The sequence below is a fragment of the Theobroma umbraticum genome, unplaced genomic scaffold (assembly GCF_002168275.2).
Source record: "Theobroma umbraticum cultivar Fairchild unplaced genomic scaffold, ASM216827v3 scaffold_95.0, whole genome shotgun sequence".
In the NCBI taxonomy this organism is placed as follows: domain Eukaryota; kingdom Viridiplantae; phylum Streptophyta; class Magnoliopsida; order Malvales; family Malvaceae; genus Theobroma; species Theobroma umbraticum.
In genome coordinates this window covers 3,006,490-3,078,578 of record NW_018397257.1, presented here as the reverse complement: position 1 = coordinate 3,078,578, position 72,089 = coordinate 3,006,490, and the positions used below count along the sequence as shown (strand labels likewise).

The 72,089-nt window shown below is 31.3% G+C and overlaps 3 protein-coding genes across 3 annotated transcripts; 2 read left to right on the top strand and 1 right to left on the bottom strand.

Moving 5' to 3' along the window:
* The first annotated feature begins 14,389 nt into the window (after positions 1–14,389).
* Positions 14,390–22,513, top strand: CMT3 (chromomethylase 3). The gene is made up of 21 exons (XM_021422429.2): positions 14,390–14,926; positions 15,121–15,155; positions 15,700–15,799; positions 17,021–17,128; positions 17,211–17,330; positions 17,416–17,515; positions 17,630–17,841; positions 17,944–18,009; positions 18,098–18,349; positions 18,524–18,582; positions 18,659–18,725; positions 19,985–20,314; positions 20,394–20,462; positions 20,532–20,618; positions 20,714–20,801; positions 21,158–21,273; positions 21,432–21,536; positions 21,628–21,671; positions 21,758–21,827; positions 21,939–22,042; positions 22,134–22,513. Exons 1-21 carry the CDS (start codon positions 14,462–14,464, stop codon positions 22,303–22,305), a joined length of 2,769 nt encoding a protein of 922 aa, XP_021278104.1. The 5' UTR covers positions 14,390–14,461; the 3' UTR covers positions 22,306–22,513.
* Positions 22,514–23,851: 1,338 nt separating this feature from the next.
* On the bottom strand, positions 23,852–24,792 carry LOC110412785 (uncharacterized). The gene is made up of 2 exons (XM_021423407.2): positions 24,464–24,792; positions 23,852–24,367 (listed from the first exon to the last, which is right to left on the bottom strand). The coding sequence occupies exons 1-2, from the start codon at positions 24,584–24,586 to the stop codon at positions 24,296–24,298; spliced, it is 195 nt and encodes a 64-aa protein (XP_021279082.1). The 5' UTR covers positions 24,587–24,792; the 3' UTR covers positions 23,852–24,295.
* A 43,694-nt stretch (positions 24,793–68,486) lies between these two features.
* On the top strand, positions 68,487–69,265 carry LOC110412732 (uncharacterized). The gene has a single exon (XM_021423350.2). The coding sequence runs from the start codon at positions 68,666–68,668 to the stop codon at positions 69,011–69,013; it is 348 nt and encodes a 115-aa protein (XP_021279025.1). The 5' UTR covers positions 68,487–68,665; the 3' UTR covers positions 69,014–69,265.
* The last annotated feature ends 2,824 nt before the right edge of the window (positions 69,266–72,089 follow it).

Sequence of the window (72,089 nt, the reverse complement as noted above, 5' to 3'; positions counted from 1 at the left end):
GATTAGCTAGGGTTTTGGCTCCTTGTGATGTTCGCGAGATTACTTCAAGAAATGCCATTGTGATTATGAAATTATTTGACAAGGTAACTTTTTGAATAATAATTAGTTTTATTCTTTTATGTGTTAAATATCACCAAGGTGATCCATGGGTGGATGCATGTTTTTGTTGTTTAGTTATAAGTTTTAATTTTCTTTTCACTGCATATTTTTTGCATGTCGTCCATAGACAAACCCATCCAATTCATCTAAGTGCCAGCTAGATTGGGCTTAAATTCTCACATGCCAACTTAGTAGGGCTTAAATCATCTTAGTGCCAACTAGATTGCGCTTGGATTCTCTCATTGGTTAGTTCATAAAATTCAAATAAATAAAATCTTTTTCAACAATATTAAGGCTTCACAACCTTCAAAATTTTGAGTTGGGTGATTTTCACTCTTTAAGCTTGAAACTCATGTGCTAGTTTTGACTTTTAAAAATGCATGATCATGTGTATGATTGGACATCTATGTATGGTTGAATGATGAAAGAAATGAAGCTCATTACTTCCATTGTTTTGCACGATCTATTCCCTTCTTGAAAACTTTTTTTTTACGCATTCCTTGGGAATGCTCTTGTGCAATTGGCACTCTTGTCATATCGATCCAGATTTCTAAAATCAGTTTTGGAAAATGGATATCAATAAGGAATCATGTTTCGATTCAAATTTGGTTCGAATGGTTCCAAGCCTTTTGATCACTAGAACATTGTTCTCGCACAATATTTTTCTCACTTTTCCTTGAGAGTTGATCCACAATAATGCATGTCTTATCATTTAAAAGTTTTTTTGATCTCTATATGATGATAACAAAAGTTACCTTACAAAGATCAAGAGCTTTTCTTTTGAAAAAACATTTTTCTTTTACTTTCAGAATCATCATGAATATTGTCAAAATGATAACAAAATTGACCCACACAATTATTTTTCATAATCAAATATAGTTAAATTTTGAAACAGAAATGTACCAATTTAACACTTTCCTTGTTACAGAGGTAAAATATGCAACTTTTGAAAAACATGTGACATTGAATCTTTTGAGAATTGGTGGTTACTTCTTAAAACGACTTCAGATGAGTTGAATGACAATTTATCCTTTCAAATAGATTGGATGGTTTAATGCATCAATATCTAGGTTAACAAGAAAGGTTTCACAACTCTGTGGGAAAGGAAGAGAATTAATGTTTCTTCATCTAAGCTCACAAATGAAGCATGATTTTCTAAACTTGTTTTTTTTAAGAATCCAACTTTTTGCAAAAAAATTCATGTCAAATCACAATAAGTTCTAATTCTCTTTAATCTCATGATGGGTAGCATTTTAATAGGTGTCAAGACCAGTTACTAAAAGCTCAATATTGCATAAGGCTATTTTGAAAGAGAAAAAGCTCAAAATTCAGCATTGATTTTTCTAGTAAATCTTGAATCTTTAATGGTGTTTCAAAGTCTTGAGTACTTAAAAAGGTGTCCAATGCTTTCTAATTGCCTTGAAATGGTCTATTTCTAGTGCTTCTTGTTAAACCTTAGTCAAAATCATGAGTGACTTCACAAGTTCTCATTTTCACTCTAAACTGCCTTTTCAAGTTCTCACCCTAGAGCTTATTTTTCTCTTTTATTTTCATTCATTTTATTTCATTGATTATTTCATCATGCACTTGAAAAATTCAAACTTTGTCCAAAATCGATTCAAGGATTCAACAGGTTAATTTTTGCAAAGAAAAGAATCTAGTGTTTAGCATATTTAAATCTATTTAAATTTATAAATAATTTAACAATAAATAATCAACATTTAATTTATTTAGGAAAAATATATGAAGGATATTTTATAATTCACTTTTACCACTTATATTGTGAGTTTAGATTTTTATATACTTTTTTTGGCTAAATATATTAATATTTGTTGTCACATTCATTGCATGTGAATACTTATTTTTTATTTAATTTTAAATAATAACTATATTTAAATAAAATATTTTATAAGTATAAATTTAAGGATATAAATAATTAAAATTTTACAAATATTAATCTAAAAATTATTTAATACTATTAGAATTAAGAAAAACATTTTTTAATGAAATATATTTCAATACAATTAGAATTTTTACTTACAAATTGGATAAATCTTCTTAATATATATAATAAAAATTTTAAATAAAATTTTAGAGATATAATGACAAAATATATCCGTTTCATCAATCAAATTTTACTAATATCATATAGGTATATTATAGATATAAATAGATTATAGATAAGATAAAAAATAAAAATACGTTATTTAATGGGTGTTTAACTCAACTTATTAAAAAACCCTTTTTAATAGGCTAAATGCTCAAATTGGGGCCAAACATTTGGGCACTTTTTCAATGAAGGCCAAACATTTCAATTGTAACAATTGAGGCCTAAATGTTTTTGATTCCTTACAATTAAGGGCTAAGTTGACAGGTGGATGGAGCATATATCATACGCAACAAAAAATTGCATGGGTTGATAACATGGTAGTTTTGAAAAGTGTAGTGTTACATGCCATATTGAAAATTTAGTTGTTATACACCATGTTGAAAAATGTAGTTGTTACATATCATGTTGAAAATTTAGTTGTTACATGCCATGTTGAAAAATATAGTTGTCACATGCTATGTTGAAAATTTAGTTGCTACATATCATATTCAAAATTTAATTGTTACACGTCATGTTGAAGATTTAATTGCTACACACCATATTGAAAAATGTAGTTGTTACATGTTATGTTGAAGATTTAGTTGATACATGTCATGTTGAAAAATTTAATTGTTACACGCCAAAGTATAATTTGAACCATTATGACTTGACAGAAAAGATTTTCTGACAAAACTACCCTAACTATTTCTAGTTTAGCAAATGATGAAAAGATGATGGCGACGAGAACCCACAAACAGGCGACACTTGATAAGTTGACGGTGATAAATACCCAGTTGGACAGTGAGACAATAGAGAGGGAAAATGATCGGAGATGAGAGGTGGATGAGAGAGGAGAAGAGGCAAAGTGTGGGTAATTTGGGTCGACGGTGGGAAAACACAATAGTGAGAAATTTTAAACTATAGGAGTAATCATAAGGGAAAACAAAGTCGTTTTTGGCCTTGACAAAATGGCATCATTTGCCAAAAATCCAATTCGCCCACCATGTTAAAGGCAAAAATCCAAGTTAGCATCCACCTCATGGACACGCGTTAGACACCTCTCACCTTATCCCTTATTTGTAAGGAACTGAAAATATTTGGTCCTTAATTGTTACAATTGAAATGTTTGATCATAAATTAAAAAAAACCCAAAGGTTTTGACCCCAAATTGAGCATTTAGTCTTTTTAGTATAAAAGCAAAAGTAAAGTGTTTGGTTTTAAAAAATTAAAAATTTTGACCTTTTAATAGTTTTAATAATATTACAAATCAAAACTTTTTCAAAAAGGGTTAATATGTGGTAACAAATATTTAATAAGATTTTTCTATATTCTCATTTTACTCATCAATAATTCATAAAATTTTCTCGTTATTTAATTTATTTTAATATTTTTAATTAATATAATATTATATTACGTTACTTATTTCTTTCATTCTAAAAGTTATAATTATGTTTAATAAAATTAAGTATTTTTTAGTCATTAAAAATAAATAAAATATTATCAAATAATTTTTTATTTTACATATTAACAACTTCTGCATTAAGTTTGCTAAAAATTATTTTAGCTTGGAACAACATTTTTCACTTGCTATTATAAATAGATAAATTTACAATTTTGAGATAAACTAAATAAATTTATTTAATAATTGATGCAATTATTAAAACCTTAAAAAAAATCTAACTAGCTTATTAATTTGCTAATTTTTCTCCTAATGTTTCTCAAGTTCTTACCTATTTCAAAACTAACTAATTATTTTTTTAGAAAGAAATAAAAATAATACATTTATGTCAAAATAACAAGTGAGAATGAAATTCCCATGCATCGCTTAGTAAAATAGAAGCACTGTCCCTAGGAAGATCCTTGAAAAGTGTCATTCAAACAGAATCACAAGAAAATTCAACAAATGATTGGATTTGCAATATACATGCATGATACTAACTTGCCATCCCTTTTTTGAAAGATCTTTAATAGCCAAAGTCAAATTTGAATTAGCATTTGGTTCATCCCTTTCTATTTGAATCACTTTTGCAGCAATTTTATTGTTCATAGCTAAGATCACTTTATGACATCCCTCATCCCATGCCATTGACAAACCCTAATAAACACCACATAATGCTGCTCAATATGTAGAACAAATTTCGAGCTTGATCAAACAACTGCATTTTCAATTTCCAAAGTGGTCAAAAGGACACATTCTCACAAGAGTAAAGGGTAATACAATTTTAGAGGCAAAATTTTTGAAATTTTTATTTATTATATATGTATTTTTAATTATTCCTTTCAAAATTTTTAAATGTTTTATTTATTACATTTTTTTCTTTTAATGGCCCCTTTAAAATAATTTTTTATTTAATATTAATATAAATAAAAATAATAAAATGACCCCATAAGCCCTACTCAACTTTACCTTAATTTAAGTTTCTCTAGACCTTTTTCTTCCTCTTCTCCTATCTTTTTATTTTTCTTTACTTTTCTTTTTGTAAGTTTTCATCGAAGCACATTTCATTATTCAAGAGAGATTTATGAGGATGTTGTTGGTCCCAAAATGAGTGTTAGAAAAGGGTAAATAACACATAAAAATATTTTTGAGAGCAACTCTTGAAATGTAAAATCCGTTTGAAAAAATAAAGATGGATGGTTTGAAACCTATTAAGGTTAGCTAACACCAAGTAAAAAGAAGTTAAAAGAAGTGGACAAAACACAATTTTTATAATGATTCAGTCCACTTGACTTATATTTATTACCTTGATCTTTGCAATCAAGAATTTTCAAGCCGACTTCACTAAAACCAATGGAATTAACACCTTCCACTAAGCTTTTACAAGGTGAGCTTCTAACCCAAGCTCTAACCCTTTTACAACAAGTCCTAAGCTTACCCTAGCTAAGACTACCCCTTAAAGTGTCTTGCACACTCTAAGTAAATAAGAAATAAAAGATAAAAAGAGGTACAAATGATCACTTTACTGATCTAAGTTGCACAAGATTCAACACAGACACTTTCACAAAGATAGGAGTGGAATACAAGTGTTAAGAGAAGGTTTTTAGATGTGTTTAGCTCAAAACCACTCTTGGTAGATTCTCTATATAATTTTTGACTATTAAGGAGCCTTTAAATAATTAGAAGACTGATTTTAGCCGTTAGAGATAGTTTCTAGCCGTTCCTAGCTATTATTTTATCTTCATGCAGCTCTTTTCAAATAGGCAGACGATGTTCTGTTAACTGGTTACAAGCAACTCTAATCAATTATGGCTTCTTTACCTTGCATTGTCTTGTAGCTATGTACATTGTGATAATCGATTAGAGAAAACTCTAACCGATTATAAACTTTCTATTTTCATTTTCCTTTACACAGCTATCTTCCTTCAATTGATTAGCTCTTCCCTTAACTGGTTGAGGCTTCAATTTCTTCAACTTTAACCAATTAAAATTAGCTTTAATTAATTAAAAAGTTTTCAAATTTTGAACTTCTCCAATTCGGCTCCCTTCAACAGTAAACTTTCTTTCAACTTTGGATTTTGGCGTTTGAAGGTATTAAAGTATTGTGCTATAATCGATTATCCCAATTCCTTAACTGATTAGCATGCCTTTGTTTTTAGCTTCTAACACCTTCTTAATTAGTTAAGCCTCGTGCTAACTGATTAAGGCTTTATTGTCTTGCTTTTGTATAGCGCCCAGTATTGCCTTAATTGGTTAAAGCTCCACATTAATCAGTTAACAACATTCTGTTTTCACTAAGCCTATGTTTCTTTGCTTCTTTAACTAATTAACTCATTATGTAATTAAGCAAGCTTCTTGACTTGCTTCCAAACAACAAATATATTAAAGGTTTTAAACTTTGTCCTACACACTTAAATAAAATAATTAGACATCAATGATGGTGAATGTTTTGTTATCATCAAAAACATATGGAGTCAACATTTTCCCCCTTTTGAATGATGACAAAACACTCCTAGATTAAGAGTGTAATGTCTATATATTCTCTCTATATGTATGTGCAGTTGAGGGATTACTCCCCCTTAATATGTGCATACATAGCAAAAATTTTAAGATTTCTCAACCAAAATATAACATTAATCACATATGTGTAGAGATTTATGAACAATCATCAACAATAGATATAACATGACTAATCCAGTAATTTGCTCAAAAACAAACACATAGCATTACATCCTATTTCTTCTCCTATCTTCTCTCCTTTTTGGTCATCATTAAAACATATATTCAAAACTCCCTTTTATTGAGTGTGATGCAAGTAAATTTTATGAGCACAAGTATCATAAGCATTTCAATGCAATTATAAGCTGCATTTCAAGAAAATAAGCATCCAAGTATAGCATTTCTTTGCATCAAACATAATAGCAAACACAACAATTCTTTGTTCTTTCTCCCTTTTTTTGTCATTAACAAAAAAGGGGTTTAGAGTATAACAAGGTTAATTCAAACGCTTCCCCTTTAGACAAATTATGAAACTAATAAGTTTCCAATTGTTAAAACACCAATTGTTATGAGAGAAATCATGAACTTAAAATAAATAAGTCTTTAAGTAAATATTCAACAAGTTCATCTAATACTCAAGTATTTATGGAACTAGTCAAGTATGAGCATTTAAATAGATGTTTAATATATGCATCAAATACTCATATTTTCAAGAAATATTTCAAAAGTAGTTCCTGGGCATGTTTAAGGTATCATTAGTCATCAAGCATCATTCTCAATAATCATAAGATATTATCAATACTTTTCTAATTCATATATGAAAATAACAACTCAGGGAAAAAAAATATCATCAATAAGCGTTCTTAATTATCATCAAATATTTCTTTAGCAAGCAATCTAAGACATATTCTCTAAATCATAAATGAAACTATTAATTTAGGGAGAATTTTTACATCAAGAAAATATCATTATAAATGAAGTATTACCAAAGCATTTTGCACTTATTGCAATTATACAGGAGAATATTATGATCAAGTAAGCACAAGCATGATTATAAGAAATAAAAAGGCTATCTTCATTAATCATGAATTTAATTTGTTTAACGAAATAAAACTATGATTTCAATTTTAAAAGAATAAACATATACCCATTCAAAAATATGCAAGCATTGAACTTCAATGAGGTACATGTTATTTCTCAATAATTCTCATAATTCATGAGTGTGGAATATTGAAATAAAGAACTCAACTCATGAATATGTCAAAAGTAAACATTCAATCATCAATGGATACCAATTGTTAAGATTCAATTAATCAAAGCACATTAGGCATTCATTCTTAACTAAAGCTATAAGCCAATTTTCATTTGACATGTCAAGTTATTCAAGGTAACCTATAAGCTAAAGTTTGATGCACACAAAATCTTTAGATCATGTAAACATTAAGGGCTCAATGAATACATAGTTAACATTTAAATGCATATTTGAAAGAAATTTTAACTATGTCAACTCACTATATATGTCATGATCAAATTTGACTTGAGTTATGAAATTAAGCACTATAAGCAATTCTATCACTTTAGTCAAGTTATAGACATCAATCATTAAGGTCAAGTAAGATTAAAAGTTATGTAAGCATTTGACTTGACCAAAACAATAGATGAACAAAAACATTTCTTTTAGTTCAATGATTTCATCCTAATCAATTTATGAGCCTAACCATTTATTCAATTTGGAAAAAATTATTTAAGTACAAACATGAAACATATTTCAAGAATTATTCTTAGACTTAAGCATTGGAACATTTAAATTCTCAAGACATGATTTTTCAACGTAAGCACATGAACATTTCACTCTCAATTGACGATATTATTTATGTAAGTACATAAGTTCAAGCATTCATGAATAATTCCCCATTTTTTATTTTAACACTGTAAACACAAGGAAAGTATGTATTTCCATCAAATGATTGTGAGAGTGTCCACAATGCATGTTTTCAAGAATAAAAACTCATCATTAAAAGATATTCATGAAAGGATTTAATGCAATGGACAAAAAATGAAGTAAAAAGACATTTCAAAGTTCAAAAGATGTCCATTTTAACACTAAAGCACTTAGAAGTCAACTATAAAACTTTAGGGGTCGACTATGTTTAATTTCTGCACCATAAAACCAGAAAAAGTGTAAACAATGTTTGTTATATTAAAATGGTTCCAAATCAAGGATTTATGTTGACATGAATTGAATTTTTAAAGTGACCATGTTTAGAACATCATTTTCAGCATGTATGGCTTAAGATTCTTCAAAGAAGACATGTGAACTCAAAATTTGACTTTTATTGCTCATTGTTCACAAGTGCTAATAGTTTGAAGGCTCATTTGAATAATCATGTTTCTAATATGCTCAGTTATGCTCAATTTTCATTGTGAAGCACAAACATGATGTATGAAATGTTCAACAAGCATGTTGTGTAATGTTAAGTATGACAAGCAATTAACCTAATATTCTCAATATTTTTCAATATAAGGCATACTTGTTCAAGTCATTACACCCTCAAGAATGACAAGTTTCAAAATGCCATCAAACTATCTCATTTAAGATTATGCTTAAGAAAACATTTCACTCAAATTTATAAGTCATGAGAGAAATATTGAGTAGAATGAAATTTGAGCAAAGTCAATAGATCAATTTCAATCAAAAGAAACAAGAAGTTTTGCAAGAAAATAATTTGATTAAGATTTGATTTTTCTTGTTGAAAGTTTTTGCACTTGAAACATGCAAGATTTGAGTTAAACGTGCATTGTGCAAAATCATGAGCTCAAAGTAATTCAATTTTGTTTAATAAAGCACTAAAGAATTAATAATATCAATATGAGTGCTAGTTTTTCTCCTAACTTTCGTGCTTTAATTGGTTAAAGCAAGCTTTAATCAATTAAAATGCTAATGACTTGAAAGGATGTGCTTTAGTTTAAGAGAACAGAACTATTTTAATCAATTAAAATAAACATTAATTGATCTACTTTAATTGATTAAAATTTTACTGACTTCATGCACTCTAGCTAGATAGAACTGTTTTAACCAGTTAAGAAAATTTTTAACAAATTAAAACACTGTTGGTTTTGGTTTATATTAGGTACACAAAGTTACTCTAATTGTTTAAAGAAACTCTTAATTGATTAGTGAACGTCCTATCTTACTTTAAGGATTTCTTTAACTAATTAGAACATGTGTTTTAACTAATTAAAGTAAGAATTAAAGCCAAATATCACATAATACATCATTAAAAACATATTCAATTCAACTCAATTCAATTCCATGCACATTAAGGATTCTTAGTTTTCTTCTAATTCTACAAAATTGGTTCTCACTTAATGGTTTGGTGAAGATATCAATTAATTGATGTAAGCTATCCACAAATTCAATTTTAACATCCCCCTTAAGCACGTGACCTCTAACGAAATGATGTCTAATCTCAATGCGCTTAGTTTTGAAATTTTGAATATGATTTTGTGATATGTTAATAACATTTGTATTGCCACAAAACATAGGAACATTATGCATGAACATACCAAAGTCATTCAATTGTTGCCTAATCCATAAGATTTGTGTACAATTACCTACTGAATGTATTCAACTTTAACAACATGATTGAAATCTTGCACATAAGCCAACATTAAACAGTATACTAAGTCTAGTTGCTGTTAAATAAAGAAGTGAACCATAATACCTTTATAGAACTTTTGGTCCAAATCTTTTTCCTTTTTCATTTCTATCAAGCTTTGTAGAAGAATGCATTGGTGTTTTAATTGACTTTATATTCATCACACCAAACTCTTTCAGTATTTCCTGAGTGTATTTTGCTTGATTTGTAGATTAAGGAAAAAATTTAATTCTCCCATCATAATCATTTCAAACTTACCTTGCATTTTCTTAGCAAAATACTCATAAAATTTTTCATTATTAGCATTGAAGACTATATCATCCACATATATTTGAACAAGAAGTAAATCACTTTTACTTTTCTTAATAAAGATAGTAATATCTATACTCCCCCTAGAAATCCTTTTTCAATAAAAAATTTTGAAAGCCTTCCTTAGCAAGCTCTAGAAACTTGTTTTAATGCATGTAATGCTTTATGCAATTTATCAATATAATCAATCTTTTCAAAATCTTCCAAACTAGGGGGTTGCTCAACATATACTTCTTCTTGAATAAAACGATTTAGAAATGCACTTTCTTACAATATTTAACAAGAGTAGGTAATGCATAAGCTTTGTGAACAAGAAGGTATACCCAAGTATATCTAGAATAATCATCAATCAATAGCCATATGACTTGCCTCCTAAACTAGTGACTTTAACAAGTCTAAACAAGTCCATGTGTAATAGTTCAAGTGGTCTGGAAGTTGAAGTTACATTCTTTGATTTAAAAGAACTTTTTACTTGTTTCCCAAAATGACATGCATCACAAACTTTTTCATTTTAAAAAATGATCTTTGGAAGTCCAATGACTAAGTCCTTTCTTAAAAGTTTTAAATATTGTGCATGCTTGCATTTCCTAACCTTCTATGCCACAATCAACTATCACAAACATCATTGGCAATAAGACAAGATTCATTATGAAATTCAACTTTATCAAGATAAATCACATACATGTTCTCAACTTTTAAGCCAATGAATGCAACTTTGTTAGTGTCAATATCAATTACTTGATATCCATGGGAATCAAAGCAAACTATAAATCTTTTGTCACAAAGTTGACTAATCCTTAACAAATTATACTTTAGACAATTAACCAATAAAACATGTTTGATTTGAGTTTGAAAAGTGTTACCAATGGTTTCAATTTGTTAGATAATACTTTTGGAGTCATCACCAAAAGAAATGCTACTATTTTTCTTTCTATCAAGCTTGACAAACAAATCTTTATTTTTGTTTATGTGCCTTGAGCAGCCACTATCAAAGTCCTTAGGCTACCTCTCCTTTGGTTGAACTTTCAAACATTATTCCTTTTGCTCTTATTCAACTTACAAAACAATTTTTTATTTCTTTTTCCAAAGGTACCCAATCTTTGATGGGTCCTTGAAGGTTAGTAAGCACATAAGAACCTTTAAGCACAAAAACCATCTTGGTTTTGGAGAGGTTATTAGCCTTATGATAACAGCCATAAAAGATATGGCCTCTTTTGACACAAACATAACAATGAAATGAAGATACAACATTTTTCTTCTAAAAACAGCATTTATTTTAGGCTGTTTTTCATTGTTCAGCTTCAGTTTTGAGCTCTTTTCCATTGAAGCTTTAAAAGCAACATTCTCATCTAATGCTTTTTACAAGGCCTTATTTTTGCTCTCTAGTTCTAACTTCAGAGATTCATCAAATAGAGGAGGCTTATTTGTGGATTGTCTTGAGGCCACATTTGTGTTTTACGTAGCCATTGGATCTCCTCTAATAATATTAAGCCTTAAATTAAAGGGTTAGGCTTAGATATCACTTGTTGCTTCCAAAAAGAGTGTTAAAAGGGAAGTGAATAGCATTTAAAAATATTTTTGAGGGTAACACTTGAAATTTAAAATTCGTTTGGAAGATTTAAGATGGATGGTTCGAAAACTTGTAGAGGTTAGCAAACACTAAGTAAAGAGAGGTTAATAGAAGTTGACAAAACACAATATTTATAATGGTTCGGTCCACTTGACCTACATCCATCACCTTGATCTTCTCAATCAAGGATTTTCAACCCAACTTCACTAAAACTAGTGGAATTAACAACTTCCACCAAGCTTTTACAAAGTAAACTTCTAATCCAAGCTCCAACCCTTTTACAATAAGTCCTAAGCTTATTGTAACTTAAACTACCCTTTAAAGTGTCTCGTACACTCTAAGTAAACAAGAAATAGACGATAAAAGGAGGTACAAATGATCACCTTGCTAATCTAAGTTATACAAGTCTCAGCACACATATTTTCACAAAGATAGGAGTGGAACACAAGTGTTCAGAGAAAGTTTTTGGATATTTTTAGCTCAAAATCGTTCTTGGTAGCTTCTCTATATAATTTTTGACTGTAAAAGAGCCTTTAAATACTTAAGAAACTTATTCTAATTGTGAGAGACAATTTTAACCGTTACTAATTATTATTTTGTCTTCTAACGGTTTTTTTCAAATAAGCAAACAGTGTTCTGTTAACTAGTTACAAGCAAGTTTAACTAATTATAGCTTTTCTGCCTTGCACTATCTTAGAACTTTGTAAATTATATTAATCAATTAGAGGAAACTGTAACCAATTACAAACTTTTTGTTTTCATTTCCCTATACATAACAGTTTTCTTTTAATTGGTTAGCTCTTCCCGGCTTCACTTCTTTCAACCTTAACTAATTAAATTAATTAATTAGAAAATCTTTAAATTTTGAACTTCTCCATTTTGGCACTCTTCAACAGTCAACCTTCTTTCAACTTTGGATTTTGACGCTTAAAGGTACTAAAGTCTTATGCTTTAACTGATTATCCTAATTCCTTAACCAATTAGCATGCTTTTGTTTTTAGCTTCAAGCATTTTCTTAATCAGTTAAGCCTTGTGCTAATTGATTAAAGCTATACTATCTTGCTTTTGTATAGCACCTAGCTTTGCCTCAATTAGTTAAGGCTTTAAGCTAATCAGTTAACAACATTCTGTTTTCACTAAGTCTTTTCTTCTTTGCTTCTTTAACTGATTAGCTCATTTTGTAATTAAGCAAGATTCTTAACTTGCTTTCAAAAGATAAATATATTAAGGGTTTTAAACTTTATCCTACACACTTAAATAAAGTAATTAGGCATCAATAAATGAAAATGTATTGTTATCATAAAAAACACGTGGAGTGGTTTTCAGCGTGGACAAAGAATGATGGGACCGTTCACCACCATTGTATGAAATTAAGAGGATGTAAAGTTTTATTTTATATTCTTCTTTTTATTTATATTATTATTTATATTTATTTATTTTGTCATTTCTATTCTATTTGTTCCTATGTTTTAAGTTTTTATGGATTTTCTTCTCTAAATTTCTCCAAACATGTTCTTCTTCTTTCTATTTTGTTCTGTGATATCTATTTTCTACTTATCATGTTTTTTTATTATGTGAATTTTATTCTTCATGATTTTAGTTTTTCAAAATTAAAAACTTATTATGTAATTCTTAAATATAAGTTGTAGTGTTGCACCATTGATTGTTGCTTAAAATTTCATATCATTTTTTTATTAATCTTGGTTATATAAGATGACATTATCTTGAGTATATCTTTTTTGTATGCTTTACATTTTATATTTAGTTAAAAAGAAATTATCTTGAGTGTATAAGAGGAAATTAAGTTGAGTATTTAGTCTTTAAACAGTCTTGATTATGTAAGAGAAAATTATTAATCATGTATATGGTATTTAACCATTTATATTTTTTTAAATTATAGTTTTGTATTTAGTATTTTAAGTTTAAATAGAAATAAAATAAAAATATTGGATATTGATTGTATTAATTTTTTAAAATTTAATTAAAATATAAGTAAGTTGAAAACAAATTGATAAATTCTTTGAAAGAAAATATTCAAATTGTTTAAATAATTTTCTTATACTTGAGCCAATAAATTTCAATGCTTTAACTTATGAATAAGAGGAATCATCATTAAGCACAACCTTTTTAAGAGATTATTGTAAATCGTTTTTTATGGTTCTTTTTAATTTAAATGTTATATAAAATTATTATATATTATAAACTCTTGATTATTCATTAAGTTCAATATATTAATTTAAAAAATTTATAATTCTTATTATTTTTTATCTTTAGCTTCTCAACAAAAGTTAATTCTATCGTTGCCTCCTCCTAGTGAATTGATGGCATGAAATTTGATAAGCTCCATACGTGTTGAGTAGCATTTAATCCTGAGGCGGTGGAGATAACTCCGCACAAGATTTATCGACATCGGCATCTGTTCAAATAAAATATGATAAAGAATTTTAATTATTATTTTTTTCTTATATATATAGTAGAGAAACACAAAATATTGATATTCTTAATGAAACATGTAATGAGTAAATGTAATTAGAGTGAGTTAAAAATAACAATTGCAGTAAGTCAAAATAAGGAAAACGACTTCAACCCACGATTCCCGAAATCACTGTTTCAATTTCCCGCCTAACCGCAGTTATTCGAAAATTTCGTTCCCTCTCCATTTTGGAAATTAATTAATTAAATAAAATAAATCCCCCCGCCCTCCCCTCCCTTCTCAGCATCAATTTGCTCCTCGTGCAAATAGTCGCCCCATCGCCGAGTTTCAGCTTCCCGCTCTCCTCTCTCTCCAACGCCTAGCCATGGCCAAAACGTCGTCTTCATCTAGGAAACCTACTCGATCGAGCCAGAGAAATAAAACGACCATGTCAAAGCCCAAATATGAGGAAGTCACCGATGTCGCTCATGAAGAAGAGAGCACTCAAGTCTCTCGTGGAGAGGAGAGCACACAAGTCTCTCATGAAGAAGAGAGCACTCAAGTCTCTCGTGGAGGTAAGCGCAAAAACAACTCTGCCTCTGGAGCTTCCAAGTCTAAACGAAGCCGACCAGAACTGGGGTCGAAAACTTCGCCGTTCAAATCGGAAAGTGAAGACGTTGGGGTCCTTGGCGGCGATGGGAGCGGCTGCCAGAAGACGCCGTCAAAGTTGAAAGTGACCAGACGAGCTGTGCACGGTAATGGGAAAGAGGAGCAGGATGCCAGGTTTATCGGCGAGCCGGTCCCTGACGAGGAGGCAAGACGGCGCTGGCCAAAACGCTACGAAGGGGTGGTAATATATAAACAAACAATAAACAATTGCTTCTTTCATTTCTTTTTTGGGAAAAGTAGAATCTTTTAAATATTTCTATCCGTTTTGAATTTATTAGTAGAGAAGGTAGGTTATGTAGTATATTTCCTTCTGAATGCTTTTGTTTATTTATTTGTTTGCATTCTGACTTGAATTTCAATTCTCTCTATGTTCAGGAGCAAAAACAAGTTGTTTCAAAGAATTCCAAAGAGTAAGTAAAATACATCAATCTATAAGCCAATTTTCTTTTGTTTATTTACATTGCATCTATTATATAACTCATTTAAGGGTCGTTTGCTATTCTTTTCTAAAAGTTTTATTTTTGAATCGTTTCCAATTAATAGCAGCATGGAACATGTTTTGGTTAATGAAGTGTGGGTGCAAAACTTAGGCTCTAAAGAGATGGTGGAGGCAATGACTATGTGGTGGGAATGGTGTTAAGGGGTTAGAGGTCTGAGTTTAACACTGCATAAGTGTGAAATAGAATCATTTAGGCTTTTTATGGGTGAATAGGCTTCTACCGAATGAATATTGAACAGCGAGGACACTGTTACTGTTATTATTATTTTTTTTGTGAAATATGAATGCCCAAGAATTTATCCCTTTCAACAATTTTAGAAATTTTGTATTGTGTTTTGGTTGCTTGAAGAGAAAAAGATGCACCAAACTAACTTTCCTTGTAGTTTTCAAGACATAAAACACAAAATGAAGCATTATCAAATGTAACCCTGGTTTTCTCAATTTATTTGGCACAGTGAGAATGATTCAGAGATTATTCAAGCTCGACGGCACTACACTCAAGCGGAGGTTGATGGACGTGTGCTGTATAATCTTTATGCTGATGCTCATGTCAAAGTCAGTATATACTTGTTATTGCCATTTTTTGATGCATCTACCATTTTGGAATGACCAGTCATGTTGGTCTTGTGCATTTGTTGAATTGATTCATATGTCTTCTTTCACTCTATTTTTATTCATTGCATTGTTAACTAATCTTGTCAAGTTGTTTTCATTTCTTTATTTGACTGTTGTTTAGGTTATATTAGGCATCAAAGTGCAAAAATATCATGTCTTGCTAATATGTTTTGGAATGGGATATGGTGTGGTATTTATTTATTTTGAAAAAAAAAATTGCAGCCTCTTAAGATTTGATGGAAAATTCACTTATTTATCATTAGAACAAAAATAACGCTTCATCTGCCCTCAAAAAGTAACGGTATGAAGTAATCATTAGTTTCGGTGAAGATTTTGAATGGATATTTAAATTGTTTGAGTCTGTATTTTGCTGTTGGATTTTTTTGGAATTGAAAATAATTGACTTTTTTCTCTTGTTAAATCATGTAGCTGAACTGAAATAATCAAAATTTACTGGTTGATTGGATTTTTTTTATATGATAATCATTGCTGTTTTTGGTTAGGCTAATTTCATAACTCAGCAATTCACTTTGCCACATTCTTCTTTCAGGAAAAGAATTTCAAGCTGGTTTAATGCACTATCTTACTAAATATTAGAAATTACAATTAACCCTACAGGTTATAAGTAGAACAAGATAAATATGTGAAGTGTTAAAAGAATTTATTAATTCTTCACTCAACTTTTTTTTTTTGACACTACTTGTACTAGATTGTAGATGAGAATCAGTCCGTCCTAGGCATCGCATGTTTAGAATTTTTGGCATTTGTCTTACTTTTCATGGATTCTCTCTCTTGTTTCTTTTTTTGGTACAGGTGTGACTATGAAATGCACCTTCTTTAACTAACAGAAAGTAAATGGTTAGGAACTTGAGTCAAAACTGTATGGATTTGTTGGTAGATATCATCGATTAATCAATTTTGTTATCAAATGGGCTAGTAAAAAGAGTAATTTGGGACTTGAGCTAAGACTATGCTTTTCTATACATGCAGAAAGTTTTAATTGTTTCATCAAGCTTTGAATCTGTTGTTTTTGTTGGGAATGTGTTGTTTTTGTTGGACTATGTGAACTTCATAAATAATTTTTATAAATGTGCTTACCAAGTTAGTTCTTAAGAGTAGGGTAATTAATTTAACCTTATTTCCATGTTTATACATGTATAGGCTGAAGAAGGGCAGGATTATTATATTTGTAAGATTGTAGAAATGTTTGAGGCAGTTGATGGGACCTTGTATTTTACAGCTCAATGGTTCTACAGAGCTCGAGACACTGTAAGAAGCATTTTTTATACGATTTCTATTGTTTTCTAACCTTTAATTTAGCATTACATTTGATTTGCCTTTTCTTTCCCAGGTAATGAAAAAGTTAGGCCACCTTATTGATAAGAAGCGTGTATTTTTTTCAGAGATTCAGGATGACAATCCATTGGATTGTCTTGTTGAAAAGCTTATAATTGCAAAAGTTTCATTGAATGTATGTTATCTTGTCTTGTATTTTTGCTTTGGTTCTTTCTCATATATTTTCGGCTTCTTCCTACTAATGTATGTTTGCCTTTTAGGTTGATTTGGAGGCAAAGAAGAAAATGATTCCATGTTGTGATTATTATTGCGACATGCTGTATCTTTTGCCATATTCTTCTTTTATTAATTTATCCCCAGGTAGTTTTCCCCTTGATTGCCCTATCCTTGTCTATTGAGCTTATGTATATGAACATTAGAAAATTAATTATTTGTTTCAACTTCTAATGTTTTTTTTTTCTTTCTAAATCATAGAAGATAAAACAAATTGCAGTGAAGCTTCATCAACAATTTCTAGTGATGACATAAATAGTGTTAACGAAGAAAAAAGTCAGTATGAGGAAGCCTCTCAGGCTTCAAACAATAAAAAATCACAAGTAACATTGTTGGACTTGTATTCGGGTTGTGGTGCAATGTCAACTGGTTTATGTCTTGGAGCAAATATGGCTGGGTTAAAACTTGAGACTGTGAGTTACTTAGTACAATTCAAATAATTATGCATTTTTAAGTAGTTCATACATGTTTACCTATATTTAATGATTTCTTGAATTTTAATTGAATGTTTCTAGAGATGGGCCGTGGATTTAAACAAATATGCCTGTGAAAGTCTCAAATGGAATCATCCAGAAACAGAGGTAAAATTTGTCTATAATTTGTTTTTTCATTTTTGTTGTTAAATGTATTATGTAAGAAATTTTTTGATGAAATCACATGGTATTTCAGGTTAGGAATGAATCTGCTGAAGATTTTTTAGCATTGTTGAAAGAGTGGGAAAGATTGTGTGTTTTATTTTCGTTGTTGAAATCTGAAAATTTGGAGAAACAATCCTTCAATCCGTTTGGTATGGAAGATGATGGTGATGATGATGACAATGAAGAAGATGATACTGAAGGTGATGTGTTTGAAGTTGAAAAGATTCTAGCTTTATGTTATGGTGATCCCAAGAAGAAGGGGGAACGTGGATTACATTTTCAGGTATATGAGCATTATAGCTATGCTTACCTTTAATACAATCTACGTCGAGATTGTAAAAAATTTATCTGTTTAAGCTCTCACTGATTGTAGTTAGCTTTATGTTTTGTATAGACATTATTTGGGTCTATATACTTTGGCATACTCCACCTTGACTTCTTCTATTCCTTATTCTAGGTTCGTTGGAAGAACTATGGGCCGGAAGAAGATACGTGGGAGCCACTAGAGGGAATGGAGTATGTAGTCAATATTTATGTTTGTATTTCATCCTCAAATGCAAATCTGTCTCTAACATGTAATCTCTTTTTACAGTGATTGTCGAGAATGCTTGAAGGACTTCGTTACACATGGCTTTAACTCAAAAATACTACCCTTACCTGTAAGCATCTTTTAGCTTTTGCTATGCTACTTTTTTCTTGAATGAATTTCATAAAAAGGAATTTACCTGTAGTATTGTCCCTTGCTTTCTCCTACAACCAACTAATCTCTAGGAATTGAACATAATCCTCTGGAAAATTATACTACCTCGAACCACTTTCTGTTGAGGATCTTTCCTATACATATAGCTATGACCAGGTGCTTAGTATTTGGCAAGTTTCAATCTCATTTTCATGGAATTTAACTCATGGAATAACACACTATTTGGTTCACTAGCAGTACCAAAAAGAAGAGCAGCACCTACCTTCAGTTCTAATACTCACTTAACACATCCACCAATAATTCATTATTTAACTTATACTGAAATAATGTTTGGAGAGTTATCTCATTTGTATGTTATAGAATTGTAATTGAAATGCATGTCAAACTTTCAGCTAACAATTGAAGGCTCTAGCGCACTTGAATCTACAATAGAAATCTTACCTTTTAACTTTTTTTTTTCTTCTAATAACTTTTTCCATTAATAATTCGGTTTTTTCAAGAATGAAAAATAGTGCACAATATCCAAGAAACCCAAACAACTAGACCACACAACCATGTAAAACCTAAGGAAGAAAGAGAGCGTAATCTCAAAAAGTACGTATATGCATGAGAATCTACTATTTCATATCTTCTATATAGTGTCACTCAAGATATAACCAAGTTGGTACCGGATGCACCTTTTTCTAAACCAGTCATTCTTTGCATTCTAATAGTTTCCCTACGGATTCCTACTTATGGACTCTGGATGTGGTTTCTAACTAGGTTCTTACATTAATTTTGAGGACCCAAGTGTCTTACCTGCATTAATTTAAACTGTTCAAGAAAATCAGGCCCAGGTATGCTAATGTAAAGTGAGAAGTCAATGTAACATAGATAAACTTTGTTAAATGCACATATTCAATAATTGGCTCACAAATTGAACTCCAGTCCTTTCATTTTCCCTGAATGGACTGTTATTTCTCTATCCGAATTCTTTAGGCTGTAGTTGAAAAATAGCTGGAATACTCTACCAAATCTGTTTCTTCTAATTAACTGTAGCATACAAGCGCCAATATTTCGTTAATACAACATTGTTGCAGTACCATGGTCTAAAGCTTTAATGTCAGCATTGTGAAAAAACAAATGCAGAGTATTTTCTGAAGTCAGAACAATTTTGCCTTGCTTTTGTTGCTATCACAAATTCTTAGTCTCTTGTATATTTTCCTGCTGGTCCTATAGGGTGATGTCGATGTGATTTGTGGGGGGCCCCCATGCCAAGGCATCAGTGGGTTTAATAGGTTTAGAAATAAGGAAAATCCTTTACAAGATGAAAAGAACAAACAACTTAAGGTTTTCATGGAGATAGTGGAGTACTTGAAGCCAAAGTTTGTTTTGATGGAGAACGTTGTTGACATTGTAAAGTTTGCTGAGGGATTTCTTGGACGGTATGCCTTGAGTCAACTAATTCATTTAAACTACCAAGTTCGAATGGGAATGATGGCAGCTGGTGCTTATGGTCTTCCCCAATTTCGGATGCGTGTTTTCTTGTGGGGGGCTCGTCCTACTGAAGTGAGTTTTATATATTTAAGTCACTGTAAATATAGAAAAAGCTAAAGCTGTGGTTTAATTGGATGTTCACTGTTTTCAGAAATTGCCACAATATCCACTTCCTACACATGATGTTGTAGTAAGAGGTGTCATTCCCCTTGAATTTGAGGTACAAGAACTTTTTATTTATTTTTAATTTGAAAAGCTTCCATTTTCGTATAATACTTTATGAATGTAGATGAACACAGTAGCCTATGATGAAGGACAAAAAGTGGAGTTGGAAACGAAACTTCTACTAGAAGATGCAATTGCTGACCTTCCTGCCGTATGTCCTATGATTTCTTGATTTTTTTTTCTGATTTGCTAGTTCATTTATCTTTTTACTTATGATACATGTATTTGAGTTCATTATGCATTTAGGTTGGAAATTATGAGCATCAAGATGAAATGGACTATGACAAGGATCCTCAAACAGAGTTTCAGCGGTTCATTAGATTAAGAAAGGAGGGTAGGAAGTTACATACTTATTTATATGTTTTGAATTCCATATTCAAAGCCATATTTGGATCAGTATCATTTGTGTTTTGTAGTTTGAATGTACATTGCTTCTTTTACTCTTGGTTAGCAAGGAGAAGATATATATGCTAATGGTTCTACTACTCTTGTCAGCAACTTATAAACGATAATTCTTCAGAACTTTGCAACCAATTTTTTTGGATAAAAATTGGCTTTCCTTTTCTTTTTGTACGATGGTGTTACTTGGTTATGCAAAAAAAATCTTGTGTTGTTTCATCATGACCTGCATGTTTCAACTTCATGAAACTGGTTGGACAAACTACGAGCATATTTCTTTATGTCTTGTAGAGATGCCCGGTTCTTCGCCAAAGGCAAAACCAGCAAAACATTTGCTCTACGATCATCGGCCGCTCGAACTCAATGTCGATGACTATCAGCGTGTTTGCCAGATTCCCAAAAAGAAGGTATCGCATTTCCATCTTAATCTAATCAGTCATATAACCTTTTGTTTTTGCTTTTTTATTTTTTATTTTTATGAATATTAGGTATGCCCTTGGCTGCATCTTCACTTGCTGAATTCCATTCCTTTTCCTGTTTCATTCTGTGTGTGTGTGTTGATTAGGGAGCAAATTTCAGAGACTTACCAGGTGTTCTAGTACGTGATGATAACAAGGTGGAATGGGACCCCAATGTGGAGAGGGTTTATTTGAAGTCTGGGAAACCTTTGGTAGAGAGCGCACTCTTCCGTTTTAATTTATGTTGATATTCTACATTATCTCTTGTGTTGTACTTGATAATATTATCATAAACAATGACAGGTCCCTGATTATGCCATGAGTTTTATTGGGGGATCATCGTCCAAGTGAGTGGTTTTTTTGTTTGTCATGTATTTGTTGCTTGATGATGTATTTGACTTGATGACTTGACCCATGATGAATTTGTGTATAGACCCTTTGCTCGTCTATGGTGGGATGAAACTGTACCAACAGTGGTTACCAGGGCAGAGCCTCATAATCAGGTTATGATTTTATGCAGTATATATATATATATATATATTTATTGTGTTAAAATCACATTTACCCAAGAAACCATTTCTGGAGTGGCTAAATGTTGCTGTGTTTGTTTACAGGCGATTTTACACCCTGAACAAGACCGTGTCCTCTCGGTTCGTGAGAATGCAAGACTACAAGGCTTCCCTGATTACTATAAGCTTTTTGGCCCCGTTAAGGAAAGGTACTTCTTCTACTGTGTTATCAATAAACATATAATTGGTTATAATATTTAATTATTATTCGATTACAATGTTGGCTGGATTATCTTTAAGGTACATTCAAGTTGGGAATGCAGTTGCTGTGCCTGTAGCTCGGGCATTAGGCTATGCGTTGGGTTTAGCTTACCAAGGAGTTCCAAGCGATGAGCCACTAATGAAACTTCCCCTGAAATTCCCAAACATTATTGAAAGAATTTCTTCTGAATCATCTGAAGACAATTCATAATTTGTATATCATCTGACAAACCCATCATTCTTGTCTTAGGATTATAGTTGAAGTAATCGTCACATTGAAGATTTGGAAAACATTTATTTTGTTACTCACAGTATATTTAAAAGGTTTAGTTGCATTATATTCTTTCTCTTCGGTTAGCAGTCATATTTGATTTTGAATATGATTTAAGAAATAAATTATTTCGGAAGGCTTTTGTTCTCGTGAGTGAGTTGAAATTTAAGTTTAATTTCGTGTGATCTTTAATTTTGAAAATAAAGTTTCAATTAGTTTATAAATTATGAATGTATGTTTTGAATTTAAAAGATAGAATAAAATATTTTTACTTTTTGAAGTTTTAATTTAAATTATATAAAAATTTATTAATTTTTAAAATAAATGTTTCGTTTTAAGTTTAAAACATCATTAATGAAAATTATGAAAAGATTATAATATTTTTTTATTAATTAAAAATTTTATTATTATACTTAAAAAAATAAAAAAAATAAAAAGCATTTATCGGTGTTTTTTGACTCACCAAGAAAGGGGAGCATTGGTGCACCGCTGGAAAGCCTGATTTGGGGTTATTTAAGGGAGCATTAGTGTTCCTTTGAGGAGCTCTATCGAGGCTCTCCGATGCTTCCCTTTTGTTTAATTAATCAAAAATATAATAATAATTTATAAAATTTAATTAAAGATAAAGTTATTCTTTTATCTTTATTACATTAATAAGTTGATGAAAATACTATCAACAGTTAAACTTACATGTCTAATAAAAAATATTTTATTGAGATAGAATATTTATTTCAAAAATTAAAAAATTTTTGTATAATTTGATCAAAATTTTAAAAAATAAAAATATTTTACCTCAAAAAATATATTTGATAGTTAGTGAAATATTTATGTTTATATATTCATAATTTATTTTATTTTTTATTAATATGAGATTGTGATATTTATATTAAAATATAAATATTTTTATAATATTAAGTAAAATTAAATATAAAATGAAACTCGAATTCACTCGAGTTGTCAAATTGTTTTTGATGCCTAAATTTGAATTTAAATTGATTTTTTTTAAAATTAATAATTTAAATTTGAAATAAGTTGAATCCAAATAATTTAAGTCATTTAAATCATTCAATTCAAACAATTTGACAAAAGATAAATTTAAATTATTATTAAATTATAAAAAATACCATTTTTTATTTTGATAAAATATTATTAAATTATAATAAAAGATCATTTTGTTTATAGTATAAATAATATTAAGTTATAATAAAAGATATTTTTATCTTTTGACAAAAATAGACACTAAATTATAATAAAATATATTTTATCATTTATTTTTTAGATTATTTTAAATTTATTCTTATTAATTAAATATTAAAGTAATATTATAATGATAATTTCACTACTATCTTATCCTATTATCACAAAATAACCAAATATCGAACGCTTTCATCCATACAATTTGGAGAGCATATGTTCTACAATTATTGCATCATAATTAGTTAATTTTTTTGAGTCATAAATTAGTTAATCAGAATGATAAATCGTATAGAATCTATCAAAATATCAGATGAAATTTATACTTATAGATAGTGATTCTTATACATAATTTTTTGTTGTAATTGAATAAATATTTCCAGATTATAGTTAAAAAAAAATTGCAAATAAAAATCTCCCTTTACACTGATATAATTAACACTGCAAATTGTTACCTTCACCCTAAATTGGAAGATTGAAACATAAATCCCTTGCATCTATGAACGCTGCTGCTGCCATTACACTCTCTGTTTTAGCACCAGCAGAGCTACCAAGTCAAGCAATTTCAACCCAAACCTTTAAAATTAAACAAAAAAAAATAAAAGGGGGCAGGGGGTGGGGGAAGAAGAGAGAAACTTTTACAGTCCATTAAGGTAGCAAGCCAAAATCCATGGACACCGAACAAACCCAACAGAAGGGAGAAAGAAAAACAGCGGTGAATCTGAGTTTGATGGGTTCATTTGAGTGAAGGAAGAGGAGGCAATCGCAGCACTGCTTCCTCTGTCTCATTGGGGTCTGATCTCAGTATCTGCCACCAATAAAACCATATATCATTAAAAACAGAAGAGCTCAAATTCGATTAATTTTGATGCACAGAGAGAGAGAGAGAGAGAGGAGTGGTTACTGGGTCTTGAAGAGGAGGCTTGGTGTCGTCTTCTGCAGGTCTGAAGGGGGGCTTTTCAGTCTTGCGCTGGGATTGGCTTTGGCTAGTGTTGCTGGGTTTCATCGAAATCTCTGCACCTTTCATCTTCCCCTTTTCTCTCCGGGCGAGCTTTAATTAATGGGAGGTATTCACCTCACACTTGGCCGTTTAAAGGATGCCGTTCCAAGTCTTTTCCATTTGAAAGATGTATGAATTTTACATGTTATTTGTGAAAATCCTAGTATTAACTTGGCTTGTACAAAGGTCCTGAATTAATTCAGTTTATGCAACTGAGTTCTTGTATTTTTATTATACCGAAACAAGTCTTTACTTTTTTATTTATATCTCAAAAATTTCTATTTTTATTATTATACATACAAAAACTCTTAATTCACGATCATCAAACTTAATATCGATTGATATTTTTTTATTCATATGACATGATGACGCGCTCATGCGACAGTTGAGATGACTATATCAAATGCCATGTGATTAGTGTGAAAGAGATAAATAAAAAAAGAAATCACCTCAATTGATATGTGATCATGTAATCAAATCACGTTATATGTTATATAAATAATAGAAAACACCAGTCGACTATCGTTAATTTTTTATTGTAATTTTTTTTAAAAGAAAAACACTTATAAATAACTTCCCCTCATAATGGATGTGTTGAGACCCTCCCTACTTTCCCAGTCCCATTAGAAATAATGACAACATTACGCTGTAAGCTTAAAAAAATGAGTTTAAAAATCAGTTAAAAACTAACAGTTAGCCAATTTTTGGCAATTAATTAAAATTCTGCATGGAATAAAACATTAATCCAACACGATCTCCATCTGCAGTAGCCAGTTTTCTTCTCTGTTGATGTTTTGCAACCTTATAATCTACCACTTCATGAAAGAGGCTTGGATCAAGCACACAGTTCTCACTCTCAGATACAGCTGCTTGAACAGTTTGGTTATTTCCCTTCCAGAAAATCCTTTAGTTTTAGCTGCAGCTTCTCTTAAGATATCATTAGTCGCCCTTGATCTCAATCTTTTGAGTTTGATTTGAAATTTTCGTTATGAGTTAAGGACTTATGTGGATACACTAAAAGAATATAAAGACTTTTTGAATACAAATGAAAGGATACGTGGTTCTTTGGGTACGTTAAAGGCATATGAGCACAAATTAGTATGAATGGCTCTCGTTCAAGCTCTGGAGAAGCCTCCGTGTACAAAAGGAAGTGGATCACCTGGAGACAAGCACTAAGAAGATTAAAGTGATCAATGATGGTGGTAAGCATGTAACAAGCCAGGATCCTCCTGCAAAGTCTTTCAAATAGACTCTGCTGTACGGGAAGAAAGACATAGATGATGCTGTGGCTATGGGGAATATTGAGAAAATCATTTTTAATGTCGATGATGAGTGGTTTGATGATGATCCGATGGAGTCTATCCCTCATGTACATATATAGATGAGACCGGAAGAATATGCTACCACGACCGTGGTGTTCTTCTCTTATTATTAAACTAAGGGGAAATCTTTCAGTTTCTCTTTTCTTCAATATAAAGTTTCTAAACTCTGGTGCCTTGAAGGAGATACAGAATTTATCGACTTGGGACTTGGCTATTATATTGTCAAGTTTTGAGGAAAAAAATTATATGATCGAAGTGCTCACAAAAAGACCTTGGAAAATTTTAGACCACTACTTGATAGTGTAACGATGGAAACCGAACTTTAGGTTGTTTACTACTACTGCTGGGACAACGACCGTTTGGATTAGACGCCCGGAACTCCCTATTGAAAATTTTAGTGAGGATTTGTTGATGATTATTGGCAAGCTTATTGGAAAACCTTTAAAGCTCGATGCAGATACCAGCTTGGCAATCCAAGGTAAATTTGCTAGAATTTGTGTTGAAGTTGATCTCTGTAAACCCTTGGTTTCCAAGGTTAAAATTGGAGAAATTATTCAAGTTGTTGAATATGAAGCCATCCACATAGTTTGCTTTCGTTGACTCCATATGTTTTTGATAATTACTAAACATTCTTCATTCATTAATGTCTAACTTCATTATTTAAGTATACAGAATTAAGTTAATTCCCTCAATAAAATGAATAATTAAAAACAAGGTCATATAATAGATAGGTTAATCAATGAAAGTGGGAAAGATGAAAAGTGTTAGTGAAGATAAGGGTTTCGTAACTAATTAGCAAAAGCCTTAATCAGTTAAGGAATGGTTGGGCTATAAGTTGAAGCAAACTAGAAAAATCTTAATCAGTTAGCATGAGACTTAATTGATTAAGGAGGTGCTAGACAACGCAAAACAGAGGTGTGCTAATCGATTAAGGCATGAGGTTAATCGGCTAGAGCACAAGATTTGAAGAACCTCAAAGTGCCAAAATTCGAATTTAAAATAATTCTGACCATTGAAGGGAGCCAAAAAAAGAAAATTCAAATTCAAAAATTTTATAATTGATTAGAGCTTCTGTTAATCAGTTAAGGGTAAAGGAAGTGAATGCTTAATCAGTTAAAGGAAGAGTTAACCAAATAAAAGAAGTTTGCTGAAGTAGAGAAGCTTGAAGACAGAGACTTCTTAGTCAGTTAAAATCTCCTGTAATCGGTTAACGCAGAGCACATAGTAGTGAGACAGTCCAAGGCAGAGAAGCTGTAATCGGTTAGAGCTATCTATAACCAGTTAGTCGAACTTTGTCTATCTATTTGAATTTAAGCTCTAGACGACAAAAAAATAGCTAGAATGACATTAGAGTTGTCTCCAATGGTTAGAAACTGTCACCAACATAAAAATCTGACTCCTCAAGCATAAAAGGAAGCTTCAACTGTCAAAGAGATAGTTTTGAATTAAAAAAGAGCCATTTTGAGCAAAAAGCTAAATATTCTTCACCAAAAACACTTGTTCTTCATTCTTATATTAGAAAAAGTGTTTAAGCTTGCTTGTAATCTTTCTAGATTTGTAAAAACTCTTAGTAGTACTTTTTTTTCTTCTTTTTCTTAGAAAATTAGAGTGTGAGAAGCACTTTAAAGCTTATTGTAAGGGAATAAAGCTTGAGTTATAGGATCACCTTGTAAAAGCTTGGTGAAAGTTGTTAATTCCATTGGTATAGTGAAGTTGGGCTAAAAATCTTTGATTGGGAGATCAAGGTAGTGTATGTAGGTCAAGTAAACTAAACCATTATAAATACTCTTGCATTGTCCACTTCTCTTTACCTTTCCTTACTTGGTGTCTTATAATTCTAACAAGCTTTAGACCTTCCTATCATTTAGTTGATTAAGAGCTTTACAAGCTTTAAAGGACTGACTAAAAATTTTTAAGTACTATTTAGCCCCCTTCTAGCACTCCAATGGGACCAATAGCTTTGGCTGTGGAATCGTTGGTCATTGTAAGGAAAATTGTCTTTTGAAACAGGGTATGGTAATGGCCAAGGTAGAAGTGGGAGGTCTAATTGGTGAAGAAGCAAAGGTGGAGAGGATTAAGGACAAAAGCTAACAAATTAGGAAGGATTAATGTTGAAGGATCTCCAAATTGATTTGATGTTTTGGTGGAGGAAAATCAAAAGAATATTGAAGACTTTCATCTTGAGGGTAGAGATGATGAGGAGGAAATTCAAAAAGATATTTCGAGAGATAATGTGAGAATTTTTTTGTCAATTTAAGGAAAGCTTGGAGAAGTTAAAGACAAATATTCTTGTGGAGAAGAATTGGCCACACTTGGCAAGTAAAGAAAATATTTGTTAGTATAGAAGTCTCAATGAACAATATATCAAGAGAGGGTGAATTGGTATATTTAAATTCTTTTGAAAACTAAGTATAAAATCAAGAGTTTTAGCAACCAAGAATTCAAAAACAAGTATGTGATTTTCTTAAGCAAGTTTTCAACAATAAATTGCAAAGAACAAGTGATAAACAAAAGGTAAAATATTTTTCCTAAGTCAAGTGAAAACAAAGCATAAATAATGAATCAAGGTAAAATATTTTTCTAAGGCAAAAGCAAGTGAAAAATCACAATGCAAAACAATTAAAAGAAAGACATAAGATTTTTATAATGGTTTGGCTTTCTATAGTGCTTACATCCACTCCTTTGAAACACTAAGGAATTTCAAATCCATTAAGGGAAATGAGCTTTTTAAGGGATCAAGCAAAACCTTCACAATAGCTATTTCCTGTGATCAAGAAAAACCCTATTCCTTACAATAGCTTTTTCACAAGATCAAGCGAAACCTTTCAACAATGGTTTTTAACAAGCTTAACCACAAACCCACAAGTAGCTTTGCAAGGTTAAGCTAGAACCTTTACAAAGATATGTATACACAAAGGTATAGCAAAGTATTGCCTCACAAAGACTGAATGCTACAAGTTTAAGCTTTGGTATGAAAAGGAGAAATGATCTCAGAAAACTTTTTTCAAAGATTTTCAAAGCAGTGAGCTTTTCTGCTTTCAAATCTTGTTCGAAGACTAAGATGAAAGCTAGAGAAGAAAAATAAGCTTGAGGCTCTCTTTAGGGTTTTTCTCTTTAATGGCGATTTTCTCTTGTTTCAAAATGATTCAAATAAGTCCATTTATAGTGCAAAGGATGTTTGGCACCATTAGACACAAGTTTGAATCCATTTTGCTTGTTCTTGAAGCTTGAGGATCAATTACACGCTCTTAAGATCAACTATATTCTTCAAAAATCTCGAATTAGGGCTTTTATAGTCGACTAAATTCATCCTATACTCGATCCAACTTTAAAGAGTGTGTAACTTTGAAGTTTTAGACTTGAGGTATGACTACCATGCCTTAAGGATTGACTAAGTCTCCTTGAAGTTTAGTTTTGCATGATGCTACTATTTGTTTGTCGACTGTTATGTGATCAAGATCTATTATAGCTCATTCCAGCTTGGTTTTTCATTTTATTCCAGTCAAGGATTGACTAGCACTTAAGGAAGATCGACTATAGCTTCACAAAAGTTTGAGTTTTTTGTGAATACTACTTGAGGATCAACTACCTCTTTTAGATGATCGATTGTGGCTAGCTTGAATCATGTTTCCATGTTCGTTTTTGCCCATTCTGCCGTAGGATTGATTGATGCTTTTCTAGGATCGACTGGAGCTTTGTTTCCTTAAGATTTCTTATCATTTTGACACTTCATTTTAGATATTTCATCCTTGCTCTTTCCTTGTGCTCTAAAATCAATTTAAGGCATGTTTGCTCTTTGTTTCCTTAGCTGAATATTCAACGTTTAAAAGCTTTTGATTTTTTTTAATGATGCATGACTTTTCAAAAATAATTGTATGATCTTAGGGGGCTAAAAATATGATCTAGACAATTTGAAATGCTTGTCATTAAAACCAAGATGTCATGCTATTTTGTCAAATCAAAACATATGTTAATTCAATGCTAACAATCTCCCCTTTTTTGATATCACAAAATCATGAGCATATTTGCATTTGAAATCTCTTGAAAGCTCCCCCTAAATCTATTAGTCTCTATGCCCTAGTTTGAAAACATTTAAGGCATTAAAGTTCAAGTGAGAATAGTAAATAAAAATATTAAAGTTTAAGTGAGAAGGGTAAATAAAAATATTAAAGTTTAAGTGAGAAGGGTAAATAAAAATATGAAACCTATGCTCTCCCTTTCAACATATGCATGATGTTTTCAAAATAAGTTTTAGCCTTTAAATAACTCAAGAGCATTTCAATATGCTCATGAACCTTCTTGCCCTTTTTGTTATATCAAAATGGTTAAGAAAAGTGAGCTTTAAGCACTTAAACTCAAGAGACAATGGTTAGTGATAATAATCAAATATATAAGCAATAAAATCAACATTCCGAACCATCAATCCAAAGTAATGATATATTTCCATTCAATATATTCAATCAAAACATAAGAAAATATTCAATCAAGAGCAAATATATATTAAACTAATAATGCCACATATAGATATATGTATATAAGAGCAAAATCATGTGGGCATTACATCATTTAAGCTAAAGAACATAAAGATAAACGTAAGCACACCAAGGCATATAAAAGTATCCATGAGTATACACATATAATAAAGCAAGCTAAGGTAAATATGACATGCATGAATAAGATGTGTGCAAGTCATCTAAGCTAAGATCCTCCTATAGGAAGGAATTTTGCATAATGAGCTTTAAAAGATTGTAGATGCTCAAGCATATGCCTCATTTGTTGATCCATGTCATTAAAGTGTGCATCCATAGCATGCTGAATAACATCAGATCTCTCTTCATGAGTGTCTTGAAAAAGATCAAGATGTCTAGCATTTTCCTCCAAAATAGTCATAATCTCGTCGAGTCTTGTATTTGTACTCAATTACCAATTGAACTAAAAAGCATAACACTGGATGGTGGTTCAGTGGAAGCTTAAGGATGGATCTCCTCATCATCATCCATATCATCACTCTCAGCTTGATGTGCTCTTTTGTGAACCTATCTACCGTTGTCATCCTTAACACCCCATTCTAGCAATTGTGATCTTGTTAAGGCTCTTGATTTTGGGTTGAGTGATGGCATCATCTAAGGATGTATCATTGTTTAGGTGAGTTAGCAATCGAGTGATAACTTGTCCATACATTAAACTAGATCTAGTCCCTATCACAACTTTTCCCAATATCTGTAAAAATGAAGCTTGTAAGATCAAGAAGAGTCTGAAGCTTAATGTGAAGAAAGAACCAAAGATCTTCCTTAGACATAGATGAGTGTTAGCTAGGCACTAGTCTCAAAGTCTAAGTAATAATCAAATTGCAAAATCTTGTCCATTATGGATAACCTAGTAACTTATTTAGGAGTACCAAGATTGTTCACATAAAGTTCTTGCTCTAGGGATTCCACTGTCAGACCATCACTAACACAAGTCATTGCAACAAGTGTACTATGAAGTCTAAAAACTTCTTTAATTAGTTCAGTAGTTATCTTGAACAATGTACCCATAATATAAATAGCGAAAGCATTCTCATAAGTATGAAGTGCATTCTTATCTTTACAATTCATAAATGCATTGCTATAAAAGACGCTAACCAGTTTCTTAAACACAGGGATATTCAAACTTAGACAATCATACCAACCTAAATTCTTCAAGTTCTCAATGTAAGGAAACCCAACCTTTTAAAGAAATTTAAGATCAATTACCCAACCATGGTAGACAGTCCTTGAAGCAAAGAGATTCTTGTAACAATTGTAAGCATCAACATCAGGAAAATTTTCATCTTGAAACCTTGTAACAGAAGAGCTTGTTTGACCACTTTGAGCAGTCATTTTGTAATGTTTTGGTGGTGTTATGAGTGACTCTTGATAGAAATTTTGAAGTGAGAATCGATTAGAAGCAGAGGATAATAGACTATGAAGAGCTTGGATAAGTATGAAACTTGGAGAATTGACTATTCATTGTAGAACTAAGTTCCTAGGTTTAGAATGATTTGAAAATGAACAAAATTACCCTATTTATAGTGGATGGAAATTAGGGATTTTGAATGGGCACTTTGAATCTTAAAAATCTAAAGAGAATGGACCTAGAGTGGGGAATGAATCTTTGAAGGATTAGATAAATTTGGAAAAAATGAAAAGTTCAAACATTTAAAGAAAAACCTATAAGGATCAACTAGTGGATGGTGAGGATTGATCTTGGCTTTTTAAGAGTTGCAAACTTGACTATTGATTCACTAGGTAGTCGATCCTATTAGTGACCTAGTTGACTCTGGCTTTGTAACTTTGACTTTTGAGTTTTAAAACTCCAAGGCTAGTTGATCCTTTTGATAGAATAGTCGACTATATTCGTTTAAAAATCCAATTTTGGCTTCTATTTTGAAAAATCAAGAGCATATTGTTGAGCTTGTAAAAGATGTAATTTTGAAAACTCATGAAGGATGATGGAAATCCTAGAGATGGATGACTTGTAGGTGTAGTGTATGCATGTATGATATGAACAATGTATAATGCAACATGATATAGTATAATAACACACATATATACACAGATATATTTATACAAGCAATCAAATAATTAATCAACAAGTGATAGAATCAATCAATTAAAAAGATAGAAATTCATACAATTATATTCAGATACATAACTACCTGAATAATCAATAAGCACACACACACAAACACATAAGAAAAAAAATGAAGCATAGTCATGGCATAATTCATCACTTAAGCACAATTGTTAGGCATTATCAAGCACAACATTAATATAGTGTCTGAAAGATATTACCACCATTTGTTGAATTTCCATCAAGCTCATTCCTGAAGACTTCAAGTACTCATGAATTACGGGGCAAGGTCAATGATCAACTTCTTCTTAACCATTCTTTAATTCAACACCAATGAGATGTGCATGATACAATCAGGTGAGTAGGTAAAGTGGATAAATACATTATAGCATAATCTTACCTTCCCTTAGATGGATCATGAGATCAAGAGGTTGGAAATAAATCATGAGCATATAATCAAGGAGTGTTAAAATGAGTATTCAATATTTTAATATAATATTAAAAAAATTTATGGAACTAGAGAAGTCTGAGTATTTAGGTAATTGTTCAATGTATGTATACAATACTGATAATTTCTAGAAGCATACATTCATTAGTGCCCATGCTTGTTCAGGATGTCAATTAATCATATTAAAAATATTCTGCACTTCTCATATTAAAAATTTATTATAGAACCCATGCATACTTCACAATTTTGTCTCTTTGTGAGACATTTTTCAAAGGGTAATATAAAGTAGGGTGTCCAAATTTAAAGCAACAAATACATATAAAAAAACCATCATACTTTTTATTATCTTTAACAAAGAAATTCTTAAGATGGGTTTCTTTTTGTGTGAAATCATAACCTAACCCTTCTTTGTTAAAGAAAGCCCTTTACAACTCCAACATATCATTCAATTTTTGTTGGCTATCTTGAAACTTAGAGAATGTGTTATGCAAGCATCATCTTTCTTTTTCAATAAGTCAATTTCATTTTACATGCCTTTCATGATATTTTCTAGATCAAGCTTACTCTTGACTAGATTTTCATTCTTTACTTTATGTTTAGATATGATGTCTTTGTATTTCAAACAATAAATCACAATGTGGAAAATTAAAAACAAGACACAAGATTTTTATAGTGGTTCAGCTTTCTTTAGAGCTTACATCCACTTTTTTGGAACACCAAAGAATTTCAAATCCAATAAGGGAAATGAACTTTTTATGGGATCAAGCGAAATTCTCACAATAGCTTTTTACGGGATCAAACGAAACCCTTACAATGCCTTTTCATGATATCAAGCAAAACCCTTCAACAATGGTTTTTACGAGCTCAACTATAAACCCACAAATAGCTTTTCAAGGTTAAGCTAGAACCTTTACAATGGAGTGTAAAGTTTAGCAAGAAAATGCTTATACAAAAGTTGGGTGCTAGGAGTTTAAACTTGAATATAGTGAGAGAAGAAATTTCAGCTTGAATGAAAAAAGTATAGAACTTTTCTAAGCTTGGTGGAAGACTAAAATGAAGCTAGAAAGTGAGGATAAGCTTTTGGTGATCTTTTTAGGGTTTGAAACTTTGTCTCAGATCTTATCTTTCTTCCAAATAACTATTTATAGTTGGTGTGAAGTTTGAGTCGTTAGACACAAGCTTGAATCAAATTTAACTATTGTTGAAGCTTGAGGGTCGACTATAACACTTTTAGGGTTAACTATGTTCTTCAAAATTTTCAAATCAGGTTTCATAGTTGAGTATAACCTTTCTTTATTCAATCCAACTCCCGAGAGCATGATTTTTGCAAGTTTAGGTTGTGCTAGTTGACTACCCTTTTGCTAGGGTTGACTATGGTTGTGTAAAGTCCTTTTTCTCATGATTTTGACTTGTCAAGGTTGACTATACTTGAGTTGGGGTGGACTATGTCTGTTCAGTTCTTTATTTTCTTGAGCTTTCTGGAACAAGGTCGACTACAGGCATTCCAAGGTTGACTATGGTTTAATATTCTTCAAGTTTTGCACGTTTTCTACCTTTTGATCAACTTGAACTTCTCTAAGGTCAGCTTTTGACTTGTGTCTTAAGCTTTTTGTAGCTTTTTAGAGCCTCTTTAGAGCTATTTCTTCCTTGTCTTGTTCCTACAATCAAATAATAATTTAAGACATGTTTGCTCTCTGTTTTCTTAGTTGAGTATGCATTGTTTGAAAGCTTTTATGATATTTTCTAGTGATTGATGGCTTTTCAAATAATTATGTGACCTTCGGGGATTAAACATATATTTGAGACAATTTCAAATGCTTAACATTAAGCTCAAGATAATGTATAGGTTTTATCAAATAAAACATGATGCAACTCAAGGCTAACAATCTCCCTCTTTTTGGTATGACAAAAACATAAGTATATTGCATTTAAAATTTCTTGAAACCTCCCTTTAACTTAATTAGTCTCTATGCCCTTGTTGAGAACATTTAAGTATAAGTGAGAAGGATATAAGAAACGAATATAAACTTTAAAAATTCTCCCTCTCAATTTATGCATAAAGTTCAAAAATGTTTTCAAGAAAAAAAATTTAAGTTAAGATAAGAGCATTTCAATGTGCTCATAAACCTTCTACCTTTTTTGTTATATAAAAAAGGAATAGAAGTGTGACCTTTAGAGACTTAAATTCAAGAGACAATGATCAATGATAATCAATAAGTATAAATAAACATTGAGTCTAATAATCTTCTCTAACCATTAAATCAAAACAGTGAGATACACTTCTGTGCAAAATATTCAATTAAGAGATCAAGAAATATACCCATTCATCATAATTTGAAAGTATTAAATCAAGATATGTTTCCAATCAATATGTATTCAATCAAAGCAAAAGGGAAATATATTCATATAGCATATCCAAAGAGTAAAATGTATAAGCAAGTCATAATATATTTCTACTCAAGATATTCAATTAAAGCATGAAGAAATATATTCAACCATTGCAATCAAGGGACATTACATGTCCTTATCAAGAACGCCACATATAGATATGCATTTATAAGTAAAGTGTGAACGTTTCATTTTTTAAGTTCAAGTTGGATATGCATATAAAAAAAAGCACAATCAAGTATAAAGCATTTATAAGTATGCACATGATGTGAACATGATGTGTAAGAGTAAGATATTTAATCAAGGCATTATGGAATATATCAATATATCGTGAATAAATAAAAAATGCCACACATAAGTATGTATATATGTATGTGTGTGTGTGTATGCAAAAATGTAGTCATTTTATCTTTTAGGTTCAAATATAAATATACATACATAGATAAGCATAAGTAAGAATAAGCCATACATAATTACATAAACATGAACAAGAATAGTCAAGCAACAATAAAAGAGTCAATTAAAAAAGGAAAAAAATCAAGTATACTAGTACCTATATAAGTCAAAACATAGATTTGTCAATTAGTCGTGACATATTCGTAATACCTAGTGCTCCTCTAATTTTGAAAAAGGCTTCTATATCTAATGGCTTAGTAAAATTGTCAACTAGTTGATCTTGAGTGCTTACATATTCTACGACTACATCTTCTTTTTGTACATGATCTCTAATGAAGTGATGTCTTATTTCAATATGCTTTGTTCTAGAGTGATGGATGAGGTTTTTGGTGAGATTAATAAAACTAGTAGTATCACGCTTAATGGGAATCTTTTCCATTGGTAAACCATAGTCCTCTAATTATTGTTTCATCTAAAGAATTTGAGCATAACACCTATCTGCTGCTATGTATTTGGTTTCAGTTGTGGATTAGGCTACACTATTTTGCTTCTTGGAAAACCATGATATTAGCATTTTTCCTAAAAATTGGCAAGTTTCAGATGTGCTTTTTCTATCAACTTTACATCCTCCAAAATCGGCATTTGAGTAAGAGTGTAGTCAAAGGATGAGTTCTTTAGGTACCATAAACCTAAGTTAGGTGTGTTATGAAGGTATCTAAATATTCTTTTGATAGCACTTGAGTGAGACTTTTTAGGTGATGATTGAAACCTAACACACTACCCTACATTAAAGCTTATGTAGGGTCTACTAGCGGTAAGATAAAGCAAAGAACCTATCATTGATCTATATGTAGCTTAGGGTCATGTTGTCGGATTATCCATGCAAGTGCATGTATCGTTAAAAAAGCAATATAGTGAAAAGTAGAATGCCAATCTCACAGAGAATTGAATTAATTCTTACTGTTAACTACTAAAATTAGCACACTGTGATCTTATTCAAATAACCAAATTTAAATTATTAAAAAGTAAAATTAAATCAAACATGCTAAAACTCAAACTAATACAAAGTAAATTGATAAATTTGTTTTAAAAATACTAGACCTAAGATTATGATATCCCTCAACACTTCATTTGAATAGTGTATCCCTCTTTTAACTTACTTCAATGGATTAAGTTGCTAATTTAGAGTTTTAAATTATTTACAAGTCTCTGTCAATTTTCTTATAAAAATATCTCTCTCAATTAACTTACTATATGCCTATGCAAATTAAATTAAATTAAAGAGAGATTCATTAAGTTCATGCTTTAATCTTGGCTACATATAGCTTATAGGTATATGTCTACCCTATGTGAAAATCAAACCACCTAATTAACTAAGTACATTTGGTTATACGCTATTCTATTCAAGGTCTTCCCTAAATCTCCTTCATCAAGGTTTAACTTAGGTTTCCAATTCAATCTAATTGGTGATAACGTAATTAGGAAGCATTAAGAATAGAATAGAAGAAGCAGCTTAAAGCCATCAAACATAAGCTAGATAGAAATAAATAATTTAGACTATATATTGAGTTCAATCATAATCTTAGATAACAAAATTAGTCCCTCATAATCTCACAAAGCATCATCAAATAAAGTTTAAACTCTGAAACCAAACCAAGACAAATAAAGAATAAAAAAAATAAAAAAACTTTAAGAGTTGAAATCTTGATTTCCAAATTTTCTTCAATCTTTCAATTTCTTTTCAACTTTAATGAGACTTTTCTTTAATGATTTTGTGGTTGAATCTTAGCTCTAAATCTTATGTTTTTCGTGCCTCTAAAAATCCTTTGAAAAGTTGCAAATATAGGTTCAAGTTCGCGTCAAGAAAGAAGTCTGAATCAACAAGGATTTCTAATCAGCAGTAGATGTGTTGTGGCCTCAATCATTTAAGGGTGAACAAAACATGGAATTCATGTCAAGGTGCCATGGCTTACCTTCTTCAAGGCCGTGGGTTTGCTTCCTTTTTCTTGGACTACTGTAGTGCTTTAACTATGACAAGGTTTTTAATTACCTCTAAACTCAAATTGGGCAAAGTAGTAAACATGAAAGTTGTAGATTTTTCTCTTATATTTCAAGTTTCCAAGAATCACCTAATTTGGAGTTCATTAGAGAAAGTTATGGTCAAAATATTGAGACATGTGCAGTCAACGTCTGCTTCTCATGAACACACATCTTAACAACTTTTCATCCTTTTAATTGTATACATATAGAATTAGAAAATTAATCAATAATAGCATATCTTAGGCACATTAACATCAATTTATGTGTAAATTTAACTAAGATTAGATTGACTCACCTAATTAACCAACTTTAAATGATTAAATAAAATCTACTAATTTCTATATATTATTACAAGAACTTTCTAAATTATTATCATAATTAAGTCCAAATAACTCTATATTATAGAGTTATTAGATCAATAGTTGTACCTCTCTCATCAATGTCTAGCTTTCTAGATATGCCTATTGGAGTGGAATAAGATCTAGTTCCCACTATTTCAAACTTCTTGAGCATGTCACTAGTGTACTTGGCTTGATTGATAAATGTACCATCTTTTCTTTGCTTTATTTGCAATCCTAACAAGTAATTTAGCTTACTTATTATGCACATTTCAAATTCTTCATACATTACTTTGGAAAATTCTTGACCAAGAAATTCATTAGTAGCACCAAAAATTATGTCATCAACATATACTTGTACTACTAAAATGTCTTTTCCCTTTCATTTAATGAAGAGTGTCTTATCCACCTTACCTCTATCAAAGTCTTTGTTTATTATAAATTTTGAAAGTATTTCATACCAAGCCTTAGCTACTTGTTTTAGACCGTATAAAGCCTTTTTTAGTTTAAATACATGGTTGGGAAAGGTTGGACTTTTCAAATCTAGATGGTTGCTCTACATATTCCTTTTGATTAATTTTCCCATTTAGGAAGCACTTTTAACATCCATTTGAAACAATTTGAAATTTATGTAACATGCACATGCTAATAACATCTTAATGGCCACTAAACTAGCTATGGATGCATATGTTTCATCATAGTCTATACCTTTCTCTTGGCTATATCTCTTAGCCACCAATCGAGCCTTTTTTTTCGTTATATTTCCATGTTCATCCATCTTATTTTTAGACACCTATTTAGTTCGTACAATGGGATAATCATGTGGTCTAGATACTAATTCCCATACCGTTCATTCATCTTATTTCTAAGCACCTATTTAGTTCCTACAATAGGATAATCATGTGGTCTAGGTACTAATTCCCATACCTCACTTTTTTTCAAATTGATTTAGTTCCTCTTGCATTACTAAAATGCAATGTTCATCATTTAAATCATCATCAATATTCTTAGGCTCAATTTAAGAAATAAAGGCAACATAGTGACAAACATGTTTGTCTTTTACTCTTGTCCTTACCCGTTGTGTGGGATCACCAATGATCTTGCCTTCATCAACATTTTTTCTCGTAATGGGGTAGTTAGGGTCTTTGTCTTCAATGATTTGTTCAATATGTTTTTCTTCTTCTTTTCTTGCCTTTTCGCTTTCTTTGCAACCTTCTCTATTAAGATTAAGCTTTTCAATTTGCTATTAAAGGATACCTATATCATCACCATAATCTTTCTTTCTAAAAGGAGGGTTAGAATCATCAAAAAACACATGTATTGACTCTTTAACCACTAGTGTTCTCTTATTAAATACTTTACAAGCTTTGGAGTATGGACAATATGTTAGAAAAATTCTTTCATCACTTTTAGCATCAAATTTTTGTAAATTATCTTTCCCATTGTTTAATACATAACATTTGTAACCAAATGGATGAAACTATGCTATATTGGGTTTCTTGCTATTAGGAAGATAAGCTTAAAGTAAAGTAACCCAGAGGGGGGGTGAATTGGTTATGAATTAGAAATTTCCCCATTTTCATAAGAACTTTGAAAATACAATATAAGATAGCAAAACAAAGTATGAAACATATAAGCAAAGTGCAGAAAGGCAAAGAGTACTCAATCAGATTTTTATAGAAGTTTAGCCTTCTAATGCCTATGTCCTTTCCCTTGATAGCATAAAGAGTTTGAATCCACTATCAACTTGCGTTTTCAACAAAGTGAGGCGTAACCTTTAGGACTTGCCTTTTGACAGGATTGGCCATAACCTCAACCAAAATGCCACCTTGTTTAGGTTAAAGCACAACCTTTACACAAGATATAGCCTTTTAAAGGATCAAGCAAAACTCTTCAACCTTTTGCTTGGAAGTATAACCAATACAATAATGGATTCTTAAAACCTCTAATAAGGCTAGTAAGGAAGTTTAGGTTCAGAAAGAAGAGAGATTTCTTAAAAGAAATTAATGATAAAAGAAGGTTTAAGCTCAAAAAGTATTAGTTGAAGGATAAAAATGTGATCTTTAGGTTTTACTCTTGCTCAAAGATACGATTTTTTTACTAACAGCTCTTTTAATTGTTTTTCCTCTATTTTTCTCTTCAACGATGATTCAAAGTCTTTCACGTTTTCTTAAATCACACCTTTATAAACCATGTGATTTCTTGCCTATTAGAGTGAAATTTGAATAAGTTTTTGTATGTTTTAGCCATCTTGCACATTTTTGTCGCACTTGGAGAATCGATGTTTTGATCATGAGTTTTCAGTTCTTTATAAAGTCTGAAGCTTTCTGCCTCTACAGAATTGATTTTTTCTTTTTTGAGATGTTAGTTCTTTATAAAGTTTGAAGCTTTCTATCTTTGGAGAATCGATTCTTCTTTCATGAGATGTCTGTTCTTCGTAAAGTCTAGAACTGTTTGTCTTTGGAGAATTTATTCTTCTTTCATGAGATGTCAATTCTTCCATAACTTGGTTCAAAGGTGATACCTTTGCATTTTTGGAGAATCGATGCTTTTGCCTTGAGGTGTCTGTTCTTCACTGTTAACTGACGTCAAATTTGAATTTCATTTTGACTTTTGACGTTCAAATCTTATCCATTCGTCCCATCTCTTTCTTTGTCATCAAGTGTCAAATTCTTGCTTCTGGTGCTCCAAGAATTGATATATTCTCCATGTAGAATTGATTCTTTATCTTCAGACTTGTGCTTGTTAATTCACTTTTCACTAAAAATGGCTTCTACTAGTTGGAGAACTGATTCTTTCTTCTTCACATTTTTGCCTTATGCATTTTGTTCTCCTAGAATCGATTCTTGCTCTTTGAGGTATCGGTTCCTCTCACTTTCAATAGCTTTAAGAATTGACTTTTTTTTCTTTCAAAATTGATTCTTCACTAATGCTTTCTACAAAAACTAACTTCTCCCATCTTTAGAATTAATTCTTCCTATGATAAAGAACTAAATATTGCTTTCTTCTCATTTAAGGATCAAATCTTTGCTTTTGAGAATTTGATTCTTAGGTTGGCACCTTGAGTTTGAAAATAAGAAATCTTTGGTAAAACTTAAAAACACTTCTTTAAGTTCAAAATCTTTATTATTCACTTTCAAAGCATATTCAATCAATCTTAACATTTCAATATATCTTTCTTTTTAAGCTTAGCTTTAAAACATGTTTAAGGATTTTCTTCATCTTTGAAAACATCTTTCAATCGTTTTCAAAGCATATTTATCCAACCAATTTTGTCATTTCAAAACAAAAATAAAGCTAACGCTTACCTTTGCGAAGCTCATAAGGTGTTTTCTTTGGCATTGATATAACCATTACTTTATTTATGATATAACATGAAGTATTAATGGCTTCAGCCTAAAGATACCTAAGTAAATTATTCTCACACAACATAGTCTTAGCCATTTCTTCTAAAGTTTTATTTTTCTTTTCTACTACACCATTTTGTTATGGGGTCTTAAGGGTTGAAAAAGTTATAACCATAACCATTTTTATCACATAATTTTTCAAAGCCTAAGTATACAAATTCTTTGGCATGGTCACTTTTAGCATTTAAAATAGCATACCTTTTTCATTGTCAACTCTCTTTCAAAATGATGTAAATGTTTTTATAGCTTTATCTTTGTGTGCAAGAAAATAAATCTATGTAAACCGAGTATAGTCATTAACAATTACCAACCCATAGTTCTTTGCCCCTAAGCTTGTAGTCTTACTTGGGCCAAACAAATCTATGCGGAAAGTTTTAATGCCTTAATTATGGTCACATTATTTTTTGATTTAAATGAGACTCTCCTATGTTTACCTTTTGCACAAGCATCACAAAGTTTGTTATTCTCAAATTTTAGCTTAGGAAGTCCTACTACAAGTCTGAGGATTACAATTTAGCAAGTGCGTTTAAACTAACATGTCCAAGTTTCCTATGCCACCATGAAGCGTACATTGTTTGAAGACAATTTATCAAGATAAATAACATATGTATTCCCTTGTCTTTGACCCATTGAAACCACTTTATTTGTCTTAGGATCTATAACATGACAAATTAAGGCTTCAAAAATGGCTTTAAGACCTTTGTCACAAAGTTAACTAACACTTAACAAATTATGCTTAAGTCCATTAGCAAATGAAAAATTTTCAATTTGAGAGGAAGAGTTCTTACTAATTGTACCAATACCTTCAATGTGACCTTTTGAGTCATCTCCAAAAGTTACATTACCTCCCTTCTTTGGTCTTAATTCTTTGAAAGTTCCTTGCTATCTATCGATCATGTGTCTAGAGCATCCATTATCTAGGTACCATTTTCCATTTTGTCGTGCTCTTGATGTCAAACATTTTTTTTGTTTCTTGTAGCCATCTAATGCCATAAGACAAGAGTTTGTAACCTTATCATCTTGAGAATCATCATTATCACTCCAAGTTGCTATTATTGCCTTCTTCTTGAAATTTCTTGAGACTTTCTTTTTGCTTGGGACTCATATTTGGTGTCTTTAGGCCTTTCGAAATCATGGCATGTCAAATGATCATTTGAAGGCTGCACTTTAGGCACATCTCTCTTTTTATGCTTTTTATTTCTATAGTTTTTATCTAGTTAGTATGGCCATGTCTTCCTCATTCTTACTATCATTTTTTATAAGTCTTTCTTCTTCTTCATCTATGGGCTTAAAAGCAATTTTTTTTTTGTTTAACTCATTCCTTCCTAAACTATTCTCTCTCACTATCATGTTTAAGTGTCAACTTATAAGTGAGAAGGGGTCCTATAAGTTTTTTTGCTTTGATGTCATTTAGATTTTTAGCTTATTTTATAGCAGCAACTTTAGGTCTCCAAGTTTTAGTTAAATTATAGAAGATTTTTTTCACTAGTTGGGCATTGAAGAAGTTTCCCAAAAGCTTTCAAATTCTCTATAATGTTAATGAACCTTTCAATCATCTCACTTATTTAGTCACTCTCTCTCATCTTCAAAAGTTCATAATCATGAATAAGCAACCCAACTTTGGATTCCTTAACTTGATTAGTTCCTTCATATGTGGTCTCAAAGTGTCCCAACTTTGCTTGGCATTTTCACAGATAGAAACTTTATTAAATTCACTAGCACTTAAAGCACAAAGAAAGGTATTATATGCTTTACAATATGTTTGGACTAATTTATTATCTTTACACTCTACTTATCTATAGGATTAATAAATAATTTTCCTTCTACTAACTTATATGGAACATTAGGGCTATCTAACATCATGTTTCACACATCTAAATCCATAGATTAAAAAAAAAATTTCATTATCTTTTTCTAATAAGGATAATTATTACCTACAAGGAGAGGTGGTCTTTAGATTGATTGCCGTTCTCCAAGTACAGTTGTTGTCACCTCTATTTCTATCAACCTAAGCCTCGACAATGGATCTCTTTAGATTGATTTTCGTTCACCAAGTACGGTTGTTGTCACCTCCATTTCTATCAATCTAAGCCTCCACAACGGATCTCTCAAATACGGTTAGACCTACAAAATTTGAGACCGAGCTCTATTACCAATTGTTAGTATAGAAGTCTCAATGAACAGTATACCAAGATGGGGTGAATTGGTATATTAAAAATTCTTTGGAAAACTAAGTGTAAACTCAAGACTTTTAGCTATCAAGAATTCAAAAACAAGTATGTGATTTTCTTAAGCAAGTTTTTAACAACAAATTACAAAGAACAAACAATAAACAAAGGTAAAATATTTTTCTTAAGTCAAGTACAAACAAAGCATAAATAATGACTAAAGGTAAAGTGTGTTTTTAAGGCAAAAACAAGTAATAAATCGCAATGTGGAAAAATTAAAAGCAAGACACAAGATTTTTATGGTGGTTTGGCTTTCACTATTGCCTAAATCCACTCTCTTGGAACACCAAGGAATTTGAATCCATTAAGGGAAAAGAACTTTTTAAGGGATCAAACGTAACCCTCACAATAACTTTTTCACGATATTAAGCGAAACCTTTACAATAACTTTTTCATAAGATCAAGCGAAACACTTCCACAATGGTTTTTAATGGGCTTAACCACAAGCCCACAAGTAGATTTCCAAGATTAAACTAGAAACTTTACAAAGATATGAGTACAAAGAGGTATATTCAAGGATTCCCTCATAAAGGCTGAATGCTACAAGTTTAAGCTTTGGTATGAAGATAAGAAATGATCTTAGAAAAATTTGCTTAAAGGTTTTCAAAGGAGTGAGCTTTTTTGCTTTCAAATGCTTATTTGAAGACTAAGATGAAAGCTAGAGAAGAAAAATAAGCTTGAAGCTCTTTTAGGGTTTTCCTCTTTAATGGTGGTCTTCTATTGTTTCAAAATGGCTCAAATAATTTTATTTATAGTGCTAAGGATGTTTAAAGCTGTTGGACACAAGTTTGAATGAAATCTGCTCATTGTTGAAGCTTGAGGATTAACTAAATTTTTTAAAAATCTTGAATTAGGGCTTTTATAGTCGACTAAATTCATCCTATACTAGATCAAACTTCAGAGAGTGTGCATCTTTGAAGTTTTGGACTTGAGGATCGACTAGGTCTCCTTGAAGTTAAGTTTTGCACGATGCTGCTATTCAAGGATTGATTGTATTAGTGTAGAAGTTTCAAAAGGGAATATACCAAGAGGGAGGTGAATTGGTATATTAAAAATATCTTTAACAATCTAAGTATAAAATTCAAAACTTTATCACCCAAAAACATTTTCTAGTAGGAAAAAAAATAAGTTTTCAATAATAAATTGCTAAACATAAAAATAATATGCTAAATTAAAATGTTTTTCCCAAGTTAAATGCTAACTATGAGAAGTAAAGGGAAAAATATTTCCTAAGAGTAGAATAATAAATCAATATAAAAACTATTTTCCTAAGGCAAATATAAGTAATAAATAATAATGAAAAAAAATTAAAAAGAGACAGAATTTATTGTGGTTCGACTTTTTTGATACCTACATCCACTCCCTTCTTAATTAAGGAATTTTAATCCACTATCAAGGATTTTTACTTTTAAATGGGAAAAATTGATAACCCCACACAATCCTCAAAGGGACTCTTTCTTTTAACGAGATCAAGCTATAACCATTACAACGGCTTTTTCATGAGATTAAACAAAAACCCTTACATAATCCACAAAGGGATTCTTGCTTTTAATGGGATTAAGGGATAACCCATCAATAATTGTTTTTAAAGGATCAACCATAAACCCTAACAAATAGCTTTTCAAGGTTAAGCTAGAAATTTACAAGATGAGCACAAGGTAGTAAGAATGCCTATACAAAGGTTGGATGCTAGATATTTTAGCTTAAGTTTTGTAAAAAAAGAAATATCAACTTAAATAAAGTGAGTATTCAACTTTATAAGCTTGATATAACACTAAAATGAAGCTACAGACTGAAGATAAGCTTTTGAAGGTATGTTTGCTCTTGCATTCTTAGCTAAATATGCATGTTTGAAAGCTTTTAAGATTTTTTCTAATGATGCATAACTTTTCAAGCAAATATATATAACCTCAGGGGATTAAAACATGATGTAACTTGAAACTAAAAATCTCCCCCTTTTTAATATGACAAAAACATGAGCATATTGCATTTGAAATTCTTGAAACCTTCCCCCAACTTAATTAGTCTCTATGCCCTTATTGAAAACATTTAAGTGAAAGTGAGAAGGGTATGACAAATAAATATGAACTTTGAAAATTCTCCCCCTCAATTTAGGCATAAAGTTCAAAAATGTTTTCAAGACAAATTTAATTAATGTAAAAGCATTTCAATGTGCTCATAAACCTTATCCCCCCTTTTGTTATATCAAAAGAGTTAAGAAGTGTGAGTTTTAGGCACTTAAATTCAAAAGTCAAAGGTTAGTGATAATCATCAAGTATGTATAAGCATTAAGTTCAATAATGATCTCTAGCCATCAAATCAAAACATTGAAATATATTTCCATGCAAATATTCAATCAATAGATCAAGAAATATATCTAATCATCATAATATGAGAGCATTAAAATCAAGATATAATCCTAATCAATATATATTCAAGCAAAGCATAAGGACATATCCTCATTTAGCATATCTAGAGAGCAATACGTATAAGTGAGTCATAATATATTTTTACTCAAGATATTCAATTAAAGCATGAAGAAATATATTCAACTATTACGATGAAGGCACATAGATATTTTCAACCAAGATATAATTCCATGTAAGATATTCAATTAAGACATTATGGAATATATTAGGATATTATAAACAGATCAAGATATATCTCCATTTCATATTTTTTTAAGTAAGTTACTAAGGAGCACATCATTAATCAATTATGAATGCCACACATTGATATGTGTAAATATATGTGTGTGCATATATATATATAAACTAAAAACATTATAAACTAAATATTTTTAGTCCTTCATGACTACACACACACACAATATGCTGAACAATGAGAATGATATGCATGAGTGAAGGTGTACAAGTCATCCTAGCTAGTGTTTTCCTTTGGAAAGAAGTTGTGCAAGATGAGTCTTTAGTTTCTCTTGATGTTAGAGCATGAGTTGGATTTGCTGATTAGTTGTCAAAACATGTAGTCATAACATCAAGTTGCTTTGAATTTTCATCCAATGTGGTCATAATAGCATCAAGTTTTGCATTAATATATGAAGAAATAAAAGACATAGCACCAGAGGATGGTTTAGTTAAAGTTGGTGGAGGAACATTCTTATCATCATCATCATCAATTTCTTAATGAGCTCTATTATGTACCTAACCAATCTCTACTTCTTTTACATAATCCATTCTACCTATCGTAATCCTATCAAGATGTTTGATCTGGGGTTGAGAAGTAGCATCATCCATGAAAGAGACATCAATGTTAAAATGAGCAAATACTTAAGTGATGACTTGGCCATACATAAGACTAGACTTAGTCCCTACCACAACTTTCCTCATATTTGAGAATATAAAATGAGCAAGCTCTATAGGAGTTTAAAGCTTAATGTGATGTATGAACCATAAATCCTTCCAGAAACTGATGAGTGCATGTTTGGTACCTACCTCAAAGTCCAACTAATAAGAAGATGAGTATCCTATCCATTATTGATAATGTAGTGCATGAATTAAGGGTGCCCACATTGTTTACATAAAGCTTTCTTTTTGATTCTTGTGCTATTAAATTGTCATTGATGTTTGTCATAGCATCTTGTGCACAATGCAAGTCAAAAACTTCCCTAATCAACTTTGGTGTTATCTTAAGTATTTTATCAATGATTTAAGTAGTGAATGCTTTCTCATAAGTTCTAACCTAATTATCTTCATCTTTATATTGTGTACTAGCATTACTGCAGAATAATCTAACAAATTTCTCATAAATAGGAGCATTCAATCCTAAGTAATTGTAACATCCCAAAACTCCAAACTTTTGCAATATAAGGAAAACCAAACTCATCAAGAAAATCAACATTAATTACACCAAACTATTAAAGAAAATTAAGATCAATTACCCAATCATGGTAGACTTTTCTTGAAACAAATCCATTTCGATATCTTTCAAAGTAGTTGAGTTAGCAAAGTTTAGCACTTAAAATTAATTTGCACTTGAAAAGCTTGATTGACCCCTTTGAGCAAAAACATTGTGACATTTCGACAGTGCCATTGAGGAAATGAAAATTTTGAAGCAATGACCAACTAAAGAATATGAAGATTCAACTGTGAAGAACTTTTGGATGCTAGACTATGAACTATAAAAGTGGTTTTCTAGGTTTTGAAATGATTTAGATTTCAAGTAAAGTTCTTTATTTATAGTGACTGAAGGTTGGGAGGTTTTAGTGAATACTTTGAATCTAGAGGACTCAAAAAGGATGAACTTGAGAAGGCAAATGAATTTGGATGAAAGGATGAATCTAAGGAAGATTGGATGAATTTTTAAGAGTGACGGATTCAAGGAATTTAAGAAACCAATATAGTTGATTGTACATAGGCTAAAGTCGACTATGGTTTTTTAAATATGCATGTTTGGGCCACTTAAATTTTTAGGCTAGTCGATCCTCTTAATCATATAGTCGACTATCTTTTTTTTGAAACACATTTCTAAGCACTTTAAACTCGAATCTAGTCAACTCAGTTACAAGAGTAGTCGACTATGTCTTTTAAATTTGTCTTGAAAAATTTGTTTTGGCTTTCAAAACAGACTTAAATGAACTTTGGCTTTATGAGAAAGCTTGGAGATTATTTTGAGGGGAAATGCACATTAGTTTAAGAGTTCATTTTCAAGAATTCATTTGTCACAAATTAAGGCTTATGTTTAAAAACAATCATAAAAAATATTTTTGAACTTGTGAAATTGTATATAAAAGGTGGAGGACCTAGTGTAGGATGACTTGTGTGCATAGTGTATGCCTGTATGATATGAACAATGTGTGATGCAACATGCCACAATTAATTAATCAGATAATGAAATTAACAAATACACATATATACGCATACAAGTATATTCAGATAAATATTTAATCAAATGATCAACAAATTATACTAAGCACAAATTTCAAAAATATATTAACTATAGTGAGGGGCATATAATGATCCTCTGTTTCAATCATTCAAGCAAACAATTAAGAGCATCATTAAGCACAAGATCAATATGGTGTTTGAGAGATATTACCAATAATGTAGAGCACCATTTGTTAAGATCTCAAAAAGCTCATTATTAAAGATTTCAAGTGCTTAATTATCATAGGACAATGTCAATGATCAACTCCTCTTTAATCATTCACTAAATTGCTCAATGATCTTTATCACAAACGAATGATTTAATTTACCTCTTTCTTTTGCTATTGACTTAGATCATGTATGCTCTTTCTACAAAAGGAAAACTTAAACATTTGTTTTTAGTACCCAAATTTTCTTGGGTCATTTACGGTTAGTAACCTTGGTTTTCTTATGAACCTTATAACTTTTAGCACCTTACCTTGTGGAAGTTTAGTTCTCTTAGGAACCCATACATATCTACCTACTTTATCTCTTTGTGTAAAATTCTATAAAAGCAAGATAAAGTAGAATGTCCAAATTTAAGGCATGAAGTTCATCTAGAAAAACCATCATATTTTTCATTTTCCTTAACAAAGAAAATCTTAAAATGGGTTTCTTTTTATGTAAAGTCATAGCATAGCCATTCCTTGTTAAAGAATGCTTTTTGCAATACCAACATATCATTCAATTTTTGTTGGTTATTTTGAAACATGGAGAATGTCATCAAATTATCATCATTCTTTTTCAACAAGTCAACTTCATTTTGCATGCGTTTCTTATTGTTTTCCAGCTTAATTCTAGCCTTAACTAGATTCTCAATCTCAACTTAATTAGATTCTTATTCTCAACTTTAAGTTTTCTTATGATGTCTTTGTATTTTAAAATTCTTTTTTTAAATTCAAACATAAGATCATCATAAATGTCTTGCAACTCATCAAAAGCATAATCATTTTCATCATGAGTGTCAAGATTATAAAGGTTAGGAACTACCTTGAAGTCATTAAGTGCCATGAGGTTAAGATTAGAAATGTCATCATCCTTTTGATCTTGTGAATCATCACTATCACTCCACGTTGCCATGATCCCTTTCTTCGTGAAGTGTTTCTTTTGTTAGGGTATTCATACTCTTTTTTTATAATTAGGGGAGGGGGATTCAAACCTTGCTCTTTAGACATGGATATCATGCATTAACCAATGAGCCAAATACTCAAGTGCAGGGTATTCACACTTGGCAAAGGCAGATTTCTTACAATCAAAACATATTAAGTGGTCTCTTGAACACTTTCCTTCAGCACATCCATTGTCATAGGTTTTCTAACTCTAGAGTTCTTCTTTATGAACTTATTAAATTTTCTTGCTAACATAGCCAAATCTTTTTCATTTTCACTCTCACTTTTGATGCTTCTCTTATACTCGTCGATAAAGATTTAAGGACTAAACCTTTTAGTTTAGCCTCTTCCTTTTTAGGTTTTTCTTTCTCACTCTCATGTTTAAGTGTCATCTCACAAGTGAAAAAGGAACTTATAAGCTCCTCTAGCTTAAAACAATTTAGATTCCTAGCCTTTTCTATAGTTGTGACTTTGAGTCTTCAAGATTTTGGAAAGCTATAAAGGATCTTTTTTATAAGTTGTGCATTGGGAAAATCCTTTCCTATGGGTTTTAGACCACTAACAATATTTGTGAACCTTTCAAACATCTCATTAATAGAGTCACCTTTTTTTTTATCCTAAAGAGTTCATAGTTATGTGTAAGCAATTCAATTTTAGATACCTTAACTTGGTTGGTGCCTTCTTATGTGGTTTCTAAGCTATCCCAAATTTTCTTGGTATTTTCACACATTGACACCTTATTAAACTCACTAGCTCTTAAGGCATAAAGAAGGTATTATATGCCTTGTACTTGATTTGAATTAATTTTCTATCCTTATCATTCCACTCATGTCTAGTTTTAATCACTATCTGGCTATTAACTTCCATATAGGGTGCATGAAGACCATTTAGTATTACACTCCACACATCTAAATCCATAGATTGAATAAACATTTCTATTCTCTTTTTCCAATAAGGATAATTATTGTATACTAAAAAGAATGGCTCTTGAATCAATTGCCCGTCACCAAGTAAAGTTGTCATCACTCCCATTTTTGTCAATTTTAGCTTCTACAAAAGATCTCTCAAATTTGAGACCAAGCTTTAAAATATACAAATATTTTCTAGTATCAAAAAATAAGTTTTCAATAATAAATTGCTAAACATAAAAATAATATACCTAAATAAAATATTTTTCCAAAGTTAAATGCTAACTATGAGAAGTAAAAAGAAAAATATTTTCCTCAGTGTAGAACAATAAATCAATATAAAAACTATTCTTTTAAGACAGATATGAGTAATAATAAAAAATGCAAAAAAAAATATAAAGAATTTATAGCGGCTCGGCTTTTTCGATACTTATATCCACTCTTTTGGTAACAAAAAAATTTCAATCCATTATAAAGGATTATTGTTTTTTAACAAGACAAAGCGATAACCACCACACAATCCACAAAGAGATTCTTACTTTTTAACAGGATCAAATGAAAACCCATATAATGGCTTTTTCACGAGATTGAGCAATAACCCTTACACAATCCATAAAAGGATTTTTGCTTTTTAACGGTATCAAGTGATAGCCTACCAACGATGGTTTTTAAAGGCTCAATTACAAACCCTCACATATAGCTTTTCAAGGATAAGCTAGAACCTTTACAAGATTATCACAAGGAATAGCAAAAATGCCTTTGCAAAGGCTAGATGCTAGAGGTTTCAGCTTGGGTTTAGTGAAAGAAGAAATATCAGCTCAAATGAAATGAGTATTCAACATTATAAGTTAGGTAGAAAACTAAAATGAAGCTAGAGAGTGAGGATAAGCTTTTAGAAGTCTTTCTAGTGTTTGAAGCTTTGGTTTAGGTCTTCTCTTACATCCAAATAACTCAAATATAGCTATGTGTACTTGATGTGAAGTTTGGAGTTGTTAGACACAAGTTTGAATCCAATCTGACTGTTGCTGAAGGTTGAAGGTTAACTACAATGCTCCTAGAGTCAACTATGTTTTTCAAATTTCTCAAATTAAGGCTTTATAATTGAGAATAACCTCCATTTACTTGATCGTTTTCACCAAAATGTGCATTTTACAAAACTAAGCTGCTATAGTCGACTATGGCTCCTCTATAGTTGACTATATATGTGCAAAGTCAACTCTTCCTTGCTTTTGACTTTTTAAGGTCGACTATGCTTGGGCCAAGGTCAACTATGTCTGTTTAAAACTTGATTTTCTTAAGCTTTCTAAAATAAGGTCGACTATAAACACTTCAAAGTCAACCATGGCTTTAAATTCTACAAGTTTTACACTCTTTTCGCCTTTGGATTGATTCAAGCTTCTCTGAGATCGGCTCTTGACTTGTGCCTTAAGGTTTCCTTAGTTTTTTCGTGCTTCTCTTCAACCATTTCTTCCTTACCTTGTTCTTATATTTAAATGACATTTCAAGGCATGTTTACTCTTGCATTCTTAGCTGGATATGCATTGGTTGAAAGCTTTCAAGATGTTTTCTAATGATACATGGCTTTTGAAAAAAATACATATAACCTTCAGGGATTAAAAATGTATTTGAGATAATTTCAAGTGCTTGACATTTAGTTTAAGTTAACATTTAATTTTTGTCAAGTCAAAACATGATATAACTCAAGGCTAATAGACTATTACGTTATCATGATTGATTGGAGCTCTTTCCAACCTAATTTTTCATTTTGGTTTGGTCAAGGATTGACTAGCACTTGAGGAGGATTGACTATAGCTTTACAAATGTTTGAGTTTTATGTGACCACTGCCTAAGGATCGACTACTTCCTTTAGAAGATAGACTATCGCTATCTTGAATTTTGCTTCCTTGTTTGGTCTTGCTGATTTTACTAGAAGATCGATTATTGTTCTTCTAGGATCAATTGGAGCTTCATTTCCTCAAGATTTCTTATTATTTTGACATTTCACTTCAGCTATTTCATCCTTGTTTCTTCCTTGTGATCTAAAGTCAAGTTAAGGCATGTTTTCTCTTTGTTTCCTTGGCTGAATATTCAATGTTTAAAAGCTTTTGATATTTTTCTAATGATGCATGGCTTTTCAAAACCATTGTATGATTTAAGATCCTAAAAATATGATTTAGACAATTTCAAATGCTTGTCATTAAAACCAAGATGTCATGCTATTTTGTCAAATCAAAACATAGGATATTTCAATACTAACAATATTGTTAAGACAAAAAAGGAGACAAAAGTAAACTTGGTAAAATCTAATGGGTTGCTACCTAGGAAAACCAATCTCTTTAAAGCCCATTCAACCAAGAACGAGGATAACTCTTTGGTTATTGCCAACTTGAACAAAAGTTCTTCTCATGGGCTTAATAAAAGTGGATTGGGTTTTGAGTCATTGGTGAATAATATTGGTGAGCCAAATTCCTTAAAGGTGGCCCATTACAAACTTTTGACTTTGAGCACCACATGGACTTGCTTGAAAGATGTTTGTGGGCTAATTTTTTTCAGCACCTACCACTTTGACCACCTGTTATTGAAATGGGGGTTTTTGGTGAAACAACATGGACAGAATGCTTACTTGAGTGTAGGCTGTGAATGCTTGTTCAGCAAGTTGATGTAATGCAATAACTATGGTATTAATGAAGGTTATTGAATGGAATTACCGAGGCATTCTCAACAAGAAATGCCTTAGAAATTGTAAAAGAATTGAATAGGAACAATGTTTCTGTCTTTATTCATTTAGAGACTAAATGTATCAATGTTGACGCTATGACTACCTTTGGAAAAAAATTGTGTTTTGATCTTCATTTGTGGTGGTCTCCTCTGGGTTTGCTAGGGGAATGGGGCTTTGGAAACAAAGTGGTACCAGTATTCAACTGATTAATTCGACTATTCAAGTGGTTCATTTGATAGTGCATGGCTTAGATTTTGTCAGCTATTTATGTCCACCTCATAACTAGCTTAAAGCGATGTATTAGGATGAGATAAAGAACTTCTCTTTAAACCTTAACATGCCGTGGGTGGTAATTGGTTCTTTCAATCATATAATGAATTTGAATAAAAAGTATAAAAGTTCTACTTTTGTGTTATTAGAGCTTGAGTTTTTATTGAAAGATGGGAGGCATGTCACTTTTCGAATATTGGGGCATTATGTACCAAATTTACTTGGGTCCGTAAGCTTAATGTCCAGGTGGTGATTAGAAAACGACTTGATAGAGCGATATTGAATTCTCTAGTGCTTGAAAACTTTTGTGAAACTAAAGAGGTGAACCTACTTTGCCTTTGTTCAAACCATCATCCTATCTTATTTCTTATTGCTATGACCAAGCCTCTAGTTAGAGACAAGACACTTTACTGCTTTCAAGCCACTTGGTTGACTTACTAAGAATTTGACAATACATTTATTGTAGCATGGGAACATGCTCATTTTTTTCTACCGTTAGTCATTTCTACTACAACTGAAGTGAATAAATGGAGTTTTGATTGCTTTGGGGATATTATGAAACTAAGAGAGGATGTTGATTGTGCAGATTTATGGAATCTAGAGAAGTGAAGCCTATATCCACTATTCCTTTATATAGAATTTTGAACAAGAGTTGCAAAAAGAATACTAGGAAGCTTGTTGTCAAGAAGAACTACTTTGATATCAAAAGTGGTGTGTGCAATTAATACAAGATGGAGAGAGGAATACGAGGTTCTATCATTTTTTGTTGTAGTTTGTCATAATAAGGATCGGGTGGCTGGTTTGATGATTGATGGTTAATGGGTGATGGACACTAATATTCTTGAATAACAAGCAGTTTCATTCTATGCAGCTCTTTTTAGCCAGCATGATACTATTCCTTTGGTTGACAAGTTTGCTCGTTTACAGCTTATGATGAGTCTAGATGATCACATTATTCCGGTGCAACCTTTTGGAATGAAAGAGATTAAAGCATCATTGCTCCCTATGAAGGGGCTAAAAGCTCTTAAACCTAATGGTATTCAACCTTTATTCTTTTAGAGAGCTTGGGACACAATCAAGAATCATATTTCAATGTTTGTTAACTAGGCTTTAAGTGATGATTTTTTTTGCCTCTAGAATTCTCAAAGGCCTTTTTTACTTTAATTCCCAAAAAAAAGACAATTCGATAAATATGATGGAGTTTCGACTTATAAGTCTATTGAATATTTCTGATAAAATCTTGACTAAACAGCTTGTGAATAGATTGTGTCCACTCTTGCGAGAGATGGTGGGGCCTTTTTAGAATAACTTCTTGCTAGGTAAAAGCACTAGTGATAATATTAGGGTTATGCAACACGTAGTTCATTCTCTTATGAAAAGGTAGGGTAAGAAATGATGTGTGATTATGAAAATTGAACTCCATAAAGCTTATGATAGTGTCGATTAGGGATTCTTGAGGCAAGTTCCTATTGATTTTAATTTTCCTCCTCAATTGATTAGATTAATTATGTTCTGTGTCACTTTGTTAATCAATTGTTTGTTATCTAGAATGGTGAAGCCTAGCCTTATTTTTCAGCACAAAAGGGTTTTCTTTACAGAGATCTTTTGTCACCTTACTTGTTCATTTTGTGTATGGAGAAATTATGGCACATGATATAGGAGAAGGTTCACAGGAAAAAATGGAAGCTACCAAAAATCTCTAAAAGGGGTTCCATTCTATCCCATTTATTCTTTGCAGATGATTTGTTACTTTTTACTCAAGCAGATATATGATAGATGGAGGTTATCATGGATTATCTTAATGATTTTGCTGTTGCTTCATGTATATCTCTCAGCCTTCAAAAATCATGCCATGACCTAAATCCGTGATCATGATTGGTCGACCTTCTTAACCCATGCAAGCTTAAGATAGCGAATAATCCAAACAACCATATGTAACTCATGGGAATTATCACCATGGAATCATATGCAAATAGGTATAAACATCATTACATCATATATCAGAAAATATATAAAATCTGTCTACACGCTTATGTGCTTATAACTGTGGAAGCAACATAGAGTGTAATCTAGTGCCTACGTTATTCTATGGTGGACACATAACATAAGCCATCTCGTGGCAATACCCATAGTGTCAATTATTTCATGACATAAACAAGTCATAAGCCATAACAATTAAATATAAAAGCCCATTCCAGACTAGCGGAGTATGACTTAAGAAAATAGGATTGATGCGTACTAGATACCATGACGATCACCTACCAAAACCGACCATAGCAAATAGCTTTTTCTAAGGGACAATGAGTTAATCAATCTACCAATATGAAATAACAAGTGCATTTTACATGTGTGAGTTATAAATAACTTTGTGAGCAAATATGAGAAGGGGGAACAAACTAATGGGAAAGAGTATTTAACAAAATATACTGTCAGAAATATGGAAATAAACAATTATCAAATGTTTTACAAAACTTCTTTTACCAGGCCTAACCGTGAATCCACACCCGTCTCTCCAGGCATAATCATAAATCAACTCTCGCCTTTCTAGGCACACTCATAAATCAATCTCATAAATCAATCTCACTTAGCCAAACATAGTAAATGTCCACATGGTCTCCAAGTTTGTTCATAGACCAAATAATCCCATAGCCCCAAGTTCATTGTCTTTCAAATGACTCATGAACTATACGTTTACTGAAACTCCATTTCCAATATCTTTCAATTGGTACAAGGATAAAATATTTGTAAAATAGTTCATAAGCTTTCAAAATAATATCTAAACTTTGGAAACCAACTAAAGAAGTTTGGATAAATTTGAGTTAAACATCAAATTAAATGAATATGAAACATAAATCGAGGTTACCAAAGGTTCTATTGTAAAACAACTTACTTTTAGATCTTAAAAACCCTTTGAAAACATTCTTAAATTTCAAATGAACCTGATCTATTGATACATTGGAACTAAGTATTGATAGATTGCCTCGTCTATTGATACATTATTCTAGTGTATCGATAGATTTCAAAAAAAAAATGTAATCCCTTGGTTCTGTTTTGTATCTATCCATACATCAGTGCCATGTATCGATAGATTTGACACAAAAGGCTTTTTTAAGCCTCGAACGCATTACTAAAGCCTCAACCAAGACTATTAATCACCCATAGTCAAGTAATCATCATTCAATCATCAAATAGGCAGCATACATGTTACAAATTCAACATATCAAACCATATTTGTAGTCTAAATCTAACACATTAGACATCAATGCAATCACTTTGTGAAGCACTACCCAAAGATAACAAAAACACTAAGTATTGTCACACTTGTGAGAATAATTCGTTGCTCATATGCCAACAACCATTCATTAAAAAGGGTAAAACTTCGTTAACTACCAATAACAAGTGAGTCTTGGGAAATTACCTTTATTGGCTCAAGTTGTAACTTATTGTACACAATGGCTAGCAAATACCAACGCTAGCTACTAGTCATTATCCCTATAGGCTCCACCAATCACAATACAACAATTCAATATTTAGAATTCAATCAAACAAAGGGGAAAGTCCAATCACCAACATATCAAGAGGTTAAGACATAACATAATCCGAGTCAATCAACCATATCAACAACTATGAGATAAAATGTCTATAAATACCATGGACTCACTAAGGAGAAATCATTCTTCACATTACCATTCAAGACCATCAATCATACATCAATCATAGACACATGAGAAGTTTTAGATGACCAAACTTTGAAAGGCTTGTTCCCTATGCTCAAAACTAATACATAGTAAACTATATATTCTTAGTTTATAGCTTTTATCAAACATATTTGTAAACCTTTTTTCACAACACAAACTCATTGAAATTCATTCATAAGCAAGGTTGTAGAATAAACATGCTTAATTATACTCAAATAATTAAAAATATCACATTTACCAACTTTTAAAAAGTGTCTCTTACTCTTTAGCACCTTTCGTCAAACACTCGATTTTTCAAAATTCCAAACTTTCTCCATAACTCCTATCATGAACTTTTACATCATTAATACATAGTTCTATAACAAAATCTTAGACTAATAATGATCTATTCCATAAATTTTTTTCTAGCAGTCCTTTAATCCATAGGTTAAAGGCTAATCTAACTATAACTAAAAGATTTGAGTCTGCTTTTAACTAGAGTTAAGACAACTTTACCTTAGTGTACTTGAGAGTTCCAAAATCAACTCAAAACTTAAATTTTCATAAGAAAATATGAATATATGAGGATCCATAAATTCTAGAAAATCAAAACTTTAGTTGTAAAAGTTTAAAACAAAGAACCTTACCTTTCAAAATTCTTAAAATAAAAATCCAATCTTGAAAATGACTTTTAATGCTTGATATCCATAATTTTTGTTAAAGATGAGAGTTAAGGGAAAAGAAAGAGAAGAGGGTGGCAAGGTTTTTGAGAAAAAACCACATTTTTAGCCAAACAAGGTAAAATCTGAGGTTTTAGGATTTTTAAATGAATGAGACAAGATCGAAATAACCTTATGTTTTTCAAGTTTGCCACTAATGTAATGATACATAAGGATAATGCATCGAAACATTTTGCATTGAGCTTCATGTATCAATACATGTTCATATAAATCCCTTTCTGGGTTTGATGTATCGATACATGATGAACATGTATCAATCCATTTTGTCTAGATTGTAATTTTTAAGTCTAAAACCATCCCATTCAACCCTATAAAGGTACCAACTCTCATATAAACATGTTTAGTTATCAAACATGGAATTTCCAAATCAAAATAGTTTAGAATTTAAGTTCAAAACATTGAAATAATAACTCACCAAGTTAAGTTACATATCTAACCTAATTTAAGAAATGGGTTTCACAAATCAAAGATTTTTGTCTCTCTAAATGTCTCTCAAAGTTATGCCAATTCTTTGAATACGACGTTTGGTATTCTTTTAAATGATGATATGGGATGTTATTTTGGTGTTCTGATTGTGCATAAAAAATGTTTAAAACAATTATATGCCTACATTGTGGATAACGTGTGTAAGAAGATGGTGAGTTGGAAGAAAAAAGTACTATCAAAGGCTGGTCATCAAATACTTGTGTAGTTTGTGATAATTTCTATCTTGGTTTACACTATGCAAACTTCCTTGTTATCTATGTCAATTTGTCGTAAATTGGATTGAATTTCTGAGAATTTCTAATAAGGTGGAAGTAAGGAAAGTTCTAAGAATCATCTTTTAAATTAGGACATAATTTGTCTACTTAAAGTAAGTGGAGGGTTGGGTGTGAGATCAGCAAGAACTTTCAACTTGGCTTTACTCTTAAAAACTAGGTGGGCAATTGAGAATCATTCAAACTTATCATCTTGTTTAATTTTGTAAGTTAAATATCTTGGTGGTGCAGATTTTATTTCTGTGCATGTCCGTGTTAATGTTTATTCTCTTTGGAAAGGTATTTTTAAATGCAAGAAAGTTTGGTCTTTAGGTAGAGAATGGTTGGTTGTTGATGGAGTTAGCATTAGTTTTTGGAATGATTGATAGGAGGGAGATGTCCCTTTTATCCGTTATGCTCTTGGTATGGTTAGTGATGAGTTACGTCACTCGAAGGATGATTTTATCAATGATCAGAGTGAGTGGCAGCTTAGCTCTATCTAACATTTACTTTCTTTAGCTAAACTTTTGGAAATGAAGGCAATCCCAATTCCAAAAATAATGTCAATGTGGATGGGAAAATTTGGTGAGGTGAAAACTATGGTTTCTTTTCCGCCAGGTCTATTTGTCAACTTCTTTAATTTAGTGGGTTTGTAATCATCTCTTGGAGGCTCTCAAATGGATTAGGAGATTGTCACGTACTAAGAGGGTTTGATTCTTCATGTTGTTATTATTTAAGGGAAGACTCAACACAGATGAACATAAAGTGAAATGGCAAATAACCAAACAAGCTTCTTGCCCACGCTGCATGCATGATAATAAGTCAACTTTACACATTTTTTTAGATTGTTTCTTTGCAAAACAAGTTTGGAGCTACCGATTTCTTCTCGTTTTGGACAATCTTGATTTCTTTAATCTTGACTTAAAACAGTGGTTATTGTTAAATTGTTCAAGTAAGGTCAAGATAGTGGATAATGTGTTGTGGAATGTTCAATTTTCCTTGACAATACAATTTATTTGGAAGAGTAGAAATAATTTTATCTTCACGAATGTAAATCATTCCCCAAGTCGAGTATAAAGTGGAACAAGATTGATGGCATAGGAAATTGACAAGGCTTTACAGAAGAAGTTGACTTTATTTGGGTTCCTTGTTAGGTAAAGTGGCAATCCCCTGATATGGGTTGTTTTCCCTTGAATATAGATGGAGCATTCAAAGCAAGTTCGGGATGTGCTTCTACAAGTGGACTTAAAAGGAATTGAAATGGTGAGTGGTTTGGGGGTTTTGTGTGTAACATTGGTGCAATAAACAACTTGATGACGGAGCTCTGGGGAATTAGAAAAGGTAAACTATTGGCAAAAATGTGGGTCTTACTCCAATTATTGTTGAACTTGATGCATCAGTGGTTGTACAATTTTTTAAGTTGGGGGTGGATGATTCCTATCCCTACTTCATTCTTGTGCATGATTCGATCTCATTAATTCAGGAAAGATGGGTACATGAAGTTTGCCATATTCTCGAGGAAGGAAATATGTGTGCTAATTTTCTTGCTAATTTAGCTCAGAATTTTCAAAATGGAACTTTAGTCTTAAATAATCCTTCTCAAAATTTTTTGCCTCTTTCAGAGATAGATAAGATGGGTTTGCCTACTATAAAGATGTAAGCTGGTTTATTTCTGATCTTTTATGTAAAAAAAAAGAGCATATGAGCATAGTTACATATATTGATATAGATCAAGGGTTTTTCTTTTAACTGGTAATAATCACCTTTATAACTATTTACTTATCTTTTATTTTACTTTTGGTGCAATATTAAGGTAAGATGGAAATTGAAAACTAATTTTTTTTTGTTACATTGATTTACTTTATTAGTATATCTTAATTCCTAATAAAGCTGTTAGGAATGCGTTAGCTCAATAATAATGAGAAAAATATCCAAGAGGGGAGGTGCATTTGATTTCCAAAATTCATTCTAACAAATCAAACTTTAAAGCTTAATGAAAATTTCTCACATTTGTTTTTGCTTTTGAACAAACCAAAGAAATGAACAAGTAGCTCAAAGCACATTTTCAATACGCTTCAAGGTGAAGTAAAAATGCTTAAGTATAAAGACAATGCGTAAGAGAGTTATAATTAAATTTCTAAAACATTTGCATGATAAAAGCACAAGCTCAAGGAGAGAGGAGATTCTCAAATCTTGCACTCATTTTAAAACATGTCAAAAATAACTTGAAAATCAAATGAGCAAGTAAGTGGAAACCAGATTCTCAAAAACTCTTCAAAGTGAAGTGCATAAATCAAATGTGTAAAGTAACTTGAATAACAAATTAAGGAATAAAACAAGGTAAGTGCAAATTTTCAAAACTCTTCAAACTAAGGTAAAAAGCACAAGTATTTCAAAACGAGTCAAACATGATTTGAAGACTAACTTGAAGAAAAAGCAAGTTCAAAACAAAGTGTTCAAATCTTTTTACAACCACGTAAAATGCACAAGTAAGAAGTAGTGAAAGTAAAGAGAAAATGCACAAGTTTAAGAGTAAGACACAAGTCATATATAGAGGTTCGGCCCTCTCCATAGGCGCCTACATCCTCTCGATTGGATCATCAAGGAGTTTGTAATCCATTATGAAAAATACTTTTTCAAGACTCAAGTATAACTTTTACAACAATACCTTTTCAAGGGAGCAAGCATAAACCATACAATATCTTTTCACAAGAGTAAGCATAACCCTTTGCCTTTTTAAGGATTAAGCATAACCTCTTGGCTTTTCAAGGATCAGGCATAATTTCTTGACAACATTTCCTTTTGAAGGCTTAGGCATAACCTTTCTTTCTTATAAGGTCAAAGCAATGATATTTGTAAAAAATGGGTTTGCTTAGTAAGTACAATAGAGGAAGAGCTTGGAAGGGCTAAAAATGATTGCAAAAGATATGAGTGAAGGTGCAAGGAATTTGAATCTCAAAGGCAACTCACAAGCTCTTTGGAAAAATAGGAATGGCTTGCTCTAGCTTGGTTTTCTCTCCTTTTCCTTTTTTTCTTCATCTCATTTGATTCTTGATCAAATGATCTTTTTCTCAACTCTTTTCTCTCCCAAATGCATTGGATAAGTCTTTTTTGTACTTGAAAAAAGTTTATAGTCATTGAGGATGATTTTGGTGGAGAAACTAGTCATTTTTCTTGTCTTTTTTGCGTCTAATGGCAACATTTGGAGTTTGAGAAAGGATTCTTTTTCTTGAGATGTCGGTTCTTCTTTGGTCTAAAGCTTTCTGCTTTCAAAAAATTGATTCTTTATTCTTAAGAAGTTAGTTCTTTTTGTCTAAGAATCAATTCTTGTCTCTCTAGCTATCAGTTTTTCTTGATTGAGAATCAACTCTTTCCTTTCTAGATATTGGTTCTTTGTGCATCGAGACTTGCAAGAATCAACTTGTTGACTATTGGAATCAATTCTTGAGCTCCTAAACACTTACCTAAGTATTCCATCTTGTATGAATCGACGTTTCCCTTTTTAAGCAATCGATTCCTCTTGCTTGAACTGTAGATACAATACATATAAAAGATTTTTCCTTTCACAAAACAACTTCAAATACAAGTTCAAATGTTAATCAAGTAAGGAAACGTGAAAGCACATCAAAACTATTCAAGAATCACTAAAGCTTCAAGAGTTACTCAAGCTATTCAAGGATCACTTAGACAAGAAATTTTGATCAATTTTGTCATGTCAAAACTCTAATCATTTTCAAGCTATTAAAGCTAACAAAAGCTTGGAAAGAAGTGAGGAAATTTTGAAAATTACATATATTAGGTTTCAAAAGTTTTTAAGAAATTGCTTTTTGATTTTGTTCTAGCCCAAAGGAGAAGATCAATTTTGTTTGTTAAAAACCAAGTTACCAAGACCCTTGGAGTGGATTTGTTGAAAAAAAAATTAAAAGATTTTTTTTTATTTTAAAGAATTTTAAAAAACTACCATGTCTTATTAGAAAAATTATTATTCATCTCTAAATTTTTTAGTTCTATCTTCAATAAGAAATTTGTGTGTATAAAATTTTGACACATCAAATGGGATAATGTCTACTTTTCATCTCTGCTCTTCAAAAGTTAAATTTTCAAAATTTAATGGCTTCTAAGAAGAATTATGCCAACAAGTGGCGAACTCTCAAATCTTTTCCAACTCAAAAGTTGGAAAAATTTTTGCATCATGACTTTGTCAAAATTGATCATCAAATGCAAATTCAGAGATGATAATTGAAATATCCCATCCCTTCGGATATTAATTAAACTACAATAATATTAGAAATTTGAGAGGAATTCTGATCATTGATGATATTGGAAAGCACAGGAAATTAAAGGAGAATGTACGAAATAAAAATAATATTTTAATATTAAAATAACAGTAAAAGTTGAATAAATAAATAAAATATTAAAAGATAATTTTAAAGACATAAGTTCCATCAAAGTGGGAGAGTGAAATATTTATGGATTAAAGAACTTTTGTCATAGAAAAATTTAAATGTTTATGAAAGATGTAATATAATACATATATTATATAATGACTAGTGTGATAAGTAATTAAAATACAAGAACTAAGGAAACTATGCCACAGGAAGGTAATATGGCCGGCAACCATATGGCCTTATAATGCATGCAAGGACAACAATTGTATGTAATCATTGATGCATGCAAGTGGGGGAAACATGTGGGCCCCAAGTGAAACAAAAATTTTAATTAAATTAGATTTCAAAATCAGATTGGAAGGCCTTTTTGATTGAAGAATCAGCCATGCACGGGAAGCAAGAAGGTAACAAATTTTAAAGGCTGTTAAACATAGGAGACTCCGCCCATTACAACTCTTGGAATCTGCAATTGTTCCTCCCTTGAAACCCGAACCATTCCCAAGCAAATTTTCGAGAATTTTGAGCTCCGAATAGTACTTTGTAGTTGGGGAAAAAGCTAAAAAAAAAATTAATTTAAGAATCTAAATAAACTTGAGAAAGAGAGTTTAGTATAGGCTAAAATTGAGATAGCATATGATCATATTATTTGATTTACGCATATGATAGGGATATACTTATAGGCCATATGTAGCTCGATTAGATTTTGAACTTAATGAATCTATTTTAATTTCAATTCACATAGGGATATAGTGCTTTGGTTAAAATAGATATTTTTATAAGATGAGTCGGGAGATCTTTCTAAATAATTTAAGACTCTAGGTTAGCAATTCAAAGCATTGAAATAAGTTAAGGAAGAGAGGTAAGATTTAGATGAAGTGTGAGGAATATTGTAATCCTAGGCTTGTTTAATTTGATATTTACTTGAGTATTTATTATTTTGATTTTTTTTAGTTTAAATTTTGGTTAAGTGTTTTTAGTTAATTAATTTGGTTATTGATATTGATTGTTTGGATAAGATTAATTTACTATAATTTTAGTACTTAGAAAACTTTTAGATCAATTTTCTGTGGGATCAATACTCTGCTTGTTAATATACTATCTATTCGATACGTATACTTGCGTAGTGAAATTTTAACTGACAATAAATGAGCTGGTAGTTGCCTTAGGTGCTGATTTTTTAATTTGGTTTTAAATGTTGGGATTAAATGCGGTTTAAACAATGGTCTGGTTTGCTCTAAGTATGATATAAATACTAGATTTGATGCAAGATAGGTAAGGCAATGATGAATTTAATTCTAGTTTATTGCTTAGTTTAACCATGGAGTTTGATTAATTGCATTAATATGTTTTGATTTAAAGGAGTAATGAAGGAAAATGTTGATAAAATAATTTTTACTAGCATTGTGGTCTATTATCAAGGACAAGTTGGTAGAAATTTGAAGGTAAGAAAATAAATTGAAATTGGAGTTTTGTTGTTATAATGCTTGCTGCCCAAAATGTGCAATAGTTTAGTACTAAGCCTAGTATTGAGAAATGTCCTTGTGCATGCCACTAGTGAATAATTGAGCTAGAACCCCAATTGTTCGAAGAAATCAGCAAAGCTCTAGTGATGATGATGAATTGAATTATGCTAAGTCCCTCAACAAAAATACAACGAGCTTAAGCTAAGGAAAATTGATTAGAATATTAGTAAGAAATCCCACCAATTGAGGTGAGTGGATAATTCCTTTTCCAACTATATATGGATTTTGAAATTTGTATTTATATATATATATATATATATATATATATATATATATACATACTTATGCTCACTATTTTGAATGAATATCGAATGCTTTGTGTATACTTCATATATTTGAATTGTTATTAGGAAGCATAAGCTGCTAGTTACTTAGTAATGGTTTTTAACTAGGTTATGAATCTATTTGGTGAGCATACTATATTATTGAGCTATTTTACAAAATGGGAAACAAGCCTTTCAAAATGATGAGATTTTATTTTGTTTTGATTATTCAAAGCTATTGTGGATTACACTTTCATTTAAAGGCCTTGATGGCAATTTTCATGATGCTTGAGTGAAATATTTTAACTATGCCATGCTCATTGATTTTCATACATGAACTTGCTAATTTATTGTTCACTGATTTTATGTTGCTCAAGGCTTTCATTATTGAAACGTACATACATGCCTATTGAGCTTATGATTGATATTGATTTGACTTATTTGAAATTCCATTGGTTTATTTTCTTGGGTGAACCTTATGGGTATAGGTCCTGTTACCACACCAAATTTATATGGTCTTTGTGCACAAAATAGTGATTATTGATAATTGATAATAAAAAAGGACTTGAAGCCCTGACTTATATTTCCTAAAGTGGGGGAATTTTCATGAGTAGGTTAAAAGGGACTTGAAGCCCTAACTCATATTTGGTGACGTGGGGAGTTCCCAAGAATAGGTGTTAATGTTATTAAGATGAGAGAGAGAGCCTGCAGGTTATATTAAACCTACTCGAGGAAACCCTAATTGATATGTTTTTACAAATTGAGTATGTCACTACTATTATACTTGTTTTGAGAAAACCATGGTCGTGATTTATTTGTTTACGTTACATACTGAAAATTTACTATACTTAAAATTGTTGTAATTAATTGTTTTATAATGAGCATGAAACTTACGCAATACCTTGATGATCTGATTTTAAGATTTAAACTCAAGCATCTTATACTGATTTGCACATGATTTGTTAACACTGTGCACAATTTATCTTCTCATACATACATACATATATATATATATATATATAATGTTTTTATCAAAAGCTCCACCTTAATGCTTGCTTCCCTTCCTGACTATTCATTGAGTTATGAAAGAGTCACCCCAATTAATTGTTGCCTATGGTAGCTAAGTAATTGCACTGGAAGTAGCCACAATTAGAGGATTCCAACTTCCTACGTAAGTAATAACATCTAGTAGCCTTCCCTCACGTCACTCTGCTGTCCAGTGTTTAGCTGTCATTTGTTTTTTTTTTTTAAAAGAAGTATTGTATTTTTAAGCCTGTTTTAGGCCTAGGCCTATGGACATTGCTAAGTTAATTATATAATGGTTCAAAAAACTTATTATTTAAAACGTGTTATATAAATATTTGAAATTTTCTATTATGAGTTTTTATGTATGTTTAGAAATTAAATTTACTGTTTTCATTCTATTATTGTTATAAGGGATGTTGAAGAATGGATTGGAATAAAGAAGTTGGAAATTTACGAGAGAGTTTGTTGCTAAGGTAAATATATCTAGAAGGCTTGCCGAGTTGTGTTGGCTTGCCTACATGATTTGTGCACCGGTCATGGCCATAGGCGTAGGTCATTACAATAATCATCCTGACAATGACACAAGTTGCACTTTTTGCAAAAACTATGGAATCCCTTACAACAAATATTGCAGAAAGGGATGATCAAATTGCTTTCAAGATGAAGAAAATTGAAAGTCTAAATAAAACAACCAAGTTGCTCCAAACCAAAACAAGCACCAAATTCTTCAAGAATCTAGTGAAAATTCCTCCAAGACACTTGTAGAAGATCTTTAAAGACCAACTCAAAAAGTTTCTTTTGACCAACTCAAGGAATTAATCAAGGACCACATTGATAGTTTCACTCAAGCTTCTTACACTTATGCAAAACCACAATCTTAAAGGATTGATTGTATGAAGATGCTTGAAGATTATCAACCTTCAAAGTTTTAAGACTTTGATGGTAAAGGAAACCTTCACCAACATGTTGCAAACTTTGTGGAAACTTACAACAATGTTGTTACGCATGGAGATCTTATGGTAAAGCAATTTGTTCAATCTCTACAAGGCAATGTTTTTGACTAGTACATTGATCTTGAGCCTAGGACAATTGACAACTGGAATCAATTGGAGCGTGAATTCCTCAATCGCTTTTTCAATAGTTTTTGCATAATTAGCTTGTTTGAACTTACAACTTCACGCCAGTAAAAAGAAGAACATGTGATTAACTATTTCTACAGGTGGAGAAATTTGAGTTTCAACTATAAATTGCGATTGCTTGAATCATCTATCCTTGATATGTGCATCCAGTAGATGAATTAGGGTTTATGCTACATTCTTCAAGGCATTAAGCCTAAGACCTTTGACTACTCGTGCGCATGACATGAATTTAAGCATACCAGCTGCTAGAAATCAAGAACCCAAGACAATTGCAAAGGAGGCAAAACTTTGATAAGTGTGAAAGCAAATAATCCACTACTGAGAACACCAAGCCTCTCAAGATGTCCACAACTCTAAAGAAATCTCGAGAAGCAAAACTTCTTTTGATCTTCTCAAAATTAAGGTAAAAATATATAGGACCTCTTTGAGAGAAAGAATGGAGAAGCAATATCACTTCCTTGAATCATTCAGTTATCATAAACGGACTAATTTGAAGATGTTGATCGAGTGAATGACCCTAGCTATTATAACTACCATAGCTTGATTAACCTCCCTGCTGAAAATGTTTTATTTTGAAAGATTAAATCATGGAGCTTTATAAGGACAGAAAAATTGAGTTTGAACGAAGAAACTGCACCATCAAACGTGGCATCTGTAAGAAGTATGGTTTCTCAACCTAACGTATTAATTACAACCATAAATTTAAATTTGGACCCCATCATGCTAACAGAGAATGCAAGTAATAACAATATTTGAAAATTGGAGAGAGGCTATACTGCATGTGAAATGTAACTTATTTAAGTGCTGTAGTCGTGAATTGGCATACATAAATAACATTTATTGATTTGGCTATTTTCGTGAACTTATATAAATATGCTTGCCCGGGTTTTTGGGACATAATTATCTCCCATTTCACTGTACCAGAAGCCGGGACATAGATTTCAGGCTCATTTTGCCATTCTTCCAAGCTTATGTCTACTTCAGTATAAGCACTGACTGACATTTTGTTTGAATCTTTTGGCAGGTAAGCAATGTTAGAAAATCTCAATTGTCTGGGCGGGGGTGCCAATAACCAAGATTGCCTCTGTTGCTATGGCTGGACCACCCATAAAAGTAAAACGTGATGTGTAAATCATTTTCAACTGTTGAGTAGTTTACTAGGTGCTACCATCACTAAAACACCATAATGAGCAGGGAAACTACACATCATTTGCTTTTCTTGACAGGAAATCTCAGCATTGCCCTTTTGATTCTGGGAGGTGATTGGTAAAAAGAGACACTCATCTGTCACTTTGCCCTTACATCACATGAAAGGTTTAGATTTCAATTTTCCAACTCAGAGACGAGGTGAAATATTCCCTCTTGCAAAATTTGGACTACATGACAAAAGTTCCAAGGACACAGCCCACCAAATAATGCTTGCTACTATAACATTTTATGAATCCTACCATACATCATTCAATTTACTCCTCAAAAAACTCTGAATCACTCTACTGATTCAAGACAGAAATCTTCATCTCCTCCATGGCTGCAGCCCCCAGATCAAGAAGTTCAACTTTCACTCCCTCGGAGCAATGGCTTCTAATGACAGCTACTATTTTGGTTTGTGGGTTCTTGGGATATGTGGTTTATGATGCAATAATGGCCACAGCATCTGAGTTGCTGCAGCGTTTACTGGTAATCTCGCCTTTGCTTCTGGTTGTTGTGGTTCACTGGCTGTCTACAGGGAGTACTCTTAACTTCCCTATGCCAGGGTCAGAGCCTGGTGCCATCCATCGAGCTGGTGGCTCACCATGGGGTGTGGCCTCTGTGTTGCTGCTTCTTTTCTTCCTCATATGTTATCAGCCTTCCTTCCATGACCTTATCTTTTAGTCCATGTATTACTAATCATGCTTAGAAATATGTAGTAGTTTTTCGAGTTTGGAAAGTAATGGAGTTCTGCTTAGACCGGTTTAAGTTAAGTCACTGTTAATCTTCTGTGGAAAATGAAGTTCGGATAGAATTAATCAGCTACAATGTCTGACCTTTGCTCTGTAAATTGTAATGTCGGCATGCTTAATGTTATGAAGTAACTTGAATGCTTTGTATGAATTAAACTCTATTCCTGCTTCGCACTTTGCCGCATCTTTTCATGTGTATGAATAGTGATGAGGGGTACATCTCCATACTCCATCACGGTTGGAGCAAGAAAGTGCAGAATCCTTTTGGGGCATGCTAATTCTTTTAGTTTCCAGGCCCTATCTGCAAAGAAAAGAAGAATGATTTACTCCCTGTTAGAAGGAAATGATTAATTAACAATCTGGCTTTTGAGCTTGCAATGATTGTGGTAACATTCTTCAATTATTGGAAGATTTAGATAATTTGGGGTTACTTGACAACTCAAGATTCCCATTAGTTTATTTTCTGCTGCCTCCAAACTTTGCATAAAACTTTATCTTTTTTTCTTTCACAAAGTATAATTTGTAGCTTTTCTCAACGGATTGTACGTAGTAACTGTAATATCCACGAATCTAAGCTAAAACTGGATCATATTCCTCATGTTAATCAAGCTCAATGACAATGAGCAGACTTTAAATATGGCTGTCCAACTATATATTCTCAGTTGGCTTTTGAGTAGCTAGTGGAAATTTCAGTCAAAAGGTAATGTAGCTAGGCGCTCAGTGGTGAGGGCAAGGACCATTTCCTTCACTAGCTAAACCTAAGCCATTCTGGTTTCTTAACCCCTTTGCAGCCACAGAGCAAAGGCTATGGATCCAGGGATGATGCCGACTTAAGGACAAAATAAATTCTCAATATATAATGTTTTGGATGTTATTTCCACAGTCAAAATGATTTGGTATTCATATTCAAAACATGGTAGGCCTTACCATATATCTATAATTAAAGAGGATGGTAAAAAGAACCTAACTACTTTGATTGAGAAAGTTGGAGCACCTTTTATTTATTTATTACAACTTTTAGTTTAATTGGAGCTGAGTTTGAGGATATTATACTTTCATTGGGTTTGAATACCACAAAGCTAAATTCATTAAAGTAAAATTTGGAAGCATTTTTAGGTTCTTTTCATAAATTTTTCTTATAACTTTAATAACCTTTGAAATTGTGTTAAAGAAAAAAAGGAACAATGATTTTAATTTTGGAAAATATGCTTAATTTTATCTACCTCAATGAGATGATGTGATGCTAGCTATTTTGTCAAATTCATTTTGAGGGGAGGTAGAGTGATGGTCACTTCTCAAAAGTTCATATTTAGGATTGTAGGATAAGGACCATTGACTTTATAAGTTTTGAATTTAAGCACTGCCCCTACAACCAAGGCTGAGCTAGGTTTGCTTTAATAGCAAATTTAAATAAGGTTTATATTTTTATCGTCTAATGATAGATGTGTAATCCAGCTAAGTCAAGTGATCTATACAAGGATGTTAATATATACTTTATAAGTCAATATTTTGTACTATCTAACCTGATCAAGTAAAATTAAGATATTTTATAATTGAATTTGGATAGTAAAAATATTATTTGTCATAGGTTTGGGTAGGGTTTAGATAGTAGTCTTAGAATACTCACTTAAATAATAGTTTTTACTATCAAATTTTAGTTTTTTTTTTTGATAAAGTCGTTATAATTAGTGTACTACTTACTAAATTTTATTAACTATTATAAATATAATTTTAAACTTTAATTTATATTTTTTGTGAACTAACTTTAAGTTATTCATTCAATTTTCATTAATAATATACATAAAAATGATTTTTAAATTTTTTTTATTGAGTATTTAACCAGTAGATTTTAAGATATTTGGGTAACAATTCAAAATTTTAATATAATATTTATAAGGTTTGAGTACCTTACCAAGTAGTACAAATCCGAGTTAGAGTACCTAAAAAATAGTGGATACTCTATTCGTTGAAATCTTTAATCTATATAGTAAAAAAAAAATGTGAATTTAAACTCCCTGTTAAATAAATGGGGACGTATGAATTTAATAAACATTAGGCCCTTGATCTATTACTTTGCCTATTATCTAAGAAAATATTACATCCTACGACATCTACCTCATATTACAATGTTAATTCTGAAATTTTGGTCGTTCCACTAACTAGTGAACGAAATTATTTAAAAATTAAATAAACTATAATAAAAAATATAATTTTAAGGATATTTATATCTTTTCAAATTTTTTTAAAAAAGCAACACTATCCACTTCTTTAAAAATTCTAAGAAACTTTCAATTCATGTTTCAATCACACAAATGAAAAGAAAAAATTTATTACCGTGGCGGACATGCATGCACCATATTTAGCAATTTTACTTATCTCAAAATTATGGAAAAACTCAATAGATTATTTTATCCATTGATACATTGCATATGCAAATAATTAACATTCGACATAGATGTTAATTGTATGTGCAAATTAAAAATAAAAAAGAAGCATTTAACATGAGAAAATATAAAATTGAATTTAATCTTCAATAGATGCATAAAAGAAATTAACAATAAACTTCACATGAGAAATAGTCAAATTTATAAAAGCCAAACTTTGAAGCATGTGTTTTGTCTAAAAAGATAAAGATAAACCCGTTTTATGCTAAAAGGATGACAAATTCTTATTTAGAGGAAACGTTGTGTGTTATGTCTAAAAAAAAGTAAAAAAAAAATAATACTCAATAATTTTTTTGAATTATTTTAAAATATTTAATAAGTTTTTATTCTTTTATTGTGTTCAATTAAATTTTCATGTTTTTTGTTAGAACACTGAACAAAAATATCAAAATGGCTTCAAGGTGTGTAACAATGCCATTGTTCTTAAAGCTTTATTTGCTCACACTTATAGTGTGAAAAGGAATTACTGGTATATAAACTTCAAAAAGATAATAAAACCCAGTGATTGATTGCATTTTGCATTGATGAAATCAATCCATTGAGCATCCACCAGAATATAACAAG

Excerpts from the sequence above, each read along its gene's own strand:
- CMT3 (XM_021422429.2), top strand. The coding sequence starts at position 14,462 with ATGGCCAAAACGTCGTCTTCATCTAGGAAACCTACTCGATCGAGCCAG. Across the intron at positions 18,010-18,097 it reads GGAATCATCCAGAAACAGAG|GTTAGGAATGAATCTGCTGA; the intron begins GTAAAATTTGTC and ends ATGGTATTTCAG. Across the intron at positions 20,463-20,531 it reads TCATTCCCCTTGAATTTGAG|ATGAACACAGTAGCCTATGA; the intron begins GTACAAGAACTT and ends TTATGAATGTAG.
- LOC110412785 (XM_021423407.2), bottom strand. The coding sequence starts at position 24,586 with ATGAAAGGTGCAGAGATTTCGATGAAACCCAGCAACACTAGCCAAAGC. Across the intron at positions 24,368-24,463 it reads AGCCTCCTCTTCAAGACCCA|ATACTGAGATCAGACCCCAA; the intron begins GTAACCACTCCT and ends TATTGGTGGCAG.
- LOC110412732 (XM_021423350.2), top strand. The coding sequence starts at position 68,666 with ATGGCTGCAGCCCCCAGATCAAGAAGTTCAACTTTCACTCCCTCGGAG.